The sequence below is a fragment of the Prosopis cineraria genome, unplaced genomic scaffold, assembly GCF_029017545.1.
Source record: "Prosopis cineraria cultivar Desert tree isolate PC_DT_omini unplaced genomic scaffold, ASM2901754v1 PC6, whole genome shotgun sequence".
NCBI lineage: Eukaryota > Viridiplantae > Streptophyta > Magnoliopsida > Fabales > Fabaceae > Prosopis > Prosopis cineraria.
In genome coordinates, this window is record NW_026555337.1 from 12,202,336 (window position 1) to 12,274,424 (window position 72,089).

Below are 72,089 nucleotides of genomic sequence, written 5' to 3' on the forward strand. Positions count from 1 at the left end.
ATACTGGCATTGGCATTGAAAAGCCTAAAACTGAGGTCAATTTTTGGTTACATAGGTTATATGAGAATGAAAATTGAATAGGAAATTATTCTCGAGAACTTATTTTAAAAATAATTTAAAACTAAAAACCGTTAAATAATGGTATTAAATACATAATAGACTATGTATCTAAAAAAAACAAGAAGAAGAAGAAGAAGAAGTCATCACACTTACCCAATGACTCTTCCATTACACTGCTTTCGCAAACTTGACCTAAGCCATGAGGGGTGATTAATGATGATTACTTTTTTCTCCCTAATTAAGTAGGAAAAAAATATTGTTTTCTCCTCACGTTTTCCTTCCACTTTTTTATTTTGCCAAAGCATAACATTAGTGATAACATTAACATATAACTTTGATAAATGTTTTTTTTTTAAAGGAATATATTACTGCTGTATGACTTTTTTGTTTTTTGTTTTTAATGAACCGACGACCTATAGCTTGGATGTGTGTGTGTGTGTAAAAGTGGAGTATCAATATTTTATAAATTGATAGAAAGCTCCTACTGTTCACAATCTTATTTGTGAAGAACTAAATTATGACATTTATTTATCACAAAATGAGTTGGAAAAAAAAGAGTCCGATGGAGGACCAAATTGCAATATGATTTGATTTACAGGAGGGAAAAATTGAAATGGTAATTTTCTGAATGAATAAACTAAAAAAATATCTTATGTGTGAACTATATGTCCCGTTATTATTTAATGCACTGAAGAACAATGTTTCTTTTTATAGAACAATGTTTTTGAAATAGTAATTTTGTGAATGAGGGGTAATGTTAGAATAATAACTAGGGTAAAAGAATAAATTGTCCCTTAAATTATAAGTCATTTTTTTTGTGATGTTTCTTGTAACAGTCACACCTCCCGAGCCCACTGCTGCGAGTGGTGGACTGGGCCGTGCCCCCTCACGGCAACCACCAGCTGGCTTTCCCCATGGTAGTACATGGTTTATTCCCCGCACCCACTGCGCTAAGGGAGCCTTCCCAGGTTCGATCCTCCAACCTCTCCTACATAGCGAAGTTGAGGCTGAACCTGGTACCATTGAGTTAAAACTCAATGGTACCAGGTTCAGCCTCAACTTCGCTATGTAGGAGAGGTTGGAGGATCGAACCTGGGAAGGCTCCCTTAGCGCAGTGGGTGCGGGGAATAAACTATGTACTACCATGGGGAAAGTCGGCTGGGTTGCCGTGAGGTGGTTACGGCCTAGTCCACCACTAGCAGCAGTGGGCTCGGGGGGGTATGACTGTTACATACCAAATGTAACACTTGCCCCGAGTGTTATCCAAAAATCACACAATTCAAATAAACTAAGTGTGATTAAGGAATTAATCCTAAAATTAACTTAGGAAAGAAACCATTTAAATCACTAAGCAAATACACAATTGCAAAGTAAACATTTAAAGCCTTTTAAAAAAATTTATAGGTTTTACCTATAACGCACGGAAGCAAGTTAGGCGAAAGAAGGGTAAAAATATGCTGTCATGACAGCATTAAATTGCTGTCATGACAGCCCTCCCGAATCAACTTTAGGGAGGCACTGTTCTGTCTTCTGATCTCCGATCGAAGAAATTTTAAAGCTCACAAGTCACATTCAAAGGGTACTATAAGTATACCAAATTTTAAAAAGATTCAACGGTCGGATTAAAAATTAGACATGTTATAAATTTGGTCACTTTTGCTGTCATGACAGCACTTTCGGACCAACTTTCGGAGTGCACCATTTCATCATCCGACCTCCGATTGGAGTGATTCCAAAGCTCACATGTCACTTTTAAAGAATACTATTAGCATACCAAATTTTGAAAAGATCCAACAGACAAATTAAATTTTATGAAGGTTACAATATCACTACTGTAGCTATCATGACAGTAATGAAATGCTGTCATGACAGCACCTCCAGACCAAATTCTGGAGTGTGCCATTTCTCCATTCGATATCCGATCGACATGATTCCAAATCTCACACGAAGCTTATAAAAGGTTTTACTTGTGACCCAAATTTTAGAGAAATCCAACGGTTGGATTGAGATTTGGACACCCGGATGCAAAAGTGCAGCTTTTTGGTAAAAACCATTTTTAAAATTTTCCAAATCTCATCCTAATGGTCACAAACCTGTGGAAAGACTTTGGACACGTCAAATAAGACTAAAAACACCTGATAGAACATTCAAACGATGGAAAATCTCCATACATCAAAATTTGACCACCCAGGTGCCATTTCTCAAAATAGATCTTAAAACCCAAAATGCACAAATCATACAACAGTGGTCACAAATCAATCTAAATACCATGTATTTATATAAATACATATGCTAAATATTTTTACTTGGCTCAGAGCTCCTTGTGGGGCCCACGCTCCCACTCTCTCTATCCAAGGTGTATGTTTGCCTATAGCACACCATTTGCAATGCAACCACTTTGCAATTGCTTATAGAATCACACACACACACACACACACACACACACACACACACACAAATAAATATCTGCTTGTAATAAAAACTTGGTCTATTAAGTAAATCCATCAAAACCACACACCATAATCAAGTTTCCTAGCCACAAGTCTACAAACAGACAAAAATTTATACACAAGTACACAATCCACACATATTCACACACACATACATAATCATATCCTACTGGCACCCTAATCCCAAATACATTACAATATATTTGCTCAAAAGAAAGGGGTTGCAGTTCTTTACAAATCACAAGCAAACCCCTAGCTTTGCTCCTTTCCCCGTCCACCACTGGATCCTTCACTTGGACCTATAATATTGAAAAGAAAGGGGTGAGACAATTACAGTCTCAATAACAGAGAAATCTACATTGATTATTACAAAGTAAGCCATAATTAAATAAATGAATAATAAATTTAACATAGTATATAATTTAGCCATTTAAAATGTATGAATGCATGACCTAGGCCGGTATGGCCTTTCATGACCAACAGAATTCCCCCTGACACTCTTTAACTCACAGGTAAACCTTATACCTACTTGTACGTCCACAGGCACAAAACATAGTCTAAGGCATGATCTAATCCACTAAACCGCCTATGCCCCTTCGACGTGAATCCTGAGCAGTCAAAGCTAACTCCCTCCTAGAGCCAGCCCGACTTACTCTCCATGTGAGGGCTACCTTGGCCCAAGCACTCATATGTCGGATTCCTTCCCCCACTGAGAGGTGTCGAACACTCAATACACTAACCACTTTAGTGCACTGAGCCCACAATACGTAAGACAACACTGAGTACTAATAGTGTGCCATAAAATATTAAAAATCCACACCTTCTCATTAGTGAACTCCCAACAAGATCATGCCTTTTACTCTTGTCTATCTTTCCTGAGTATTGACCATTCAACACTCTAAAGTAGTATAACATTTATAAATCTCGTTTCCATAAAAACATTATTATTAAATAATTAAAAAAAACATATTTGCACTATAATTAAAGTAGTACCCCATAACCCCTTATAAAGCACATTTAATCTTTTAAAACATGTAATGCATAATAGCTAGTAATATTTATTCAAAAATAGCTAAAACAAAGTAATAAGAAATATAAATTCCCCTGTTCCCTCAACCCTTTGGTATCAAAAGGGTTTTTTTTGTACAAAATAGAACTTAGCTTGTTCCTTAACTTCCGAACAAATTCCACCAACAATCCCTACAACATATAAGTAATCCACATCACTTATCATGTCAAATAGCATTAATGAAGACTATAACTCATACCACACAACTTGGGTCTATGAGCATAATCCATCCCAATGGTCCATATATTAAACCAACCATTCACATAATATTACTTAACCACCAAAATCATTTATTAGCCATCACTAGGCTAATTTCCAAATTTATATAATTTTTTAATTAATTAAAAACCTTTACTTAGTGCCACCAACTTTCACCATTAGCCCTTATAATGAAAATCAAACCTTAATTTAAATCTTATTGGGCTCAAATAGCAAAATTATAACTAAATCAATAGGTTTAAACCATTGAGGAGCAAAAACCCAATTTCTCAAGGTTTATTTTGTGCCCAAAACACCTCTTTTCATCCAATTATTCACTCAAAACATTAGATCACTATATAGAAACTCAAAACATGCTCCCTAGGATCCAAAAAAATAAAAGCTTACAAGAATAAAGCCTTTGGGATCAAAATCCAAAAAATTTCTCTTCCAAAAATTGAAGAAAATCAAGAGAAAGGGAAGAGGATTGAAGTAGAGAGTTTACCTATCGTGTAGCCGAGCTCGCAACGGTCACAAAGATTTCTAAATTCAAGCCTAACTCCCTCTCTTTCTCCTCTCTTCTTCCTCTCTCTCTCTCTCTCTCCCGTTTGTGTGTTTCTTTCCTTGTTCATTTTCTGTGTTTTCTGCAATCATTCTGATCTTTAAATTGCTGATCTAAAAGTTTGGAGAAAATTACAAAAAATGGCCCAACATTTTTTATTATTGCACAAAGCTCAGGTCAACTTTGGTAATTTTTTTCATGGTTAAAAATCAAATAAAACCAAACTTTTGCTTAGTAAAATTCAAACTCTGGGCCTCTATCAAATTATTCTAAATTTTAATTTAATTATAGATATTTTATTTTATTTTTAAAATAAATCTGAGTCTTAAAATTTTTAGGATGTTACATTTTTCTTTAACTTTTTAAAACGGTCTGGTTCTTGTCATTAATAAAAGTTAATATTGACCATTAATTAATAAAAAATGATAAAAAAATATCTTTAAAAATTACCAAAAAATGACTAATAAATTTTTCTGGGTCCTTTACTGTATATTTGTTCTTTTTGTTATTTAGATATCTTTTTTATTATTTTTTTATTAACTAACGATCAAAGTTAATAGTAAGATTCAAATTGTATTGTTTTCAAAAAGTTAAAAAGGAACATTGCATAACAAATGAGTTTAAAGTCTTAAAAGCTCCTGGACCAATAATGTAGGGGCAAATTTACTTTTTTATCTTAATAATTATTAATATTTTTTTAAAACATCTTATATTTAAAAAAATAAATCACTTTAAAAAATGTAAATATAAATTAGGTGAAGGGAGTAATAATGATAATAATAATCATCATGATTAAGATGATATTGATTGATTTATATTTGATTACTGTTCAATCTACTATTTTTTCTCCAACATACTGTTCAATCTATTATACAATTTAAGTGGCCAAAAAATCTATCTATTATAGGATTTTATAAGGTGGTTATCTTCTCTATTTTTGTTTTTTTGGCCAGAGGTGGGGGAATTATCAAACTTTTAAGTTTGACTTATTTAATTAAAAGAATTTAATATGTCAATCAAAAGCTTTCATTCAATGAGATGGCTCTGATTCTCAACTTCTCACAAATCAAATTTGAGTAGATCATGACTCTCATATATCTATTAAAAAATATAAATTTGAGTCCCTATACTTTATTCATTTACTTTATTCATTTTTTGTTATTAATCTCTATATTTTTTGGTATTTTAGATTTTTATATTCTTGTTTTTCAATATTTTAAATTCCTATATTTTGTTTATAGAAAGACTTAAAATACTAAAAAATAAAAATATATAAACCTAAAACATAAAAAAAATACAGAGATTGATAATAAAATATGAGTAAAGTATAAGACTTAAAGTTATATTTTCTCTATATTTATTTATCAAACTCTATATATGCAACCGGCGAGCATAATGTCCATGCCAAATCAGCTCTGATGTGATGAGGACAGTTAAGATTTAAAATTTTATTGTTATTATCATGCTAAAGTGTATTTTTAATTTTTTAATTTTTTATAAAATTTTAATTTGATCTTTTTATTTTATGAAGTATCTTTCAGTACTCAAATCCTTAATACTATTAGTTTCAAATAATTATTGTTTATGCTAGTAATTATTAATGTAAAAAAATTAAATTTAATATATCAACATTTAAAAATATTTTGTCAATATTTAAAAATTCAATATAAGAATTTCTTATTAATGATATTAGGGTTAAAGAATTAAAAAAATTTATAAAATTAAGAGATCAAAATAAAAATTTATATAAAATTAAAAAATTAAATGCATACTTTAAATTTATTATTATTAAAATAAAAATTTATAAAATTTTTAATAAATCAACTCATGAGCAATTTGGAGTTATACTTTAGTTTCTGTTTTTCCTTCTTGGAATGAAATACGTGTAATGTTTGTTATATTTTTTCTTTTTTTATTAGTCTAAAATATACCAAACTCTTCATAAGCTTTGAAGTAGCCGCACATAATTCTTCTCATTTTTAAACATTTAAAACTAATATTCCTAGCTTTTTATTTTATTTTTTCAAACCCCCTACAGTTAATATCTCTATTATCTTATTAAAGAATTTACCATATTAGATCAATGAGATAAAAAAAAAGTAAGATAGTTAAGAAACAATGGTAGCCAAGTCTGTGATTAACAAAATTAAAAAGTTCCAAATATTAATTTTAAACTTTTAAAGAGAGGGTTTTTCGTTCTGTGTAATTGTTTTAAAATTTAGAGGAGTTTGTATATTTTAAGTTTTTTATTATAAATAATGAATAAATAATCATCAATGCTTATTATATTTTCTTATAAGTTTTTCAATCCAAAAAGTACGAGAAACATTTTGCATCCATTCTTCGAATCAAATTCAATTGTTGAAATTTGAAAACACTTCCTATATTAAATTAATAAAATGGAACCTTTCTAAATTTTAAAAAGAGAAGATTCCAAGCTGCAATTCTAAGCGCAGCAGTCGTTCAACTAAACTGAATTTGAATGTCCGCCTTGCTCTTCAGAATCCAACACTTAGCAATTCACATTTTCCTAAAGCAAAAAAAAATAAAATAAAATAAAAAGACTTTCTCATATTCTAAGACATTTTTTATTTTTATATTTTGCCTCCTATCCAAGTGTCAGTTCCAATCTTGATATATTTAATTTATGGAATAATTATTTGTATTGAGCTCAGAATCTTCCAAAATATAAAAGCAGTGGCGTTTGTATGTTCATTAATTTATTTTTTGTCTGTTATGAAAAAGATATAATATTTTTTTAATTTTTTTGAACTGAAATAATGTTTAAGAGAAATAACATTAAAGGATCAAAAGATCAAATTAAATTTAAATAGGAACAAAAAATTTGAAATCATGAAATAAAGTAGTAAATTTTTAGATCAATTCACTCTTGATCCTTATTTTGAATTTGCTAATATTTTTTCGGTTTGCTCTGTTATATTAGACATTTGACTCAAAATTTAATCATTGCTACATTCTTAAGCTTAAACTTAAGATCTTTAGTTAAGTTGATCAACCTCTTAGTTAATTAATCCAAACATTTAATGGTATATTTTTTAGGGTAAGACTTATGTAATCAGCCTTATATACTTAATATATTTATATCTAATCAAATCATGATAAGTGAATTTTAATATGTTAATAAAATTAATAACAAGATTTATTATAAAATGAATAATCTATAAAAGATTCACATATTTTGATTTGATTGAAATAAGTACATTAAATATATAAGATTAAGTATATAATTTTTTTCTATTTTTTAATATTAAACTTGCGCATTAAATATATCATTTTACTTAATATATAATATACTGTAATATTAATTTATGAAGAAACTCGCATCAATGGGTGAACGGATCTGATTCCTTGCATTTATGATAAAGAGTTCGATTGTACTTGTTAGCACAGTTTTTTGCCCTTTAGAAAGAGAATTAAATTGAACGGTCTAAATTTTCGAAGTTGTTTATTTTTTAACTTTTAATTTAGAAATTACTTAAAAATCAAAAACTAAAACTTAAAAAATATTTCTTATTTCATAGTATATTCTTATTATATAGATTGAAAAGCTATATGTATGAATAAGGTAAAATTGAGATTATGAGAAGAGTCCAAATTTAATTATAAAAGCAAAAATGATTACAGACTTTTGATAATCTTATCATATTAAGAGTCGACATTTCATGTGGCTCCACACTATAACAATTCACTCAACTTTTTACCTATCAAAACCTTATATGAATAGCCCTTTATATAACATGAGTCTCTAAATAAAAACACAAATATAATGAGCATGATTTTAAGGAAAGAGTTCCTTGAACTTAAAAGTTTCAATTAACTTTTGAAACTCTTGAATGTGAAATTTATTACAATGTGACCTCATTGAAAGTTGACGATCTTAAAAGTTTTAACTTTATGATACTTCACTTGAACTTTAGTTGATCAGAACCTTTTATGGGATAGTTTTTTTGTGGCACTGACCTTTAAATGAAAGTATTAAAGTCATAAGTACAAATTCAAAGAAAAAGTCTATCTGAAAAAACTAGTTTATTAAAAAGAAAAAGAGCCTCTCATTATAAATCTTACTCTATTTATGAGGCTCTCGTGTATGAAACTCATGACAAAAGCTATTATCATTTAAATTTAACATGAAATTAATATTATATATATGTTGTAAGAATATATATATATATATATATTTTTTTTTTTTTGACCTCGCATTGTAAAAATATTAACACAATGAGAGATTGATAAAAACTATCTAATATAGGCCAATTGGAGCATGGTTAACTAGTTTTAAATTTTTAATGTTCAAGAGCTCTTTAGTACATAAAAAAAATAAAAAATTAATTTTCTTGAATAAGAAATATATCGATATTCTTAAATAAAAATAATAAATGCAGGTGTTATATATTGATAACAAAATATAATTAAGGATAAAGTAAAATACAATGACTTTCCTTTATTTATGCAAAAATTATACGGACTTTTTGAAACCGATACTTTAGTAAACTTTTTGATACCATTAAAAATATTTCATCAAACTAAAAATTGAATTAGGATAATTTTAAGGTAAAGATGCTTAAATCGTGGAAAGAGTATACTTTCTTTGATTCTAAATATAAGATACTTTTAATTACTTCACCAAAACTAAAAAAAATAGTTAAATTATTAAAATGATATAATGTAAAAGAGTTAAAGGGTAATTTCACCCTTGAATTATAGGTTAAAAAATGTCAGAAATTCTAAATTTATTTTCTGTATAATGTTTTTCTTGAACTTTTGAAAACAATGCAACATCACTCATTTCATTGACAAAAGTTAATTTTAATAGTTGATTGGCAAGAAAATTTCAGAAAAAACCAAAAAAAAAATTCTTGATCATTTTCTATAATTTTTAAGATTTTTTTTCATAATTTTTTTGTTTTAAAGTTAGCATTTGTTAATAGTAGAAGTAATATTACACCATTTTTAAAAGTTAAAAAAATTATACAAAAATAAATTTAAGATCATAAATACTTTTAGATATATAATTTAAAAGCAAATTTACTGTTTAACCTACTATGAAATGACCATCCAAGTTTACTCATTTCCAAAGGGACAAATTTTGACAAGAAAATGTCTAGAGAGTTGTAAATGTGGTGATTTTAGACAAAGTTAATTAAACTTCACCATTTTATGTAAAATGATTAATACATAGCACCATCAAATTATTCTAAATGACCAAAATATAAGATTGTTAGAACTTACGAGTACCATTTATAGATAGAAAGTTGATATTAGTGGCAGTTATTGAGTGATTGAATCTTTAAATAACAATATGAAGGGGACGATTGTTTAAAATTAAAAAATAAATGATTTTTTTTGGCGGTTTACAAATTTTATAAAAAAATATTTATTTTTAGAGATTTTATAAATAGTAGACATTATTTTATATTTAGTTACAATAATAAAAAATAATTATTAATTAATTATTTTTAAATTTTATGATATCTTCACCTATCCCTCCTCTTTAAAATATTCTGTCTCATTTATCGTATTAGATTATTTTAAAAAAACTATTTTTAGTAGCTTTTTAAAATAATAAAAAATATGCTATTTTTTATATTTTAATTATTTTTAAAATTTTAAATAAATATCATAAAAACTGACAAAATAATTCTTTTTTTTTTCAAAAAATAAGTTATTTTTTTATGAAATAAATTAAAACAAACGTACCTCTAGATCCTTAGTATCAAGTGATTCATTAAGGGCCGTTATAAAATATTTTCATATGAATTCTCCACTTCACAGGTAAGTAAATATTAATCCTAATTTAAATGATCTATAAAAGATAAGTACCATGTGTTCATCAATGAACCACGAATTTATTTTGAGTTATATTTTGAGATGTGACTCGTATTGATCACTTAATTAATTACACATAAAATTTAATGCAAGTTTAAACGTATCAAACTTGAAAGTTAAGCCAATTCACAGGACCAAATATCTGATTCATTATTAAATAACAAAAATCCCCTTTATTGAAAAATAAAAAGTTCAATTATCAGGTTAAATTTAACTTTTGACAATATAAAATTAGCAAAAGGTTACTCTTTATTTATTATATAGCATACATATTTATTTAGTATTTTATTAATTAAAAATAAATAAAGGAATATAAAATTTTGCTTTTAAAGAATCCATAATTCTTTTTTTTTTCAGAAAAAGAATCCATAATTAAAAATAAAAAAATAAAACATATTTCATTCTTTCAAAAATATAAAAAAATTCTAATTAAATTACACCTTTTAATAAATTAGTTAAATGTATTTAAGTTAAAGTCATTCTTTTCATATTTATTTTTTTTAATAAAATATCTTACTTAAAGGTGAATGATTAAATGATTGAAGTATTAAAAAAATTAAAAAACTCATTATTAAATATACATTAAAAATAATTTTTTTATATTTTTAAACATTTAATTTTAAAAACAAACTTTATATTTTTAATAGAGGAAATAGTGAATATAGCGAGAAATAAAAGCAACATTCAATATTATGGCCTTTATTATTAATTTATTATCATAAACAAAGAAAAAGTAAATAAAATAAAAAGAGTTCCTTGAAACAAACGCATCTCGTGATGGTTTGGGTTAGGGCGTGAGGTTGGGATTGTGGACTTTGTACAGAGAGAAAGAAGAAAGATAAGCAAACAAAGCACTTCCACGCTTCCTCTTCTTTCCTTCTCTTCATCCGCCACCAACCACTACAAAACCATCCTTACCCCTCTCCTTTTCAATCTCTCTCTCTCTCTACAAACCCATTTTCTCTGAGCAAAAAAGTTGAAGCCTTTCTTCTTCTCATGATTGATCAGCAGCATCCCACCATTCCAGAAACCAATCCCTCAAACCCCACCACGCCAATCATGGTTCGTTCTACTTCTTGCTGCCATCTACAATCACACTCCATTTACAGTTTCAATTTCACTTTCTCTCTCTCGCATTCTTCTTCTTCTTCACTGTCTCTAATGGGTTTGAATTCGATTGTGCTTTTTGTTTTTTGTTTTTGTGTGTTTCTGGGTGATTAGGGAGGCGCTGGTGCAGCAGGTGGGGTCAACGAGGAAGATGATGAGGACTTCAATAATGGGGAGGAAGATAACAAGTGGCCGCCATGGCTGGGGCCCCTTCTGCAAACGAGCTTCTTCGTTCAATGCAAAGTCCACGCCGATTCGCACAAGAGTGAATGCAATATGTATTGCTTGGACTGTATGAATGGAGCCCTTTGCTCTGCTTGTCTGGCTTCTCACAGAGACCACAGAGCTATTCAGGTATGAAATTAGGTCAAAATTGCTTCCCTTTTGGAGGGTCGATCATTGAATTCCGATCCAATTCTTCGAAAAATTGAACTCACAATTTCAAAATTATTGCATTTTTGCTCTCTGTAATCCACCAATCTGCTTCTGTAATGGCATGCCTACATTGTTAAGGATCCAATCCCTTTGACTGTTTCAAACCCAAAAAAAAAAAAAAAAAAGTTGTATCTCCTTTCATTGCTGAATTTTTTTAGTCTTCAAAGTCAACAAATGGATTGCCAGTTTCAGTCTTGCTTCTTGAATCTTCTTCTCTTTGAATAACTGATCATCCTTCACTACCCCGATTTCATTGTCCATTTTTTTATTTTCATATATGAATACATACTCTATCCAGATTAAATGGCATGGACTACAATTCTGATGGCTTCTATTTTTCTTTTAAATTTTTGAAAGATAAGGAGGTCTTCATACCATGATGTGATAAGAGTGTCTGAGATTCAGAAATTTCTGGACATAACAGGGGTCCAGACTTACATTATAAACAGTGCCAAGATTGTGTTCTTGAATGAAAGGCCTCAGCCTAGGCCTGGCAAGGGCGTCACCAATACCTGTCAGGTCTGCGAACGCAGCCTGCTTGATTCCTTCAACTTCTGCTCTCTTGGTTGCAAGGTATATCTAATTAATCCCATCTCTTTTTCTTTTTCTGTTTCTCTGTTTTACTTTCTTTTAACCTCTTCATGTCTTGTTTGTGGTTTATATGGCTCTGATCTTTCAGCCTATGTTTATTGGTTTCACCCTCTCATGTGAACTATTGATGCATATGGATTTATCTTTTGGCTTGTCTCTGAAAATTCATTCTCTTCATTGGCAGTTTCAATCTTCATCTTTTGAATACATCACTTTTAGTAATTTACAGTGAATTGATTTTAGGAAGATTGTGGAAAAGGAAATTCTTGGGTTGACTTGGTGTAGAATGAAGGGAAATTCTTGGGAAGAGATATGTATACATGTCTGATGTGTGTTTCACTGAAAATGTCTTCTAAGTTTACTAATATCACCTTCTGATCTTTTACATGTAATTTCTTTGTAAATGTATAGAAAAAGGATGATGGGTGTGAGTAAGTGAATACATGATTCTGTGAATTTGATATACAGCTGATGGATGTTTTCTTTTCTCAGGTTGTTGGAACATCCAAGAAGTTCCGGAAGAAGAAAATGTTAGCAGAGCAAGAGGGTTCTGATGGTGAACAATCAATGAATGGCTTTAGCAATGGAAGCATCAGGAGCAGAATCCAGAGCTTCACGCCATCAACACCGCCACCAACAGCAATGAACTACCGGGCCGCCAAGAGAAGGAAGGGAATTCCTCACAGGGCTCCATTTGGGGCAGGACTCATCATACAATACTGATCCTATAGGGTGGTTTTCAATCACTTACCAACCAATATTTATACTCCAAAACAGCAGATACAGCAGATTTTGCCACTTATAAAGTTGCAAATCTCAGCCAACAAAAAGATATATTTGCTCTATATTTCACCAAGTTACAACACCTGAGCCGTGTTCACTGAGGCCGGTGTTGGAAACTGCTTCTCTATGTTGTATAGAACAACAATAGGAAGGAAAAGAAAAAGGAATCTGAAAAAATATGTGTATGAAAATAGGAAATAAAAATATAGAGTATATAGGTTGGTGTACTTGGTACTGGTATAAGAAATAGCATTCATATATGTAGAAAGGTATCTGATGCTAAATGTACATAGTGGTTTGTAGAAAGGAGTTGATATTGTAGTGTCAAATTATAGAATAAGAATGGTTGTGATGATGATGATGATGGCTACTTATAATATTCTCTTTGTTTGGTACTTGGCCATTCATTGCCTCCTTTGTTGCATCTTTTGAAAGTTGAAATTATGTGTTGTCCTGTTTGGCTGGTGACTGAGTGGTTTATAATGCTGACTGTGATTGGCCTTTTTTCTTCCTCCTCCTCCTCCTTCTTCTCTGCTTTCTTTCTGCTTTTGGTGCTCAACTTTCTTGGTGTGGTTTTCTTTCCCATTGGTATGATTCATCATATCAAATCAATACAATCTAAGATTCCTGCCATGTTCATAAAAAGTGGCCAACTCATCATGGCCAATATATAGCTGTGAGTTCAAAAATGCTTATAAAAAACTTACAAATCTTCCATTAAAAAAGTTTTACCGATTACATCAGTCATGAGATTTTAACTTACAACTTCAAACTATGGACTAATTGTTAGTGGATAAGTTATGCTATTTATAATTTATAAATAATATAGCTTATATATATATATTTGATATCAATGATTTTCAATATTATATGTATATATATATATATATATATAGTATAAAGAGAGGGATAAAAGGAACAAAATAACATATATATAATGTGATAGATATCCTTTTATATAGTGATAATTATTTTGCATTTTTTCTCGGAATTTACAAGTCCTTGGATATAGACGATATATTTTAGATAATATGATATAAAATTTCTAAGTGACTAATAATATATAAGTAAGGGAAATATTATGTATTTATTTATTTATTTATTTAATTATCATTTGGATATTCAATTAAGAAAGGAAAATGGATACTAAGAAGCAAAGTAAATTCATTGAATGGATATATTTCTTTAACATGATTTAGTTCTAATTTGATTGAACCAAACTAGACTTTGTGGGTATAAGCCTCTCATTGTTCCAATTAGTTTCTTTCATAAAACTTGAATTAGAGTATAGTAGGTGCGTTTGGTTGGAGAGGAAAATGGGGAGGAGAAAAAGGAAACGAGAGATTTTCATGATTTTAATTTTAAAAATTTAGAAAAATGGGATTAAAAGCTCTTAATTAATTTTCTTTATTTTTTTGTCTTACATATTCTGTTTATTATTTTTTAAAAAAAATTGAACTCATTAAAATTTTCTTTCCTCTCCCAAGAAATATTAGACGTTGAATTACAAGGTAGTTTTAGTTAATATGATTTAATTTTTATTGATAGGCGTAGGCTTTTACCTACTTAGTTGTGGAAACATACCTTTGTTGAAAATTTTGTGATAAAGCAAACCAATTGACACGTTGAGGTGATTGTCTTCTTCAGTTTACAAATCAGATCTAAAGTAAGTTGAAAATGAGATAATGGTTTAGATTAAAAATCTTATTATAATATTATTTTTATAGCAAGAATAAAAACTAGTGTCAAATTCTCATTAGTTGTTTAGGTCATGGTTTTGTTTGTGAATTGAGTATAAGGGAAAAAATTAAGGCATTCAGATAAATATGGCATCATTATTATCAAGCTTATTTTAATGTTAAACATAAAAATTTAACGTCAATAAAGCTATCATCTCGTTGGCCAAAAGTGATTCTTTACACGTCATACTATTATCTTGAAGATTATTTACTATTAGGTACCTAATATTCCAATAAGAATAACACTACTTATGACCCAGCACTTTATTTAAGGTTTAGTATAGATCTTTACGTTTTTTTTTAATGTTTCAAGTTTATACACTTTTTTTAATCTACAATGTTCATCCCTATATTTTTATAAAAATATTGACATAACATAAATAGTATTAATAGTGTTAATATATCAATTAACGTCATTAATTTTGTGCTTACATGTCAAATTGATACTAACATAAATTTTTTAAAGAGCAAACATTTTTAAAAAAAGCCTATAAAATAAAAAGCCTAACATAAACTCTTTAAATTTTTGCTTATTAAAAAATCTATATCAATATCTTTATTTCGCTTTTTTTAATTTTTGCTGATTAAAAAATCTACGTCAACATTTTTGTTTCATTTAATGTGGACTTTTTTTTTAACAAAAATTGCTTATTAAAAAAAATTTATTCTAGTATCTTTATTTCATTTGATATAGTTTTTTTTAAAAAAATTTGCTTATTAAAAATCCATATCAACATCAATTTGACATGTAATTATAAAATTAACTATATTAATTAACATGTCAGTATCATTAACATCATTTATGCTATATCAATTCTTATAAAAATGTAAGGATTAACGTTGTAGAAAGAAAAAAAATATAAAGGCTTAAAACATGTAAAAAAAAGTATAGGAACCTAAATCAAACCTAAATAAAATGCAAGAATTAAAAGTCCCTTTCAATTAATATAAACTCGAGCATTCTCGACAAATAAATCCCTTGACTTTCAGATAATTAAATAATATATAAATCATATCAAATACTAACTGGTTCCATTCATGGCACGGGTTTTGAAAAATAAATTATTCTATTTAGAGCTTATAAATAATGAGCTTTATTAGATTTTTTTATTATTATTTATATTTATAAATAAAAAAATTGAAGCATATGCTGCCCCAAAAAGTTTAAAAGGTGTTATTTTATTTTATCTTTTTCCTAAAGGTTGAAAAAATTTACTTTTGATGTCTTTTTTCTTTCAAAATCTTAATAAACTTTTATGAAATAGTCTCATATAGTGCAGCAGCTATTACTTATTCTTGCTTTTCTTTTAAAAATAAAAGTCAGACTTTTTTCTTGTTTTTATTTATATTCATACAATCACAATTTTCCTTGATGCAAGGGCTAAACTCTAAACTGAACCCTTGCTAAAAGCTATATGAATTGTATAACAATATTTTTATTTCAAAAACATGTTAATTAAAGAGGAAAAAATTAATCAAATAGTCCAAAGTATTTGTATTTTATGAAAAAAAAGTGCCACGTATATACATATATATAGAAAAACCTCTGCGAAAGTTAACTCAATTTTCTATTAAAATAATTTAACTATATTTAAAATATGTCCCTAAGGAAAATGACATACTAAGACAACGACTGATACTGCGTCGTTTTATAAGCGTGTAAGCTGTAATACCGGTAAGGTAAACGAATCGAAAGTGACCCCACAATACACGCCGCCTATGCGGAAGCCTCCGTGAATGGTCAAGCACCTGATTGTTGCCTCTCGTTTTCGTCGTAGCTTCCATAACCAATAAAATTACGCCACGCGTCCTCAATTATTGATTTCTTTCGTTAACCATTGTTTTCTTTCTTAATGAATCAAACCCGCTTGTCGCCGTACTTTACTGAAAATTACAAATAGAAAAATCATGCACCACAAAAAATAATTATACTTTTGTTATTTTCTTTTGTTTTTAAAAAATATAAAAAAACAATTATGTTAATTAGGAATATATCTTATCCTTACAGATAGTGTTATCTGTATAAATTTTATATTTATATTTATATTATATTAATATATAAAAACAATGATGTCCCCCCATAAGTAATGTTATAGAAATTTTGGAACATAAAAAAAGTAAAAGTATATGGACCTACAATATTAAAAAAATATAAAGATTTATAACAAAACTCGAGTAAAGTATAGAGACCTAAATTTATATTTGTTTAATTGTAATTAAATATGTAAATATGTATACACGAATATGATGCTGATATGAAATGAATGTGATATATACCAATAAATATATTCTTGTATTTTATTTTTATTTTATCAAAAGTGACAATCATTAAATTATTGAAGCATTAATGGTAGTGGGTTGTTGGTGAGGGGCCGAAGAATATGACAAGTGGTATAAATTAAACTTAATTTAATACTTTTTCAAGTTTGATCTGAAGATAGGAGAATTTTAATCAAGTTACCCAGTTTAAAAAAATTAATTAATCATAATTATTATATCTAAAATTAAAATATTTGGATTCAAATGCTCTTATAGTTAATGTTTACTTTTTTTCTCTAACTTAATGATACTATCCATTTATCAGAGATAATTTGACAAAAAATTTGATTAGAACTACACAATACAAAAAACTTGACAAATCACAGCAACTCATATTGAACTTCATTAAAGTCACATTAATCGTTGAAAATATAAGATTAAGGGCTCGTTTGTTTTAGTTTATTTTATAAAAAAATTACTTTTTTAAAAAAATTATTTTGTGAGTTTTTATGATATACATTTAAACTTTTAAAAATAATTAAAATATGAGAAAAAGTAGATATTTGATTATTTTAAAAAGCTACTTTGAGTATTTTTTTAAAAATAATCTAATGTGATAGATGAGAGAGTGTGTTTTAAAGAGTTGGGATACATGAAGATATCATAAAAATTTAAAATAATATAATAATAAATTATTTTTATAAAATAAAAATTAAGGAAGATATCATAAAATTTAAAATTAACTAATTAATAATCACTTTTTTATTATTATAATTAAATTTAAAATAATGTCTACTTTTTATAAAATATTTATAAAATAAATATTTTTTTATAAAATCTCTAAACTATTTAAAAATTAGTTATTTTTTAATCTTAAATAAAAAGACCTTAAATCAAACCAAATCACTTTATGATGGGGTATATTGCTTTTTTTTTTTTCATTGTTGATATCGAGTAGAAGACAAGGAAATATAAATTTTTTTAATTGAAAAAATAAATTAAATGTTGTATAAAGTAGAGAATTTTTCTGTGGGTCTCAAATACACGCTGCGTTACCATATAGCACATCAGAAAAAGTATCGTAAATTTAATATTTGCCTAACATATTAGTACTTTTTACTACGAATTTTTTATAATTAAATAAAAATACAGCTTACCATTATGTTTATAATGTGAAACTAGACTTTCCCTCGATATTCCATGTTACCAGCGCTGTCCAACCCTTCTTTTTTTGTTTTTTCGTTTTTTGGGTCAAAACCTTACTCTACTTCAATTCTAGAAGACATAAAAATAAGTAATAGTTGATATTTCATGAATTTTAGTTAAAAAATTCAACGTAACAAGAACCCAAAATATTTTAAATACACTGATTTAGTACTCGTTTAGTTTCACATTATAAGCATAAATACATGCTTTTATAACTTTTGAGACAACTTCTGTCACAACATTTTAATAATTGTTGTGGGCTTTCAAAACAACGTTTTTCCTTTTCTTTTAGCAAACAATTGATTCCTAAAGTTGCAATAAAAAAACGACTTTACAGATTTCACTTGATCGTTAAGCAAATTAAAGGGGAAGAGTGACAAGAAGAAAATGAAAGAAGTATATTGTTCCATTATGAGCAACGTAACAAGCTCAATGCTAATCAATCCTTAATTAAAGGATGATAAAGTAATCACCCCTAAATTATGGTCCCCATATGGACGCCATAGAGAATAATACTAGCAACGCAAATTCTACGGTACGTTTGGTCAAAAATTTGGAAATGACCCACTCCACTCACAATAAAATCAAAATCTTTTTTTAAAAAGTTGTTTGGAATCGTCTGCAAACTAATTTCACAAAAGTTGAGGGTGCTAGAAAATACTAACGAGTAAGTCCTTTCTGCTGCAATTTACTAAAAACTCCCAATTCAAAATATAAATAGTTTCTTTTAAAAAAAATCACGTACTAATAAAGTTTTTACTTTTATAAAAATATATATTTTTCCTTTTTATCCCTATGCACTCTAGGATAAGTAAGATATATATTTATATAAATAGCTAGATTTATAAATATAAATAAATAAATATAAGGGGTAAAATGAAGAATATATTTTTTTACATGTACTAAATTGTTTATATTTTGAACTAAAATTAACGGAAGAAAAATGGTTATATTTTGAAATGGAACAAATATTTTTCTTCACACTAAACGAGATTGCCCAAAAGCACTCATTCGGATTATAGTCTAAAAAATATTTTAAAAGTTTTACCCGGTCCAAAATATAAAGCATTTGGTAGCTTTTATAATTATTTTTTCCAACCATATACACTTACTCCATTTATTATTCTTTTTGAAAAACATGATGCATTAAAGTTTTTTAGTTATCATTATCAAAGCGCTTATATAAAATATTTAATAAAGGTAAAATTGAAAAGATATAAGTTTTTCTTTTAATATATTAAGATTTGAACTAATTTTTTTTTAACAGTGAATTAGTTACTAATATCCTACATTTTGATTCAGTATAGCTTAAATTAGTCAAACAAATCAAGCTTATACTTTTTGGATCTCTCCTTGAGAAATGAAATTGGGAGCTCCAACTCAAGCAAAATTGCTTGGCAAAGACTGGTTGCTCAAGCCCCCTGGAATATGGAAATCTAGTGACATAGCTTTCATGAGCACGCACAACATAATTAATGACCTCAAACTGCAAGCAAGGATGTCAATCTCAAACACAACATATAAGGACTTGCATTCTAAATGGAGATGGCTTGGTCTATCTCAATGGAACAGTTGCTTGTGATGTAGTGACAGACTTGCTCCTGATAATCAAGAATTGTGGATCCTAGGCTTCGCCAAACTCTTGGCTACCAACCTAACATGCTAGTAGAATTCTTGAAGAGTTTAATTTTTGCAGGGATGAAAATTATCCACAAGTTAACATTTTCAATGACTCAATGAAATATATTAACCTAATCCAAAATGAACACTCTCAACACCACCCTCTCTTTTAATACTATTAAAATCAAGGATCCTTCTGTTCACATTTAGATTGTTTCCTTAAATCATGTTTTTAAGGAGGCCAATTGGTACATTGACTAGCTTGCTCAACAAGCTAACATGCTGGGTGTACAGATCTTTTTTTATTTGATTGGTTATACTTTTTTTGTTTTTCTAGACAATTTTTACCGTGGCTTTGTAATTTTTTTAAAAATATTTTTATCAATATTATACAATTCATCACCAAACCTTTAGCCCTTTAGGTAGTATCATCTATTCATTTTGTAGGATAGACTCTGTTAAACAATCAGACTATAAATATTTCACAATATTAAAATTTCATTAGATTTTACTCTATCAAACTTTATATCATTAAGTCTGGTAAAAACACTTTATCTTCATACAATTAAATCCTACTCCATCCATTTTTTATTATGGGGTATTTTATTAGAGTTACATTGCAATTTCACTCCTAAATTATGAGGCCAGAAGTGTCTGTGATCTAAAACTTATCTTTTGTACAATGTCTCATCTCAACTTGTGAAAATGGTGAGATATAATCCCTACTATTAATAAAAAAATAAATTTAATTATTAGTTGACCAAAAAAAGACAAAAAATGATCTTAAAAATTATAAAAAAATTAAAAATTAATAAATTTTTAAAAATGGTGTAATATAACCACTACTATTAATAAAAATTAATTTTGACCGTCAATTGATCCAAAAAAAAAATAAAAAATGACCAAAAAATTAAATTAAATGATCTAAAAATTACAAAAAAGAACCCAAAAAATTTACAAAAAATGACAAAGAAAAATTTTATTGGTCATTTTTAGTTTCGGGTAAAAGAGTAGATTGGACCCTAAATGTCTAGGAGTATTTGGGACCCCTAAACTTATTTTTGATACACTATTCCCCTTTAATTTTTGAGAATGGTACAATCTAGCTTCTATTAATAAAAGTTAACTTTAATTGTTAGTTGACCAGAAAATAATAAAAAAGAACCTCAAAATTATAAAAAGGATAATAAATTTTTCTTGATCATTTTTTATAAATTTTGAGTCCTTTACCATAACTTTTTTGTTATCTTCTGTAATTTTTAAGATCTTTTTTTATTGTTTTTTAATCAATTAATAGTTAAAGTTAATTTTTATTAATGATAGAAGTCAGATTGTATCACTTTCAAAATTAAATAGAAACATTACATTAAAAATGAATTTAAAATGTCAAACATTCATTGACCTATAATTTAAAAACTAATTTGCTCTTTTCTTGTATATAATGATTAGATATTTCCAAGAAAAAATGTCCCTTGATTTCTCAAAGCTTGAAGATTGGTTGCGATGAAACAAAAGTTTTTGTTTCAATGTGAAAGCAACTAAAGCTATCTCTAATGCTTGAAGCATTAATAATTTGAGGACAAAATCTTCAACTTGAAATTCTCTCCCAGCTGTAATTTTCAAATGGACAAGCCACCCTTAAATTATATTTATAATTACGCGAATCAAACGTATGTGCGTACGTGCATTTCTCAAGTACTATCTATTTATCTGACACACGACCTATTTAGAGCTAGCTCAATTAATAAGGATAAAGTTAAGTGTGGATAAAAGTTAAAAGTTTAAATCTTTTATGTAACTAAAGAAAAATTCCTACTCAAGATTTTGCAATTATTTTATTACTAAATGGTCCACTTTTATATATTAATTAGTTTTGAAAGTAAACCATATTAAACTATGATTGATTCACTTTTTTTTTTTGTGGTTCTAAATCAAACCAATAAATATTAGTTAAAATAAATTTCATTTTGTCATTGTCTTTATGAATAGTTAATGGCAAGACAGTTGAAGGGAAGCTTCCTCTTACTTGAAGCCATGACACTCACGAATTGCTTCTTTGGTGCTTATACTTGGAAGTACTTCGTCCATCGGATCTTATTTATTGGACAAAATTTTAAAGCTGTATTTAGTCTTAAATACTTCATTTGTTTAAACATGGAAGACATTTTTTTTAAGAAGTTGGATGTTAAAAAATATAAAATATTTTTAATCTTTTGAGATATAATCATTGCCTTTTTTAAAAAAATGTCCATATTAATAATGACTTTATATTTATTATAGGGTCTTTAATAGGGATAAATATGAAAAAATAAGGTTAGTTAAAAAATAAATAACTACTTTATTGGAAGATGAGATTCGATTAAAAATGTTTTATATTTTTTAGGGAGGGAGTATAAGATAAAGATTTGGTAATTAATTTTGTTGTCTTTTTTATACAAGTAATTAATTTTTTTCTTGAGTATTGCCCCTTGTGCGGTTGCACCAATTAGTTGTAATTTATAGACAAACATTTTTGTGGTCATTAATTTTAGTGAAGGGAAAAATTTAAAAGCTAAATAATTTTATAGTTTAAAGATATTAATTATATATTGTTCCTTAATAACTGTAAAGTTAATTAATTATGACTTGTAGTTAGGACCAGAGAAAGGAAGTATTAATCACGACTACTTCTAATCATTATTGTTATATTTAGAATCACAAAAAAGATTTTTTTTTCCTCATATGAAAGGTATAATGATTTATTGTTTTAAAATTATAATCATACTTAAAATGTGTTAAAAAAAATTGCATGGAGCTCAAAAGAAACCATAATGTTTGTCGTCTTAATAATGTGATTTTCCATAACTTTATGTTTTATATTGATATTGATTATTTAGATAAGATGTAATGTCATTGATAATATTACATTGGATGCAATATTGATAACAATGATTAGTTATATATATCACGAGATAAGGCTTACACGTCACGTATGATTATCATTGCCATAGTCATCAATAATACATTTGAAAATAATATCCCTCCAATCATTGTTCTGTCTTGATTTTAAGTAAAATAATAATAATAATTTATAATTTAACGAAAATATATAATACATTATTCAAGTTGTAGAATTAAAAAATTCACACATTTTTTAATCAAACCGCTCGACATTTTTCAGAAGCCATATTAAATTTTGACTAATGTAAATTAAGTTAGATAAGACTACAAGAAATTTACCCCCATTTATTTTCAATTAATATGATTCACTTTTTTTTCCCTGTCCGCTATAAATACTCTAACATTCTTCCACGGTCATTGATCATAAATTGAGAGGTTAACAATTCAACAATGAAGAAAAAGTGGCATGTCAAGAGCATTAAGTAATTCAGAGAAAATGTCAATAGATTTTTTTTATTATTCTTTTTTTTTTGGGGCTTGGTTTGGACATTGAAAAATTCAGCAGAATTATTAACGACATTATTGAGTTCATGGCTTCAATTATGTGGGCTTTGAATATGCATATAAAAAGAGAATTCAAAGTCTTGTCGGCCCATGAATAGGTTGTTGAAATTGAGACGGAACTTGACGTCTCTTCACTAAAATTATGGAAGGTTCTGCAATAATGCTCCTTGTCCTGTATATTTTTAAAAATTTATTTTATTTCTAAACATAAAAAATGTCATCATATTTTTAAATAATTAAAAAACTTTGCTATTGTCTTGGAAAAAAAGAAAGAGATATTAATTGTGTACTTTACTCACTATCACTAAGATATTATTCCCTCCGTCTCAAATTATAAAATAATTTTAGATAAAATCTTACATATCAATAAATCTTATTAAAAATATTCAACAACCTTATCTTTTCAAACAAAAATATAAACTTTTAAAAATACTTATCATTTAATATATTAAAAAGAAAAGAGATGAAAATTAATTATAAAGAGAGGAAGGATAATATTGCAATTGGTACATTTAATGAAACTTTAATCTACTCAAATTTTATATTTTAGGATAAAAAACTCTTTCAAAAGTATCTTATAATTTAGGATGGAGGTAGTAATTGACATTATTAGATGTAAAATTAAAAAATTATTGTGATTTATTGTGATTTCAACTAAATAAAATATTTTTATTGGTATTCAAGAGTAGGTTGAAAGCACCTTATTATGTATAGGGATAGAGAAAGTACTCTCTCGATCTCTCTACATTAAATTATAAGATACTTTTAGATAAAATCATACATAGTAATAAAATTCATTAAATACACTTCACAACCTTATTTTTTTAGAATAAAAATATAAATTTTTAAAAATACCCTTCATTTAATATTATGTTTATAAAAGGATATTAAAAAGTGAATATAATAAAAACGGTAATATTATAAAAATATCATTAATAAAACTTTATTTTTATCAAACTGTCTTGTATTTTAAGATGTTAAATCCCTCGTAAAAGTGTCTTATAATTTGAGAGAGGGAATAGAAAAAATATAACTTTTAATCTCTATTTTTTAAATTATCAATTTAGTCTTTAAATTTTGATTTAAGAAGACTCATTTTTTTAATTTATTGAGTTTAGGAATTATTGAGTTTAAAAGAACTCATCTTTTTAATTTATTGAGTTTACAAAGAAGATTGCAGGAGGCATCGATGAAAAAATTTAAATAGATAACTTTAAACCTTATTAAGAGAAGTAAATGAAAGCTAAAAAAAAATTACTTTTAAAAATTGTTAATCGATATTTTTTAATTAATAATATTTTTAAAAGTTTAGTAAGTTAAAAAATCCAATAATATCATACAATTCATGTAGTCAACCTCATTTAGTGGGATAAAATTTATTTATTTTTTTTGCCATTGAGTTTAGAAATATTTTTTTGGCCAAATTAAGGTTAGGAATTATAAAAACTAAGTTGTTCCTTAATGGAGATAGTTGATGAAAAATTAGTATTATTTGCACCCTAACTTTACTCCTTTCGAGTTAGTTATATATTATCCTTTTTCATTCCCAAAAAAATAATAATAATAAGAAGTTGTTCCTAAAAAAAAAAACTACAAGTGCTGAATTGTTTAATTATTTTATGAAACAAAGTATTCATCTAAAATTTTTTATAATAATATATAAATTAAAAGATATACAACGGGCTTAACAATTTTTTACAACAATATATACATGGATTGAAATGCTATAAAACAAAGGGAATGCATTTAGAGAAAGAATCTAATATGATGATATGAATTCAATGATGTGCCACCACCATGTGAACTAGAAGCTGGAAATATGATCAGTGCCAATATCTGATGGGAAACCATTGGTTTCAAGTTGGTATGCAACAGATTCAGCCAACTTGACTGCATCTGAAACCCCAAGTCTTGTTCCTTGTTGGCCAACAACAGTGGCTGCAACATTGGCTGCTATTTTCCCTATTCTTTTCACATCTGATATCCCTCTCAGAACTCCATACATGATGCCAGAAGCATATGCATCTCCTGCACCACAAGTGTCTACTGGAATGCAGGGAGAAGGAGGGATATATACAGTTTCTCCTTTCATGCCTATGTATGAGCCTCTATGGCCATCTGTGACTGATACTAAGGGAACAAAGAAACTCAGGCACCTCGTAGCTGAAGCAATGCTCTCGTTCGCATCGAGATTGCAGAGCGCTCTGGCTTCATCGCTGTTTGCAAAGATGATGTCGGCGTAGTTCTCGATGATTTCCCTGACAAATGAATGATATGTACAAATGTTAGTACGGCCTCACATTTGTCATTGACCAAACTGCTTAGTCTGCAAAGTTAAGACCTGGGACCCATCCACAAAGACTTGGATATATCATGTCAAATTATCAATTCGACTCACATGCTTGAACTACTAAGTGAAGACTTATGAGGATTTTGTTATAATCTTTAATAACACACACACATGTATAGAAAAGGTTCGAAACTTAGACTTCATGGGGGCAAAAAATTGAGGGAAAATTACAATCATGTCCCAAATAAAGAAATTAATTATTTTTACAGCTTATTTACAAGTAAGCTTCAATATTTACATGCCAAACTTCAGTATTTACAAGTCATTGGGACCTATAGGTAATTAATTTTTTTTATACAAGACTTGAATATAAATCTCTCAAACATTAACACCTTTGATCCTCCTAGAGGAACGACAAAGAAATCGTCAACTTTCCATTCAACAAAAACATGGCTAGCAATAATCAGATCAGACCTCAAATAAAACGGTCAAAGGTTAAAATTGCTGGCAGAATTATCCATTCCATTTGAATATGCTCTTACAAGAAAAGAATAAACTTGCACAAAAGACATGCATGAGAGCTTTAATTGGTGGGATTCAACTAACAAGTCATATTTATCATCAAGTACATCTTTACTACTGCCTCACATTTGTAAAAGGAAAACATTGTCCAGAACACTATTGCTCACTCTTCACAAGTCAGAAACAAATGCCACAACTTTACAGGGTTAATGCTGTTGAACCTTAATCATACCTTTTCCACATCACAACATGGTAAGATTCTGAACATGCACAGAGAGTATAGAAAACAAATTTATGATTTTTATAGTGTCATGTTGGACTGTGTTTAGCTAAGACACCATATAGAATGCCCCTATTGTGACTTACCACATCAAAGCTGAGTTAACGGAACACTACATATAATTTGATATGACAATGAATGAACCATTTTATGAAAGTCAAGTAACAAGCTTACCAGAAATCATCAAAGTGTCTCTCAATACAAGAGATGTCTGAAGCTGTTATTGCAACCAAAGCACCACTCCTGTGAGCTTCCTCACAAGCTTTTGTTATTGTTCTAATAGTATCAGGAAGTTCAAATAGGTACCCTTCAACTACAAGTATGTTGGTCTTGGGAATTACGTTAGCCAAGGTTGTGTCATAATTAACGGTTGAAGATGTGCCCTGACATAAAGGAAGAAATATTTGATTCTTCATTGACATTTTTGTACAAGCATAAGGGGGGAAAAGTGAGAATAGAATAAGCATAAAGGTAAAGGCAACTACGAAGGTGCCAACGATTCCCTTCAAGTAATTTAAATCACTGTAGATATTAGATAATATATCATAACCATATATATATATATATATGTATATCACAAATTATAAATATTTTTCCAAGTACCATGAGAACTCACTTCTCTCATTAGGCTCATATGGTCTGTCAATATATAATCTTAACCAATCTTAACCACTTGTTTATTAAATGAACTGACCTTGAGAATGTCAGGGTTTAACTCATTTACAACCCTACCTTTAAGGATTTGGAAAGTTAAGTTGAAAATCCTTAATTATCCTTTTCTTCCTTATTTGGTAAGAGACCATTCGACAATAATTTGGAAATGAAATTGGGAGATCAAATTATACCATGGTTTCTTACCAAATTTACAATATAAATATTCTGTCTTACTCCTACTTAGACGGAGCCATTATTCAAAATGATGGCGAAATCAGTGGAGATATTTCACATAGGATTCAAGCTGGGTGGTTTAATTGAAGAAAAGCTAAAGGAGTTATTTGCGACCGTAAGGTGCCTAATAAACTTAAAGGAAAGTTTTATCGCACTGCTATCAGACCGGCAATGTTATATAGTAGTGAATGTTGGGCTTTAAGGGTCTGTTTGATTCGAGGAGAGGGAAGGGGAGGGGAGGGGAGGTGAGGGGAGAGGCGGGAAGGGAGGGGAGGGGAGCTCCCCCCCAATTTGGAGGGGAGGCTTTGGAGGGGAGGGGAGGGAGGGAAATTTTAAAAATTTCCCTCCCCTCCCCCCAACCAAACGGGGCCTAACAGGATAGCAAGAGCATAAAGTTGGAGTAGCAGAGATGAGAATGTTACGATGAATGTACGGACATGCACGTAAAGATAAAATTCGAAATGAGCACGTATGCAAAAAAGTGAGGGCAGCACCTATTGAGGAAAAAATGGTAGAAAATCGGTTGAGATGGTTTGGGCATGTACAAAGAAGACTAAAGGAGGCACCAATAAGAAGAGTGAAACATATAACTTTGAGTCCGATTAAGAGGGGTAGAGGAAGGCCTAAGAGTATACTCTTGGAAGTTGTTGAACGCGATCTCTTAATTAATAATATTCCTAAAAGCTTGATAAATGATAGAGCACAATGGCGTCTTGCAATCCATGTAGTCGACCCCACCTAGTGGGATAAAGGCTTGTTGTTGTTGTTGTTGTATCCTTTTCTTCCTTATTAAATAATCCGAGACAAGGAAAAGGTTTCAACGAAGCCTTCTCTTCCCTTCTCATTTCCCTCATTATCCCTCATCCATATTTATAAGGATTTCAAAATCAAGCGGTACTTCAATTTAATTTGGCAGCCCGCACCAATCAATATGAAAGGACATGATTGTTTCATAAAATTATTTTCCAAAAGCATATCTTTGGTTGCATAATTTTTTTTTTTTGGTGCCAATGCATTGTAAATAATTCTAAGATTGATCCTTCTAAAAGAAATAATAATGCGTCATAAAGTATATAGTGCAACTAGTTTGTAGCAAATTGACTTTTCTGTGTTATTCATAGTCAAGCAAAAAAGTAAATATTTATTATGCCAATAAACTTCACAACAGCAGAACTCATCAAAATCTATAATTTTCAGTTATGAAAATATGTATACTATTCAACCACAACATGCAGAGGGGGAAATCTGCTTTTGACAAAAATAAGTCCACAACTCAAGAGCAACAAGGGTTTTTTTTTTAAAAAAAGTAAATGCTAAATTTATCATCATCAATATATTTGCATAGAAATATCTAATCAAATAACTAAATTAGATCTTCTGTATTCATGCAATCAGGTATTCAGAGGGGATGACCAAAAAAAAAAATATATGGCTGTATATGAAGCTCAGATCTCATAATTCAAACAACACTGCAGCTGCAACAAGGAAGCGATGCATTTAAATACATGTCATCAGTAGCACATCAAACCTGATATGCAAGCATTGTACGCTGAGCATCTGGAGTTGTGAGAACTATAACTGTTCCAGTTGTCCCACCTGTGATAGGTGCAGAAAGAAACTGCACATTTGCTCGACGTAACTTTTCCCTACAAAATTATTGAAATAAATGTAAAAGCAAATTAAATTGATGAAGCTGCTTTTATAAAAATAAAGTGTAAATAATTCAAACTCAAAATGACTCACTAAAAAGTAGAAGTGAAGACAGTTCTAGAAGAAAGGAACTTGGAAGAAATATATCACGTCATATATAATAGTGTTAAAAAATTTCCGACATGTAGTAGCAGTAACAACTGAAGATATATATTTGCAAGGTGTTAACTGTAAAAGAATTTCGTACATGTTCTATTATGATAATAAACCACTCCAAAAAGAGAGGCTGCAAAAACACATGTTTACAAATTTTCATAGACCAAACAAGAAAAGACTGATGGGAAAGGATGTGAATGTATAAACGCATTGAGTTCTTTCTTATCAAGTTGCTTTCCGCTATGACTTAAGTTGATGAATACCATTCTTGAAGACATTAAAAGAACATGCTTCACATCAAGTGTTATTTTAGTAGCATTTAAATATTTGTTTTATTATCATTTAGATTTTTTTAAAAAAATAGTTTTATTTTATTCTAGAAGACATTTTTTTATTATCATATATTTATGTTATGATATTATAGTTATATTTAATTTTATCTGTCTATTACGTTCTTGGGCTTTTAAAATTATTTTTTTTCTGACCTTGTTTTTCAGTCGAGATAAGGGAGTTTTAGTTTAAAATCTGTGTCAGCCATTTTCCTTGGCATTTTGGATGTTGCAACCTAGCGTTCCAACCCCTGTTCGCACTCAAAAGTCAAAACATTCAGCTTTCAGTGACCAAGAATCAGGGTATCTACAATCTCTGATTCTGATGAGGTAAACACAGTGATACACAATAGAAGGTCTAAATAAATCACTCTGAGCAGTTTCCCAGTGTGTAATATCAATAGGATCAATGTCAATATAATATACAGAAAATATACTACACAAACCATTAGTATAGAGCAACAAAATGGATAAGGAAGCAAATCATCAGACACCAAAATTTAAGCAAATGAAAGTTTCAGACATGTAGAAGAAAACAAAATTAATTTGACTATCTAAAATGATACTAAAGCAAGGTCACTTGTATTCTGAGTAACTATGCTGCACATAAGATAGAAAATTCATGCATTTAATAACAGCATGCAAAATGGAAGTGTGAAAGGAAGTTCCAAGTTGAACTTGAACCCTGAACAAGTTCAAACAACTAATGAGAAAAAAGTTCAGTAAATAAGAAGGCTCACCGGTAGAAGCCACCCAATGGATCATTCCCTACACTGCCAGCCATTGCCACATTTATGATAGGACCTCCAATGGGGCGACTGCCGAGCCTTGCCAAGGCAACTAAGCTATTAGAAAGAGAACCACCTGCAGCTGCTTTGTAGCTGCAACCATCCATAGCCTGCAAAATTCTACCCCGTTCTTCATGGTTTACTACCTTCCGTGTTCCCTTCTCTAACCCCAATTTCTTCAGGAACTCATCATCAACTGTCCCAGAAAAGTCAACCTAAACGAATCACCAAAACCAACAAATTTTAGATTCAAATTCTCTCACATGATGAATACATGCCCCTAAAGCAACGCATCAAGAGCAACTCATTTGATGAAAAAGAACATTTTTTTTTTAATTTAATAGCTGGAGAAAAAAGTCTCCTGCCAATGTTTAATTTTTCTGGTCAACTTTATCTTTCTACACAGTTCATACATAGTGATTCTCTTTCACGGGGAAGGTAACTGTGTTTGTACAAGTAAAGAAAACAATGCCAAAAAGCAAGCATACATCTAACAATTATTCTATGTATATCCTAATAAAAGCTAGATGCTTCACAGGTCCGTCGTAATTTTTAAGCAAGCACCAACTAAAAGGAATGGCTGCATTACTCCCCTGCAATATGCTCAAATTCAGAACTAAGTAAAAAGGTATAATCGATATCACTGGTAGGCAGAGTAGGGGGGAATAGAGGAATGAAACGAAAAAAAATTTCGTCAACATAATGACATTTTCACAATAACATTCGTAAAAGTTCTCTCCATCTGATGACATATATAGCTCAAAACAAAAGAGAATGCTGAATACAAAGATTATCAGCGCTAAACCCAAAACATTCTCCTTAAGTCTCCATTCACATATCCTTCAGCAGGGAAATATAAAATTATAAATAAAACTTGAAGCAAACATATGGAAATTACCATGGCTTGACCAAGACCCAAAACATCCCATCTTTCAGGCAAAAGAAAGGACCCAAAAGCCCTCTCTTCTTCATCCTCACCACTGGCCCTCTCTTCATCTTCATCATCATCATCGTCCTCCCTTTCACTCCCATTATCACATTCACTACCTCCAAACGTGGAAGAATAACACCTGAAAACCCCACCTCGTTTAATCTTCATGGAAGCTTTAGAAGCAAGATTTGATTTTTCACTGACTCTGTAATGGCAAATAACGAAGCTGGTACTATGGCCATGTGGGAATTGAGGAGGATAATAATATAGAAAAGAAGGGTATAACGAGAAAGGTGGGATTGGAGAGTGGAGAAAGCTGGAAATGTGATGGGGCGAAGAAGTAGGAATCGAGAGGGACATGATATTGCTAGAAGGTTCTCTATCCTAATTTCCTAAACCCCACAAATTTACTCGCCGTCTCTCCGAAGCTCTCCGTCTCCGTAGGCAAGCTTGTGGGCAATGAAAATGGAACATTCAACGACGGGGCATATCGATATCCATGAAAAGAAAGAAGAGACGATAAGGAGGTTGACTGTGAGATTACCTTTTTACCCTCGGACCGGCCAATACCGGAAAATTCTTGACCATGGAATCTAGCGAGTAACGGCTGTCTTCTTTGATTGCCTTTTTCCCCGATTGGCTGATTTTGATTCAATTAAATTAATGGCAAAAAAAAAAACAACTAAATTAAATTAAATTTTTAGAAAAAACGAAAAGTAATTTTTTTTAGATTTTGATTAAAAATAGAAAAGAGAATTAATCTGCAGGTTTATATAGTTTTTCTCAATTTTAAATTAAATATTTATAGTTTATTTTATTTTAATTAAGTTTTTATAGTTTAATCTATTAAAGATGTCAATCTTTAAATGTTTAAATTGATAATAAATTATTAAATTTTTCAAATCAAAATACTTTCAGAGTTTATGTAAAATTTAATATGAAAATTTTATCCAAAGCTGAAACAACAAAATTCGATTTAATACAATACTGAAATTTTTATTAATTTTTTATAAATATTATATATGTGAAAAAATATTTAAAAGGTAACTTAATTATATAAATTTTTAAGATATAAAAATTATGTAACTTTTTTTTATGTAGCTACCCATAATAAAACTAAGATTTGTGATTACTATAAAAAACAATATAGTTCAAGACGTGAGAAAAATAAATAAACAAATATCAAGAAAAAATGAGAAGAAAAAGCCATAACATATTTTTAGGAAACTTATTAGAACCAAATTAAAAAGATCAAGTTTGCAATAAAAATTTAGATAAATATTTATATGTATAAAGATTAAAAATATGTACTTACGTGATAATTAAAGATTTAAACAAAATAAATTAGCAAATACCAAAGGGGGGAAAATAAAAAAGGGCTATTAGCATGAGTCACACCAACCCCAAGCTATCACCATTTTTTATAAAAGGCAAGGTGGAAAATGGAGGGAGGTTGCGAACTTGCGTTGCGTGTTTTAGGACTGAGTTGTATAAGATGAAAACTACAGCTTTTGGCCCCTAAGCTTTAAAAATGTCAGACAGTGCTTTTTTTTTTTTTTTTTGGTGTGCTGAATTTAGGTGTGTTTTTATTTTTCAATTGGTCCGATTTTGACTATGTTTACCAATTGTTTACTGTTTATATTCATCTTTGACTAATTTCCTTAGGCTATGTTTGATAGATTAGAATTGGAAATATGAAAATAGAATAAGACCTAAAATCCATTTAAAAATGTGTTCAGTGTGACATAATCATGATTTTTTCAAAATCTGATGCCTATATATTTGGTGGAATCGAATTCCATGCTTTGACTTATGGAATCAAATTCCATACAATCTTCCCATCATCTATATCTCTTTTATTTTTCCATCTTACCCTTGCCTCCTTCCGAACACAATGGACCACCAAAAGACCAATGTAATGGGTCTTCAAAGGTGTTCCATAGTTGATTCTATCTTCTCTAAGTTTGTCTTCCTCCCAGTACTAGGTCCACAAGACTCAATCACTGGCAATAACCCACCTTCTAGATCTTCATTGACTTGAGGAGCCTTCATGCCATGCACCATCATGTCCTATGTGTGGTTGCTTGAGGTGGTTGAGCTCACCATCACTACCTACCCATCGCTAACAATGACTCTCTCTCTATGGCATTCTTGGTAAAGGAGTGAATCTAGTAATGGATGGTGTAAGGGCCATGTTGTTGAGTGATTGTCTCTTGTTTTGAGCATGAATCTGACAACGTATAGGGTGGACAAGGAAGATAAAACAAGTGGGTCTTAAGGGAGGGTGAATGTGTGATGCGTGGACATAAGGTTTCAACAATGTAGAGGGAGATTTTGGTCTTTTAATATATGAATATGCATATTAAATAATAAATAATGCAATGATTTCATTTACATACCAAACACACTTATATAATTTGATTTCAATTTTGATTTTAATTTTAATTTTATTAAAATTTCTTTCATCATGCCAAACAAGACCTTAATGTTTGGTATAGGAGGTTATGATGGACCAAGACTCAATTTTTGATTTCATTGATTAAATCCTTCAATTTAGTCCATTTTTTAAAATTAAAATTTTTGGACCTAATTAGAAGTAGCACTCTAAAATTTTTTTTAACACAAATTCAAATATAAAATTACATGCTTAAGTAATCATAATCTCTTCTATTAAATAAATTCTCTTTTGATTGATTGAATCCTTCAGTCCAATCACTTTTTGAAAATTAAAATTTTTGGACCTAATTAGAAGTAGCTCCCTAAAAAAATTTCTTTTAACACAAATTCAAATATAAAATTAGAAGTATCAATGATGATAAATGAGAGCAAGATGAGATCTTGGTTTTGAAGATGCTGGTAAAGAGAGTGAAAAAGGTTCAAGCCCTATTTTTCTAATCCCTACTGAATTTGGCGAGATTGGATGTCCAATTTAGCCCTATGTCTTCTCTTCTTGGTGCCAGTGCCACCACAACCTGCCAATTTGTTGTTGTGGCCAATTTTGCCGAACCTACCAAGTCAATGGTCCCTTGCTCTAACGCCAATTTCAAGCAGACAAATGCTCCCAACAAGATTGAAAGTTAGCAAAGAGCCATAAAGAAAAAAGAGATGCTAATCTTGTTATGCATTTTGTAAACTTACCTTTTAAGTAAGATAATGAAAATTATTTCAAAAGTAAAATTGTTTGAGTCCAACACATCAAGTCCTTGAATTCAACTGGTCTTCCACAAAACTGGAGACTTTATATTTCAATGGAGAATAATGGTACAATCAGATTCTCAAACTAGCAAACACTCTCTAACTCAGTTTTATCTTCAAGCTACTCTTAATTTTGATGGTTATGTTTCTGGGATTTTTTAGCAATTTTTCCAAAAGTAAAACTAGTTTCCTTCAAAGACCAACTCATGCAAAAAATTTAGTTATCACCTCCAATTTCAAATTTGGCATCCATTTTTTTTTAACCACCCTTCTGGTTTTTTTAAATCCAAATCTTCTCTCTTTTTCTCTAAAAAACTCCACCTAAACAAAGGGGTCTTACTGAGGCATATTGAAACTTTCAATCTCTCAATTTTTTCTATTGATTTAGTTATTCAAGTTTATTTGTCTATTAACTTAGCCCTTTACATTTTATAAAATTATCATGTTAATCTTTTAAGTTTTAAAAAATAAATTAACTCTCAACTTATTAATTTAATGTGTAAAGTATATTGATGACATGAAATGTTTATATGTTATATGAGAACAAATTAATTCTGAAATTAATTTAATTTTTATCAATTTGGCTTTTTACATTGTGCTTTGTTCTTTTGTTTTTTTTTTAATTTTGGAGTCTATTTTTTCTTACCTAAAAAATTGTACTTATTTTTATTAATTTACATAACAACTACAATATTTCATTATACATATCAGCACATTTTAACAATTTTACCTTCTTTTTTTAGAACCAAATTGATAATTAAAATAAATTTAAGGAACCAAATCAATAAAAATTAAATGTGAAAAACCAAATCAATAACTAAAATAATTTTGAAAGACAATATATTTCATTATCTTTTTATTACAAAGAACATTAATTAACAACATAGCAAATTAAGATTCAAACCCCTGTTAGGAGAGATGATCATATTTAATACTCAACTATACTTTGAATAAAATTGTTTCGAAAAACATTTGAGCAATAAAAAAATGCATCAATTCACAAAAGCAAGAGAAAAGATGACAAATTGTTGCATGTAATTAATTTCAATAGTTAGAAAAAATAATATTAATTTCTCAAACAATAAGAATAATAATCAAATTAAACTTATGAAATGAGATTGAGACTTGAATTAACCTTAAGAAAATGTGTTGGATAGGCTGGCAGTCAAAAGAGAGGTGAATTGGGTGACACTTAATTTTTCTGAAAAAATTAGAAGTGAGGAAAATAGATGCAAGGAATAAAGAGATTTGACATAAATGATTTATCTTGATTCGGCCCAACTCTTGGCTTACATCAAGTCCTTAAGATCACATTTGACATTTTCAACTAAACTCGTAAGTTTAAAAAACAAACCTTACTATAGCCAACAAGTTGTTACACAACGCTTGAAAAAAAAAACCTTTTCAATTTTTTAGCCAAAGTAAAGAACTTTTAAAGAAGAGCTCTCTTAAAAGAGTAGACTGATTACAATTGAAAGCTTAGAAACTTATGAGAGGCTTTTCACAAACTTTATCAAGAATGATAAATGAATACTAAACTTTTGTACACAATTGAAAGCTTTTTAAAATGCTTAAGAGATGAATAATTCACTGAAATATCAAAATACTTGTTCTAGGCTTAAATTATATCACACATATAGTTTTAACAATTGACAGACTATTGGAACGGTGTTTATAACCGTTGGTGACATTTCTTGCATGCAACCAGATGATTTACGCCTGAAATGGAGCTAGCCAAGTTCTAATCAAGTATCTGTGACAATTCAAGCATGAACATCAGGGTGTCTCATGCATGTTTTGGAGGATAAGAATATGCAAATCATTCTGTGTAACAAAACAAAACGTGTGACTCTAGGACTCTCACGCGTGAAATGACTGACAAAATATCAAAGCCATTCTATATGATGAATCATGCATGGGACCAACCCTTTATCACACGTGGAATGTTTGGTTCCAAAACCAAAACTATAATGTTCGCCCTGATATTTCAGGACAACACTCACACATCATTGTGATAACTCGGATTAAATAAAATCCTCAGAAGAAGTTACCACAACTCAATAGTTTAAAGATAATTAGTTAAAATATTGGGATCCCAAGAAAACCATTTTTAAAATATAGTTTGAGTTCAAACCATAGTTAAAAATTGATTAAAAGCAAATACGGAAGCATAGGAAACAAATTACATCAAAATTTGGCTTAAATGCTATTTTTCAGTAAATACTGGTCCGTTCGCCACGGCGGATGGCACAGAGGAACAAGTCTCTCGATAGCCCAATGCGTACCGCAGTGCGCACCTGCTGTCATGGCATCTCTCTGAAATTTCAAAGCACGCCATTTCGCCATCCGACATCTGATTTGAGCAATTCAAGTGTCCACACAAAACTCTTTGAGCCCTCTAGCTAATGGCACCAGTCTCACACTCAAATAATCATTCATTTAAAAGATGAACATTCGAACCCAAAATGATTCATTTTCACAACGAAACACATATTATGGTGTCCAACTCACAATACACAATGCCATTAGCCCCGGAGATAACTTGACTACCTCAAATGGACTATACATCACATAACAATCCATTCACATCACATAATTAAGCAATCATACTCAAAATGACCACCAAAGCCCCATTGGACAAAAACATAATGGGTGAACAAAATTCAACACATCAATCAATTAGTTATTTTGACACTCAAAACACTTAATATATGTGTGTGTGTGTGTGTGTGTGTATCACTTGTAAGCAATTTGGCCAAGCACACAATTAATTCCTATCATCATTCTTGGACCAAGATATATATACTTATTATAATTTTATACAAGTGATATCTAAATAATGTCATGTTCCTAAGTTGGCAATAATTATCAACAATATTCGTTACAACACATAAAAAGAGAAAAGGAAAGAGCTATACAATGATGCTCTTCACTTTTCAAATGCCCCCTTCCTTCCCCTTGCCCCTACCGGAGCCTTTACCTATAAAATATAACCACGGGGTGAGATAAACATCTCAATAACCAATATAGCTCATTAAATGTTCATCACCACAAATAATCATAAAAAAGTATCAAAACCATAGTATTATCAAGCATACCAAAAATTATGAGATATGTGTATCTCTTCTCACCAAAACACATGGTTTTATACTAACATGATCATCTAACCATCGAACCTTTAATGCTCCCTGACATGAAACTATAAGCTCTTCTGGTTCAACTACTTGTTGACCAGAGCACACTTTTGGAGGTAGAAATACCCGGCCAAAGGTAATCTAACCTGCCTACGGACTATAGTTTTTCTCTTTTCACACACTTGTGATAGAGGCGTCATTGACTCTTAACCGCACCCTCAATGGTAGTAGGGAGTTGCCAGACTGCCTGGATGTCCCATGGTAACAGTCCCATGTAATGCTGCACTGGATGTCCCATGGTGTCAACCCGACCATATGGATTTTCACTCATATATCTCTACACACGTATATTCCCACATATCTCAGGTGAACTCTCATTTCCTATGATCATGCTTTTTCACAATTTCTACTACTTTTCATCACATTTTCACATTACACTTATATACATAGTATATATATTTCAATTAGAAACAATAACCATTTACAAAACACTTTTCATGCTAAAATCATTTACAATATCAAATTATGCACAAAAACTCTTCAAAACCACAACCTTATCATTTGCAACTATTTTTACATAGTTATAATATTTAATAACTACAATAAATTAGATGGTTACCTCAACCCTTTTGTCACACAAAAAGGATTACCGTGACTCAACGTTAGCTGCACACGTTCTATACACATGATATAGCCCGAGAAATGCTTAATCCACACCAATGAGTGATAATCGTTAATTATCACTTCGGATAACTCCGAAATCATTAGGTTCTAAGTGCTTAAAATACTCAAATTCCTTTTCTAACAATACCAACCATTCCCACACACTCTAACCATCCTATTAAACATTCCTACACACTAAATTTGCTAATCAATGTCCCACAATGTCTCAAAATCCTTAAATTATATTTAGGGTTCGTCCAAACCCTTACCAAAAATTCTCAATCATCACAAAACTCATAAACTTTAGGTTATAAGTTTGATTTAACTCTCCAAGATCTTAAATAACTCAATGGGTTCGGTTTAAACCTAAGGGAACCAAAATCAAAGCCCCAATTACCCCAAATGTTCAGATTTTCGCATAAAGGAGGGAAAAAAGGGAATGTATAACTTACCCAATGGTGAATTAAGCTTCAAATGCCCTCAAAGTAGCCTAGAGATCGTGCTCTAGCAGATTAAAAGCTCTCTTTCATCGCTCTCTCATTTTTCCTTCTTCTTTCTTTTGTTTTCGGTCTATTTCTACAATATGATAAGTGCTGATTTTGCCCGTGCGCCGTGGCGCATGACACAAAAAGCCCCATAAAATTTTAAACTTCCTTTCGTGCCATAGCCTGCTTGAATCTCGACCTAGCCTTCTTCTAAGGTTGTCCAAGGATCCAAAAATCATATTAATCTCCATAAACCTCGCTAAATAACAATTTATCTAAATTAACTAAATTACCCTTGAAAACACTGATAATTACTAATGAGGGAACTTATGATGTTACAAAAACTATTTTGGAAGATGGATCACGAGTGGAACACTTTAACACACACACACACACGTGAAATGGCTAGTTGCAAAACTCAACTATTCTAGAAGACAAATCATGAGTGAAGCTAATGCACTTTCAAGCAAGAATTGCATGATTGATAGACTTAGAATGAAGAGTGAAAAATCACACAAATGTACGATACGAATATGCTTGAAACGACTTAAGACTCATTTAGACAAAATGTATTCAAAAGACTTAATGAAAATTACCGCATGGATACCTTCTCATTCAGGTGTGGAATGACACTCCATAATATGTAAAGGAACATAAGGTGACAATTCAAGCGTGCGTACCCAAGGGTGGCTTGTGTAAATTGGAGCACATAAGTTTTGTTAAGGCATCACACAAACACGAGGGAAAAATCATGCATGGATCACTCCTGATTCAAGCGTGAAACGTCAGTCAGTATGTCTAAGATGACAAATCATGCATGGGACCATATTGAATCACGTGTGAATCATCAGACAGTGAAAAGCTCAATTTCTATGATCCAACTTAAGCTAAAATGACATAACTCACAAACTTAAAATACTAAGACAAGTCTTAAAATGCATAAATGAGACTTGTAAGCCTAAGAATAAAGCATTCATTTCAGGGATGATAACATGTGATTAAGCTCTCAGTTTTCACATTAAATCTAAAATAATTAAATAACTTATCCTATAAAGCTTCATCTTTTCTTGATTTTTCATGCTCTTAAGGTATTGTTTTCATCCATGATTCTTTATATATCTGCATATATAGCAATACCTCTTCTTTTGGTTTTGTAATTATTAAAACACATGATTCAACAATATGGCAATTCAACTTCTCTTTTGTTTTTTTGGTTGGCAAAAAAAAAAAACTCTCTTTTTCTTACCTGCATTAAAAGGGAGAAAAATTAAAATTGACATGCTATTAGGGGTTTTTTTTTGTTTGGGTTAATGGTTATTTTTTATCTTGAATTGTACACTAAAAGTCACAAATAATCATAAACTCAATTTTGAGTTAGTTCTATCCCTTAACTTTAAAAATTCACTCTGTCATCACCCTGACTTTAAAAACACTTAATGTCTACTAGTTATCAGTAAGTCCCACTATTTTCAAATATTTTTTTAGAGTTAAGAGTTATTTTGGCTCCTCAATTTTTATTTGAAGGTCAATGAACATCTTAAATTTAAATATTTTATAATAAAAAAATAATGTGGAGCCCACTATCTGTCAACTCATGATGAGAAAACGGTAGGGTGATAATAAATGAAATCTTTAAAGTTGAAGGATAAAATTAATTTATAATTGAGTTTAAGATTATTTATGATTTTTTGGATATAGTTTAAGGATAAAAATGATTCTTATCCTTATTTTTTTTGGGCTAACGTGTGAAAGTGATAGCTTGTACTTTTTCTCTGTGCTTTTTTTTTTTAATGAAAAACATAGAAATAGATTATATATATTTTGATTGTGTTTTATTTTTTAATTTCTATACTTTCTATTTGGTTATTTCCAACTCCTTTAATTTGATTAATTCATAATGATAGTCTTTATAATTTTAAAAATACAATTTAAAATGACATTGAAGTAATTTTGTTGTAATTATACTCCTCCCACTTTTACATATAAGAGAAAAAAAACTGTATCATATAATTCAAGAAAGTTAGTTAACAATAATAATTATGTTTAAAAATTAAAAAATTGAATTGAAATGTGCTATGTTAATTAGCATAAACATGTATTAAATATTTTTTATTGATGTAGATTATAAGAGGTGATTTAAAAAATATATAATAAATACTTATTAAAAGAGGTGATTTTACTTATATTAAAAAATACGTTAAAAGTGATAGCTTCTCCCAGATAAAGATGAAGAGAGTATTTTTTGTTGACATGAAAATAAATTGACAAAAAAAGCAATCAAAATTTGTGTATTGAGTTTAAACAGAATAATTACAATAAAGCAATCAAAATACACTAACCTATTGTAACAAAAAAAAAAGAAGAAGAAATAGAAGAAAAATACACTAACCTATTGTCATGAACACGACAACCTGCTTTGCTCCCTCTTCCATGTCCGTCCCCCAGAGGCCAGTGTGTAGCTCAAGTTTGATTCTTTTGCAGGGACGGGCACAATGTCATAACCCTCTCCTAAAACCTAGTTCCAACGCATACCTTTTGATCTTTTTTGTCCATCATCATTATTATGAGCAAAACAGAGTTGAAGATTTTACTCTCTCAGTCTTTACGCTCTCTGAAATCCTCCGCTAAATACTCTCTTTCGTCATACTTTTTCAAATTTCCATACACCATTGCTCGATCTTTTGCCACTTCATCGGAGGACAATCTTGAAGGGTTGCTTCATCCTGATGACACTTTTTTACAGGATAGTTCTCGCCCTTCCATCGATTTGGCAGAGGAATACTCGTTTTTACGCAATGGGTTGTCGGATTCGAGTGGCGAATGCGGGCCTTCGTTGTTAAAGGTTTATTCTGGTGAGTTGTCTGATGAGGCTGTATTGATGTCGAATGCTATTAGGAGCCAAAGGGATGAGTTTGGTTATGAAACCCAGAAATTTCTCAGGCAGTTTCGGGGAAAATTGAACGAAACTTTAGTTGTAGAGGTGTTGAATCATGTGAAGTATCCTGAACTGTGTGTTAAGTTTTTCTTATGGGCGGGGCGTCAAATCGGTTATAGTCATACACTAGCGGTGTATAATGCTCTTTTGGATATATTGTGTTGTAACGATGATGAGAGAGTTCAGGAAAAATTCTTAAGAGAAATAAAGGATGAAGATAGCGAATTGCTCCGGAAGTTGCTCGATGTTCTGGTAAGGAAGTGTTGCCGTAATGGGTTGTGGAGTATGGCGTTGGAAGAACTAGGGAGACTGAAAGATTATGGGTACAAGCCCTCGAAGACAACTTATAACGCCTTGGTTCAAGTTTTCCTTAAAGCTGGCAAATTAGATACGGCTTATTTGGTTTACAAGGAGATGTCCAATTATGGATTTGATATGGATGGGTTTACTCTGAGTTGTTTTGCCTATTCCCTCTGCAAAGCAGGGAGGCTAAGGGATGCTCTTACATTGATAGAGAAGGAGGAATATGTTCCAGATACTGTTTTTTATAATAGGATGATCTCTGGATTATGTGAAGCTTCACATTTTGACGAAGCTATGGATATCTTAAACAGAATGCGTTCTGACGGATGCATTCCTAATGTTGTGACTTATAGGAGTTTGCTTTCTGGTTGTTTAAAGAAAGGACAGCTGGGCAGATGCAAGAGAATTCTTAGTTTGATGATTACTGAAGGCTGTTACCCAAGTCGTGAGATATTTAATTCTCTAGTACATGCTTATTGCAAATCAAGGGATTACCCTTATGCCTATAAATTGTTTAAGAAAATGAATAAATGTGGGTGTCAGCCGGGCTACTTGGTTTACAATATATTGATTGGTGGTATATGTGGCAATGAAGAAATCCCATCCTTAGATATGTTAGAATTGGCTGAAAAAGCTTACACTGAGATGCTTAATGCAGGAGTTGTTTTAAATAAGATCAATGTTAGCAACTTCGCACGGTGTCTCTGTGGGGCTGGAAAATTTGATAAAGCTTTTAAGATTATACATGAAATGATGAGCAAGGGTTTCATTCCTGATGATAGTACATATTCCAAAGTGATTGGTTTCCTTTGTGATGTCTCAAAGGTGGAGAAGGCATTTTTGTTGTTTGAAGAGATGAAAAGAAATGGTATTGTTCCTAGTGTTTATACATATACGATTTTAATTGATAGCTTCTGCAAAGCTGGTCTCATTGAACAGGCTCGCAAATGGTTTGATGAAATGGTGAGAAATGGTTGCACTCCTAATGTGGTGACTTATACTGCTCTTATTCATGCATACCTGAAAGCCAGAAAGGTGTCCAATGCAAATGAACTGTTTGAGATGATGTTGGTTGAAGGATGCAAGCCCAATGTTATAACCTATACAGCTTTAATTGATGGCCTTTGCAAGGCTGGGCAGGTTGAAAAAGCATGCCAAATCTATGCCAGAATGAGAGGTAACATAGAAACTTCAGATATGGACATTTATTTTAGGTCAAATGACAACAACTATGAAAAACCAAATGTTATTACGCATGGGGCTTTGGTGGATGGTCTATGTAAAGCAAAACGGGTCAAAGAGGCCCATGAACTGTTGAATTCTATGTCTGTTGAAGGTTGTGAGCCTAACCATATAGTGTATGATGCTCTTATAGATGGCTTTTGCAAGGCTGGAAAGCTTGAGGATGCCCAAGAGGTGTTTGCCAAGATGTCAGAGCGTGGATACAGCCCAAATTTGTATACCTATGGCTCCTTAATTGATGTGCTGTTTAAAGATAAAAGGTTGGATCTTGTTTTGAAGGTCTTGTCCAAGATGCTAGAGAATTCTTGTGTTCCCAATGTTGTTATTTACACAGAGATGATAGACGGTCTCTGCAAAGTTGGAAAGACAGATGAGGCTTACAAGCTCTTGCTTAAGATGCAGGAAAAGGGATGCAATCCAAATGTTGTAACTTATACTGCAATGATTGATGGATTTGGGAAATTAGGTAAAATTGAAATGTGCCTTGAGCTATTGAGAGATATGTGCTCTAAAGGTTGTGCTCCAAACTTTATAACCTACAGGGTCATGATAAATCATTGTTGTTCTGCTGGCCTTCTTGATGAGGCTCACAAACTTTTAGATGAAATGAATCAAACATATTGGCCAAAACATATCTCAAGCTATCGTAAAATTGTTGAAGGTTTTAGCAGAGAATTTATAACATCTTTTGGGCTTTTAAATGAGTTGGCTGACAATGAATCAGTACCTATGCTTCCCGTTTACAGAGTTTTAATTGATAATTTTGTCAAGGCTGATAGACTAGAGGCTGCTTTAAAGTTACTAGAAGAAGTTCCCTTGTCTTCAAGTTTTGAAGATGCCAATAAACATTTATATGCCTCATTGATTGAGAGTCTGTCACATGCAAGTAAGGTTGACAAAGCATTTGAGCTATATGCAACCATGATAAGTAGGAATATTGTTCCGGAGCTTAGCACATTTGTTCATCTCATCAAAGGCCTTACTAGGGTTGATAGGTGGCAAGAAGCACTTGAATTATCAGATAGCATATGTCAAATGGTTTGTCACCCTTTCTCTTTCTATATTCTCTTAGTTTCAAAACATTAGTCGGGTGCATCTAATAGATTGTCATCTCGGCTCTAGTATTTTGGATGTTAGGTTGCATCCAAGATGCCTGTGTTTGGTATATTGGTTCCTAATCTGGTGTCATCCAAGATTCAGTGACTGCATAGGATGACATATTTTGGATGGTTCTTGCCACCCAAAAATCATTGGGATCTTACATCATGCCATTCTTAGCTTTTATAAAGTACCTAACTATAGTATACTATGGAAATTTTCAATCATCATACCAGATATTGAAATTTTAAATTCCCTTGATATCTTATACTGATAGTGGGATAAAGGCTTGTTGTTGTTGTTGATATCTTATACTGAGATTTCCAATATCCTGCAGAATGTTGGATAACAATGTACCAAACAGCTTCTTAGACATTTTTGTCAAAATTTCCTTAGATATGCAAATAGTATACATTCTGCTTGCATTTTTAATGGCAGGAATGTGCTTCATATTGAAAGCTTGTTTCTTTCTTTGGTTTTTTAATGAATACTTGAAAGCTTCATACTTTGAAAAAAAATATCTTGATGAAACTGCTCTAGTTGTACTGGAATCTTATCCGTTGGGGTAATTTTAATTTGATAAAAACTTCGTTGGGCAGAACCAATCTTATATTTATTTCTATATTGTGGAATCTGAGTTTGGTACTTGACGTCATTGTGGTCCAAATGAAGTTCTTGAGCTTGTATAACTCTCTTGGCTGTTTGGTCTGTGGTTGCGATGGCAGATCAATTGAAATAGGATAATTGATTATGTCTGATAATCATTTACCATAGGATGCTATGGCTATACTCTTTGAGAAGCTTGAAATTGGAACTTAGGCTGATCTTGAAAATTTGACAGTAGGAACGCTAAAAATTTAGGTTAGTTTATGTACTGGATTGAGCGTATAGATGATGCTAATACTTTAAAGTTAGTTCACTTGTATAAGTCAATAGTGATTTTGCTTCCTCTTAATAATTTTATGGAAATGCATTAAATATCAGTGTGTGTATCTCTATCACATTCTTAGTAAAACAAAAGTTCATATTTTCCCTCTTGGCTTCACTGCTTATTCAAGCTTTCACAGTATTTGTTTCATTGTTTTGGAATATTCATTTTTAACATTTTTGTTCTTTTATTATCTTAGCAGAACGTCCGTTGGCTTCTCAAAGAGACCCCTGGTCAACCTAAAACATCTGTTGCGCAGACTGGAAGTGACTGATGGAACACGAGTACAATCAGGAATAGGAAGATCTGGTCAAGCAGGTATAGTTTTTCTGGTTGAAAGGGTGAATTTGCATGTTTTTCTGAGAATTGCATGAATGCAGTTTGTGGCAAACCTGGGAATGGTGCAGCATGTGATCGGTCCTTCCCTTCCCACAGTTGACATAAAAAAGATTGAAGTAGTGATTGTATATCATTGTGAAGTTCTCTAGATAAAAGATTAAAATGGTGAAGGCCTCTTAGATTAAAATCTTGGAGCTTAATATGAAATGGTTTGAACCTTCATCATCAGCCATTCGCTTTTAATAGTTTTGCTGGTTGAAATAGTGAACTTGCATGTTTTAATGAGGATTACATAAAGTAGTTTGTGGGCAAACATGGGAATGGAGGAGCAGTTGATTGGTCCCTCCCCTCCCACAGTTGACATAAAAAGGTTAAAGTAATGATTGTATCATTGGTGAAGTTCTCTAGATAAAAGATTAAAATGTTGAAGTTCTCTAAGATTAAAATCTTAGAGTTTATTATAATTGTATCACTACTTGTGATGTGAAAATGTGCTTTTGCACTTAGGCCCCTTTGTATCATCAATTGCATAGGCAATGGACTTTCTACTTTGAAACAGCTTGGAGAGAGCTATCTAAGTTTGTAAGACTGTGACTACTTATCTGTAATGGGCAATTTTACTGGAAAAAAAAAAAGAAAGAATAAAAGGAAAAGAGACTGCAAATGCACAGGCAAGGTTTTTTTATGGTGCAGATCATATTCATTTGCTCCCTTGCTTTGGTGCATCAGCTTATGTTCTCTGGTCTGATTTCAAGGACCCATTGCTGGTTGGGCATCTGAAACTGCGTGCCAGGTTCATTCTCAATTAGATTCAAAGGTCTTTGACCCCTTGTACATCTTTTAATTCTATTTCCAACTATTTGGTAAATTGGAAATTCAACGATATGAGTTCTTGCATTAATGGGTGTTTTGCTGGGAACAAAAGGGTGTGAAGATTGTAGAGAGAGAGAGAGAGAGAGAGATTGAAGATTTTTTTTTTTTGGGGATATGTGTCTACTGTCTAACATATCTATTAGATGGCATTTACTTTTTGGCATGTTTTTTCTTTTAGGGAAAACATAACTTAGGATCCTTGCATTTTGTTCACGTTTTGTTACTATAGGTCTCTACACTTTTTTTGGATAATCGAGGTTCCTATGCTTTTGTTTTTCGGTGTCATAGGTCCCTCCTTAGTCCCTACACTTTGTTCATGGAAGGACTTAGAATACCAAAAAAATAAAAGTATGAGGACCTAGAACACAAAAAAAAAAAAAAAGTGTGGGGACCTATAGCAAAATGCGAAAAAAATACAAGGACCCTAAGTAATGTTTTCCCATTCTTTTATCAATGTTAGTTTGCTTCCTTATTCAGCTTAGATGGTCAATCTTGTTTTGTTATCATTTCCCTCGTATCTACCCATCGGAGGATATTTTCTAATTTCCAATTATGTTCCCAGATTTCGTGGCATTTGGAATTGGTTGTTCTTTAGCCACCAGCCCTCTATTTGTAGTTATATATTTCACAGCATGAAAAACTCTGAGGTGCCTTAATGGTATGAGAAATCAGAGACCAAAGAGTTTGACTCGAATGTATGATTGCCTTTGGCTCAATGATGCAATTTAATGCCAAAAATGCTGGGACCACCTTCTGACAGCATCACATAATTCATTCAGACTGTACTCTCCTGTCACGAGGCATGAACTAAATGGTAACGATTACCTTCAATGATCCCAGTGTTCTCATGAGTTTTTGCTACAAACAGAAGGATGATTGTCTCTAGTGATATTTCACATACAAAAATATGGGTGTTTCAAGCACAAAAAAAGAAAAAAGAAAATGATCATGTTTTTGTTGATCAACTCAAGGATGAATGAATTTGGTGGCAATTTTCTCTTTTGCAAGGCTCGGACAAGGAGATCTGCGAGGCATTCAAGGAGACATGTTCTATCTGTGAAGAACACTCTTGTCCTTGAGATCGAGTTTCACCTTCATGTGTTGAGGCAAGGAGATTGAACTGTCACAGTTTTATAATTCTCTTATTGTCAGCATCAGCTTGATATGTTTGAAACGCATCATTGGAGTTGTAGTAGTGATGATGCAACCTGCTACAAGAAGCTTTGGAAAAGGAAAGAGTATACAAATTATTGAAAGAAGCTTTTGCAGAGGTGAAAGGGGAAAAGGGCCAGAAAGCAACTTCTTAGTGGACTCCAAACCTCCAACAGTTATTGCATCATTAGCCTTGGCGGCACACAGTACTCAAAACAATCATTAGAAGCAGAAGGGTTTAAAGTCATGGAGAAATTACATGGACAGCCGCCGAAACTGGAAGCCTAAATAAAGGATTGACAGTCTTAGATCCAAGGCTTAATGGTTACTAGTGAAGAGAAATTTCAACCTGAGTCTCCTCCTTTTAGGCAAGAATAATGGGAGCTTCTCCAGAAAGTGTTTGAAGATCAGGGATAGAACACCGGTGAGAGACTTGTTTGGGCAGACATCCTTGCTTAGTCAAGTAATTTCTGGTGCAAAAGTCCTATGATTGGGCTGTAGACTCGGAAGAAAATATTACATGATTGGCTGCCTTGTTCAGGACTTAGCCCCATGAACTAGACTTGATTGCATGAAATTCAAGGTGCGCATGCAATCTTCATTATATTTCTGTGATCATTACCTGACAATTATGTGTGTATGTATGACTATATAATTTTTTTATAAGAAAAAGTTGGGTTGAGTTGGGTTTTAGGAGTTTACCAGGGTCAGGGTATGCTTTTGTGCTCAAAGAGCATTTGTAGAAATATTTACAGATGATCCATTAATAAGGTTCTCACATCAGCAGTGAGATTTAAACTCACGACTTTGTGAGTTATGGACCAAATTCTTACTAATTGTACCAACTTTTATTGGTAACCAGCAATGGATGGTTTGGTTTTTCAGGTCTTGGTGTCAAGGAGGCAAATTGGCAATGCAAGGGTTCACAGAGTTTTAACAGTTGATTTCCACTTGTTCAGTCCACAATACAGCCTTAGAGTTAATCTCAGCTAGTAGCATCACTCTTATATTTGGATTTGTGCATTGATCTTATAAACATTTACATACAGCATATATTAAAGAAAAAGATAGGGGAAAAAAAAAGTGAGTCTTACACACGTTTATTCTTTTGTATCACTGTCATAGATTATCCTCCTAAAATTACTAAGTGGAAACGATTCTTGCATTCTTAGATCAAGTAATAGAAGAGACGGACAACTAATAATAGTATATAAATGGTGTATAACAAATAAATATCTTATTTTTTGTCATTAAATATCTTTGTTTCTCCATGGAGCAGTGAATTTAATCAAGTTTTAGTTCATGTAATATGATTTAAAACCTAGCATTGAGACATGTAAAAATATGAGCATAAAAAAGCTTGGAAGCAAGCACAATCTAGAATCTTACAAGTGAGGATTTGACAGAGGTTCAGGCAAAGCCTAAATATGAATAGAGATGCGGGTCACATAAGTGGTTGCTTTAAATTATGTGGTTGTGTTAGGCTTAGTAATGATTGATCATGAGTTAGATACTTGACCGTACTGCATGATCAACTAAAATGTGTAAATGTTTGAGTTGAATGATGTATGTATGTTGAGTATTATGTTTAGAAAGTATAATAATAAACAAGTGATCATATGAATAGGAAATGGTCCAAGATGTGAAAGTTAAAAAAAAAAAAACATAAGTTAGCAAATCCCAATGAATTTCTTGGGAAAGAAAACAAAGAGGAATAGACGAAGATGTTAAAAGATGAACATTATACCAATAATGGTATGATGGAATGAATATGTTTCCCCAACTATTTAGATACTCAATAAAGTTTGGGTTTGATAAAGTACCTATGATGTGAGGTACATGAATAAGGTACTTGGTTAAATAATAAATTTTTAGATGTGATTTCTTGACATGATGCTTAAGTGATGACATGTTAGTAGAAGAGTTATTGTGATAAGTAAGATTTTTTTTGAAAAACCTAAAAATAGTTTATTGCTAGACCTAGTAAGAGAAAGTCTTGGCCGTTGAGTTTTCCCAGGAGGGTGGGAATTGGTCATTTGAGAGAAAAAGAAAGTGCAATCGAGGCAAGCCAAAGAGGAGTTGACCTTACTCCAATAAAAGTATAAAGTAAAAGGTGGCCAAGAATAATATAGGGATAAGATATCCCTTGAGGCTAACTAGTACTAAAAAAGGTTTGAAAGAACATTTTCTTACGCTACAAGTAACTATCAAGTCACTGTCATGTTCAGTAGCTAGACAAATACTACTACCTCAGTAAAAGATGGGTCAATTAGAGAGACAATGATGATAGATTCTCATGAAAAAATATAGGTAGTCAGTAACTTAGAATTAAGACACTCCCTAGCTAAAGGCAATTAATGACTAGATATCAGAGAGGTATATAGTTAAGTCAGGCAAGTAGGGGTATGAGCTTGTGCTTTGACATAAAGGTATGGTGGCGACCTTAACGTTGAGAGAGTTGAGGTAGCTTTGAGAGAATTGACGCAATAGAATGAGTTCCCTCTCTACATTGTCTATAAGTAATAGAAATGGTAAGACTCATAAGAGATGAAGAATCAATGAGACAAGGCGAGCATGACATAAGTATAATGTTAAGCTTAGTGGCCACAAAGATGAATAACTGGCTCAAAGAGTTTGATATGTACAGTAAAAGAATAAATAAGAAGGCCTAAGGAAGTTTGCAAGCTAAGGAAGTAGACAAGATGTTTAAGTTGAAGAGAATAAGGAAGTCAAGGGGTGGTGATTATTTATCAAGAAAAGTATAAATGAAAAAAAAAATATTACCTAATTGAGACCAAACAATGACTCAAGTTTCCATTGAAAGCAGAACAACAAGTCAAGCAAGTAGATGTAAGTAAGATTTGGCAGAGTTTGAAGCTTTAAGTCTTAAACCTGCAGATGTATTCAAGCAAGCTATATATGAGATAGGAATGTAAGAAGAATAGAAAGAGTTACAAATAAAATGAATAGATGGAGTATAAAGAGTTAAAGCTTCAAGGAAAAGCTAAAAATGCCTATGTAAATAGAAAAGACTTGGTAAAAGTAACAAAGAAGTATGAAATAAGAGTATAAACAGACTTTGGAAAGCAAAAATTTCAACTCAAAGCCAAGGTGAAGTTAGAAAAGTAAGAAATGTTTTGGCATGAAACTAACAACTTAGATAAAAAAAACAAATATTTCAGCAAAGAATACTACCATATAAGCAAGAGACAATAAAAGATGGCAGAAGTCAGTAAGTAAAGGATAAGTAATAGTGTAAGTAGTAGAGTTTGTGCAATAAAAGCATGAAAAGGCAAATAGTAACAAGAAAGAATGCCCTATATCAAAGAAAGTAGAAAGGCAACAAGTGGAGTCAAAAGAGTAACAACTAATATATTTTCTTAGTAAAGAAATTTACATTATCAAGAATGACATGAATAGAGGTTTAATCCTTAAATTTTGAAGGTGAAATTTTAATGAGGGAAAAGAATTGTAACATCCCAAATTTTGTGCCTAGAAGCTCAAGAATATTGCAAAGTTTGGTAATCTACTAAGCCCAATCAATCTAGAGTCCTTGAAAGTGCATTGAAAAAGATAGAATGACTTTTAGGGACCTCATAACTTAAAAGTCTTCATAGGGAAAAAGCGCAATATTTTTATAGACTTCAAGGAAGTGTTTGGAATTGAGAAATGAGAAAGTTAAAGTCTAGAAGTGTCCAAAATAGGGAAACAAAAGAATAAATAAGGCTTAAGAGGGTAACAGAGGTATCTAAGATTAGTCTTAGAGAATAATTAGTAAAGTTCCTGATTAATAAGAGACAGAGTTATTTAACAACTTTATCCTTACATCCTAAGTCTTCTAGAGAAGGATCGCTATTAGATCCTAAGGATCATAATAGATCCAGAAAAGGCTTAGTGAGATCGTAGTTAGATTTGGTAGAAAGTTACTAAGCCACAAAGGAATAGAGTAGATGATAGTTCTGTAATTATTTGTGTTGCATTAGATACATTTGATGGAACTTCCATATCTATTTCTAGCATTAGAGTGTCTGACTTGATGGTATTTCTATTGATGAAATCTTCCTCTCCTTTAATGCAGGAAGAATAAAATTTACATTAGGTTTGGGAGTGCAGTTGAACTTTAAACAAATTGAGAGGGAGGTGATAAGCAAGAAAGGATCTAGGAGAAGTTCACATGTCTTAAATGTCATTTTGCTTTTTATTGCTTGGACATTTGATAATGTATATTGTGTTCTTGTACTTGCTTTCTTTTGGGCATTTATCAATTAGTGGGGCAATTCTTGCACTTGACCCTCCTTTGATGTGCATGCATTAGTTATACGTAAGTTGGACATTTTGATTTTCGAATGTGTTTGTTGTTGAACACAAGTGGTTGCAGATCAAGTATTTGCACTCACTTAGAAGCAGATTTGCACTCACAATTGGTCAAGCATTTTCCTATGCTTACTTAAGTTCCAGTCAATTGGTCTCATATTGGATCATATTCTTGTGTCTCAAAAATTGTATCTAAAATCAATTTGTTTTGGTGCACTTATCTCTTATCAGTTGTATATTAAACAAGCATATTGTATTTGTCATGCTAGCAATCCAAATATGAGATTACATGGTATACAATAGGTTTCTTGTAAATAGAGGGCGTATGATCCCTAGTAGTCAATCATTATATGGTAAACAACAGATTTTCATGAAAAAAGGAGCAATTTCTTGGAAGAGATCAAAATGATGCTGTGACTCTAATGTATTGAACTAAACATAGGACTTTTATATGGAAAACATGTATTTACATTTAAGCATTATATATTATATTGAAAAATATTAGACTCTCATGTATAGGCTTGGGATGTAAGGCTGTAGGTTGTGGTGTAAAAGGATAGACTTAAGGTGTAAGGTGCAATGGCATAGGCTTTGGGTGTAAGGGTATAGATAGTGTGGGATACAAGGTGATAGACTTTGTGTACAAGGTTATAGGTTTTGAGTGGAAGGGTATAAGTTTTGAGTACAAGGAGATATGTTTTGGATGGAAGGAGTAAGGTGATAAGCTTATGGTATAAGGGTATAAGTTTTGGTTGCAAGGTATAAGATGATAGGCTTTATGTGCAAGCTTATAGGCTTGGGGTGCAAGGTGCAAGATGATAAGGGTATAGGCCTAAGGTGCAATGTACAAGCTTATAGGCTTTGAGGTGCAAGGGTGTAGGCATTGACATTTACTTTACCTCTAGTTGTTGAGTTTTAATGTAATCTTTGATGCTTACAGGTAATCAAAGGATATTGATTTTTTCCGATGACCCTTAACCGATAAGGCAGAGCTTCGGCAGGCACACCATCACCTACTAGAGGAGGGATCAGAGCTCCAACTAGATTTTGTGCTTTTTTTAATTCTCTTAATTAACATAGAGGGTGATTTCGATCAATTGCACAGCTTGTTTTATGAATAAAATATTTGGCTTAATCTTTAAATTCTTCTTGGTCCTTGAGCATACTTTCCCTTTCAATGAGGGATTTTTTAGGAATTCTCCCAATATTAAATTGATTATTTAAAAAAAAATAATGGTAGGAAAGATTTGTTTTACTTTTGGCCAATAACCTCAAGAAAAGTATTAGAAGACCAAAGACTTGTGATATGGATAAAAAAAATATAAAATAAAGCAAATTGAAAGAAGGAGTAAGGGTTACTTTTATTTTTAAACTTTATACGACAGGTCATAAATGTTTCTAAACTCAATCATGAGTCAATTCTGTTCCTCAACTTTAAAGATTCCCTTCTTTATCACCCTACCATTTTGTCACTATTAGTTGATCATTAGGGGGTCTCACATTATATTTTTAATATTTTATTATAAAATATTTGAGTTGAAAGGTAAAAATGACCTTTAATTTGAAAAAAAATAGTGGCACTCATTGATGATTAATGAATATAAAGTGTTTTTAATGTTAAGGTGATGGCGAAGGGATTTTTTAAAGTTAAGGAATAAAATTAACTTAGTTGAATTTAGAATCAGTTGCGACCTTTTGTGTACAATTTAGGAACAAAAATTATCTTTAACCCTTAAAAGAATAAAAGATTCTATGTTTCAATCATTAAATTTAAAACAAAAATTTGATCAACCCTAAGTGATTAATTTAATCAATTATTTGATCATTCATCATCCAAACATGTCCAAGGAGGATGAGGTTTCAAAACAATGGGATGACAATAAAAAAAGAGAAAATAATAATAAAATTCTTTTAAATTATATAAATAACAATATAGTCTTTCAAAATGTTATAATTTCACTGAAGTCTCTAGGTACCTTTTTATTAATAAATTTTAAATTGAAAAGTTTATTTTACCTTTATTAATAAGTTGCGATTTCTTGTTCAATTTTTATGATTCTGTGAATAAAAGTTATGATTATTTAAATAAAAGTTATGAATGTGGTTTGTTATTTTGAGAACTTTTTTTTTTAATAGAAATTACAATTGACAAATTGTGATTTTTTATTCAATTCTTGCAATTTACAAAAAAAAAAGTTATTATTCCTTAAATAAAAGTTATGATTAGAATTTATTTTTTAATAATATAAATTACAGTTGATAAATTGTAATTTCTTATTTAATTTTTGCGATTTACAAAATAAAAATTGTGATTTTTTAAACTAAAGTTGTGATTTGAACTTGTTATTTTTAGTAAAGGTAAAATAATCTTTTTAATTTAAAATTTATTGACAAAGAGGTTCTTAAGAATTTCAATATAATTATGAAATTTTAAAAAATTAAATTATTATTTATATAATTAGGAAAGATTTTATTATTATTTTTTACAAAAAAAGAGGAAAGAAATAACTAGTCGAACATTTTCATTGAAATAAATTCATTAATTATTTGTTTAAACACACATTAACATTCTCTTTACTTATTTTCTCCCTTATTCTCTATTCATATTTTATTAATTATTTTTGATAATATATGCTCATTCTCTTTGGAATTATATGACATTTGTTAATAAATGTTATTTAAAAATATAAGGTACTGTATTTTAGTTTTTGGCCAAAAAAAAAAGATACAAGTAATTAATGAGATTCTTCCAGCAATGTCCTTAATAAGTATTTAAAATTAATCAGATATTTATATTTATTTATGATTAAATTATTTTATTAAATAACACTAAATATAAAAAAATAAGTATTTTTAATAATATTAACTGTTGCAGAAATTACTTAAAAATGGCTCGAAATGCGCTAGTTCTTAAAAAACAAACAGGAAATAATGTAGCGCTGGGGCAGACGCAAAGCTGCATAACGCGACGAAGGAGACACTGTCCTTCGCACATCTACAGGTGAATCAGAATCCTTCCTCTCATCTTCTTCTCGGATCTCCCCCCCCCCCCCCCGGTTTCATTTTTGAGCTTCGGAATCTTTTGCGATTTTCAGAATCCCTAATTTTGAACATTCTCCAATGTGTATATATGGGAACTGCAATTGATGGCATTTGCCATGTTAAGCTTCTATTGGAATACAATCCATCATAGCGTGAGCACATTTTGAGCCCATCAGTTTCCAGAAATTATGAATGTCTTTACTGTGCTGCTCAATCTGTCAGTTGGAATGATTTGGTTTTTATTTTATGAAAAATTGGAGCAATTTGAATACATGAGAATACGAAGATAACCAGGATTCATTTGTTACTGGCTTGAAGAAATTGTTGTAGTCTTCTTGGTGCAAATAGTCAGATAAAGTGGAAGAATTGAACGAAATTGAAGGGCAATAATAGGGATGTATTTGAAGAGGCCATTGTGGAGTGAAAAATTTCAAGAAGGGAAAGGAGAATCAAAAGAGTCTGATGGAGATACACCGGCCTCTACGGCAGTGGGGGAGCTCGTGAACTCTCTTAACCAACAGAGAGTATACAGGGAGGTAACTCTTGCTCTTAGAACAGGTCTCCGAGATGCTTGTGCTGAGTTCTCATTTCTTCGAGTCCGTGGACTTCGTTCTATTCTCAAGTTCCTCCGGAATGTGGCTGAATCTGATGCAACTATTGACCTCTTTAATCAAACCCAATCTATCCCCGAACTTCAAGGTATGTAAGTTGTGTTGTGTTATTGGGAGATCGCTTTTTTATTTTTTTAGTCTGTTTGGTTTTGAATTTCAGCTGGTTTTTACTATACAGTGGTTCCAGTACTCTTTCAACACTCTCTAAAAGAGTCTGGAGATGACTACAACGACGATAGGGTGGCCAATTTGAATCATATATTTGGTGTGGAACCAATGAAGATAACAAGTCCATCAACGGATGCTGAAGTTGCATTGGCGCTACGAGTCTTGGAAGGTTGTTGTTTGCTTCACCCCCGGAGCAACTCTCTCGCCCATCAACACAAGGCAATTCAGGTACCAATGCATTTTTGTATGTGGTAGCTTTAACATATTTTGAATGTTATTTGCTTCACCCCCGGAGTACCTTTCTCTTAAACATGGGACACCAATCACTATCCTCCTTAGAGTTAGACAATCGCTTTATGCTTTTACCGAGAATTTAGATCTTGTTATGACGTCCCCAAAACTTAGCATTCAACTGTTCTTTGAGTGCCTTCATTACGTTCTTAGAGAGAACAAAGGTGTGGCCTAGCAGGATTGAATAATCATATTTTGTTGCAAAAGAAATTGATGGTGCCCATATAGTTATGAAGAGAGAAATTAATAACACATCCACCAACTCCATCATTGAATGATAAACTCAGCCAATCCTGTAATCATTGATTGGGAAAAAAATCCAGCTCAAAGGACACAGCTGTAGCAGAAAAAGTTGAAAAAAAAAAAAAAGGAAAGTCTCTTGTACTTTGAGAAGCTAGAGGTCTTCAAAATCCAAACTGACGATTTATCCTTGTCTTTATTTTCCTTTCTTTGCTCTCTTACTCTTCTGACTAACAGATTGCAATTGATGACACAAAAACAATGTATTAGCCTTCACGTGCATCTGACCCTTTCCTTAAATTCGTTAAACTGTCTTCCTTCTAGATGTCCTTGTTTCCTTTGTGCTTGGGTATACATTTACAGATGCATGCCCTAGTAATAGGGGGTCTGTCATTTATTTTGATCCTATGATTATCCTATGACCTTATTAAGATTTCATTAATTAAAGTTTGGCACTCTTTAAATATTGCTTTTCAGAAAGTAGAAGGATGCTGTCCTAACTTAAAAGATTGTAACTGATTGATGATGTTCCTTGAAACCAAGTGAGCCTAGCAATTGTTTATTCTAATCTTTTTTAACACCATTAATGTAATTTTAACTCTTGATAAGGTTTGGCTCAAGTCCACTAAATGAAGATAGGGGTCACGAACTGCCTTGGTCTTTAAAATATATTAGAACTAATGAAGCATGCATGCACAAATGATGTAAAATCAAAACATTAAGAATAATATAATAAAACCTCCAATTCTTTTGAACAATGAGTCTGCTTGAGTTATTGAGCAAAAACCCAAAGGGAAGCATGCAAATAACTTTATCCCATATCATGTTCATACAGTTTTGGACGTTGCACTGTGACTAAATGCATGGACAGAGGGAATCAAATTGTTTCTTACCTTGCAGGTTTTGATGAATATATTATCCACTCGGGGAGTACTTGAGCAAAGTGCATGTTTGGACGCTCTAATCTCTATAATGGTGGATTCACCGCCCAATCAAATGGTAGAACTCTCTTGTCTGTGTATCAGTTGAATGTGTGGACTAATCTTTTCATAGGTCAGAACACATGAATACTAGTGTTTGGCAGAGGTTTACCTAAGGAATTTGGTACGAAAAAGTCCTAAATTCCTTAGTATCATGAGTTTAAGATACAAGATTGGCTCAAATATATAGGAATTCTAGATCCCTGTGTTTCAATTTTCCAGATCAAATTCATACTTGGATTCATAATTTCTAAAATCTTGGTATATAGGATTTCTGCACGCGGCATGTCAAACACTCAAAAGAAAAGTAATCTTATTTTTGAGTTTTTATTTTTGTTTGAAGAAGCTAAAAGAAATGAGTGTATTGGCTTAACTTCAAGGCTTACCAATAAAGGTCAGATGATCTTACGTCTTGATACTTAGCTGAGAGTTTGTCTGAGGTTTGCTGCATAGAACATTCTTGTTCTGTCATTTCTAAAATCTGCATCTCTTTTTCTAATGATTTATGGCTTCTAAAAGCTGCATCTCGTTTGCTTATGATTTATTAGGATTTTGAGAAATCTAATGGCATTATGGAAGTTGCAGACCTCATAAGAGACAAACAGGCAGATGAAAATCTCAGGTACTGCTTGTTCTTTGTCCATCTAGTCTCACTCATATTCACACTTGTTTGAACGGTGTCTGCTGTGGATCTTCACTGTGCAACATGACAAATAGTCACATGTTGATCATATTTGGGCCCCTTGCTTTGGAGATTGCAATTCATAACTCCAGTTACTCTGAATTAGCTTTCCTTCCATTTTATTGTTTATATAATATTGGATGAAAATATCATATTTACTTTCCAAATCATATTATATATGTGATGCTTTTTTCAACTTTATGTAAATGACCGCATATACTATGTTTTGTCTTTTATGGCTCAGCGTAATGCTAGGGGTATTTCTTTTGTAAACGAGAATTTCAAACCCATGCACACTTCCTATGAATAGTTGATTTTAAAAATTCATTATTTTATATATCTTTTTTTTTTTTTGGGCACTTTATATAAGGAGTTCTTATGGATTGCTGTTTATTCAGTTTTGAAATCTGGTTTTTGCATGCTTATTCCCTGGAAGGAGACCATAAGTGTAAAATAGTTTTATTTTGGATATTATTATTCCTAAATAATTTTTCCACCCTGTTTTTCATGCTGTGTTTCAACCATTTTTGCATGACTCGAGTTGCATTAATGAGAAAATTTCATTCCTCAGGTTGAAATGTGGGGAGTTTTTGTTGCTTCTCATTGGACACGTCAATGGAAGGGATGGGGCTCCTTTGGCATCAGTACATGAAGATATAAGGCATCTGCTTGGGGAGAAATCAGCTTCCTTGATTTGGGCAGCAAGTCAGTTTGGGTCAACCCTGGATCCTGAGCAGAGATTAACAGCTCTACAGATCCAAGCTCGCAGGGTGCTTGAGTCATTGAACTTGTACTGAAGTTCTTGGTCACATGAAGGAGCAAAGTTTTGAAGTTAAAAAGTAGCTAACTTCTCACCCTTCGCCACTAAACTACACCCTGGTGGCATGCATGTGTACTGAATTTGATTTTAGGAATCCTGTCAATGAAAACGCTAGCAATTCTAGTTTATATTTATTATAAAATTGGATGAGAATGTGGTCTGTGATTGCTATTCGCATTCTGAGTCGTTGCTTTCTTAGCAACTGTGTTCTTTGTTAACATTTTTCGTCTACATTTGTCGTTCAATGCGCTTTTGCATAATGTGCTCAAGGAGATAAATTTATGATTCAAAATGAATTCATGTGTTAAGGGTTCATAAATTTTCACTTTCCCAGGAAAATCTTTACTGTCATGGTGAATATCAGCAAGTGTCATTGATTTACAGGTACCATGGGTGTGCAGTGATTTGCGTAAAAGATCATATGTTAAATCATATCTGTACATCGAAACAATTTAGCTTTATTTCTCGGAAAATGACAATTTACGAGAGGACTATGGTCAAATTTCGCAAGCTTAGTTTTCTGATAAATTCGAAGCAACCTTTTAATGTTCAACGAATGATAGCACTTGTATTTTGCTTCCAGATGTTGAACTCAAGTGACTCATCCAGAAGCCACAAAAGACTACTTTTCTGCATCTCTTGTTCAGATATTCGTTCTCATTATTCTTGAAATTATTACCATTCTTGAGATTTTTGACTATGAATTCCTACCTCAGTTTTGAGACTTCAATTATGCCAGCAAGTCTTTATCAAGATGATACCCTATCCTTTTGTAACCCCTATTTAATCCGTATTCCCATAGGGGGAAAAAAACTTTGAACTCCCAACTATACATGAAACATCACTATTATATATTTCTCCTCAGATGAAATCAATTATTTTATAACAATTTGGTCTTGATGACGTTCAACTAAATCAAATCAAAGTTCATGATCCCCATTTTAGTCTCCAACAGATTCCGATGACACAATTTATCAAGTCGAAATTGATGTCAACAAACTGTAAAAAATTAATTTGATTTCAATTACTTCTAGCGATTAACATGACAATTTAATGAAGTTAATAGCATAATATGATACAAACAGCAATGTCCAGGAGTCAACCATGCAAATTGTAGGAAGGGGTGGGGGGAGGGGAACTCTGGTTTTTATATATTTGTTATAGGATTCTTCAACTAAAAGATGATGCATGCAAAAAATTTGGTCAGATCCAAGAAGGTAACAATGATTATAAAGAATGTTACCCCCAACTCTTGCACTTCATCTTCATCTTAACCCAACCACAGTCATGATGTCAGCCGTAAAGAACTTAATGCTCTTTCTTCTCCCCACGTTTCCTTTTGAGTGATCCACTCAGAGCAGCTTTAGTTTTAGCCCACTCTTTCAAAGAAGCAGCACTCCTTATAAACGAGCATGTCTCACCTATTTTAACATCTGTAGTGGATGTTTCATTTGTGCGTCTGTCACATTTTTCCTTAGCTATTGGAGCACGAGAGATATCATTGCCAGCAACATGTTGACTCTTTTCTGAGGTACTCCGGTTCATGTTCAACCAACAGATTCATGGTTGGATTCCTTTAGCTAAATCAATGTGGTTGCTGTCACCAGAACCAGCAAGGTCCTCAGCGGGCTCCTTCGCCACTGGCTTCTGAGAAAAAATTCCTGGAAAATCTGAGATATGCTGAATGAATTGGTATTCTGATCAAGCAACTGAGTCCAAGATTGCTTTTGCTTCCTTGCAATTTGAATGCAGCATATAGGGTCTTAAATACCCATAATTCTGGCCAATGTTGGTTCAAGGGGAAGGAGATGGAATTTGTTATATTTGAGTTCAAAAATGAATTTCACATGAAAAATTGAGTGGGAAAATGATAATACAAGAATTTTATGTCAAAGAAAATAAAGTGAAAAATAATATAAAGAAAGTAAGACTTAAATAGAGAGAAGTTGTCATGTATTAATAATGTGATTATTGACTCTAACAATTATAATTAATATCCTATAGGCAAATATTCACGGCCAATGAGTGTCATCGAAAAGGAATTGGAGGTTTGGTTATGGCGGATCAAGTTATGGAAGTAGGAAAATCAAAGAAGTAATGGTAAAATGAAAGGTAATAAACTTACCCTTCATTACATACTTGATATTTATACTTGTATGATAATATATATGCTTTGTTTTTTTAATATTATATGAATCATGAATAAATGTTTGAAGCTTTGTTTTTAAGTGTTTCATGGTCCATGTATGATGTATGAAACATGGAGCATGTAACATGTTAATATATTAGTTATGAAGTCATGTAATACAAATGTATGTGAAGTATGAAGGTTTTGCCTTGTATGCTTGAATGATATTGTTCACTACTAAGATTCTTTTGAATCTCATCTTAATGACTAACCAAAGGACTAGGTTATAAGCCACCAAAGGAAGATCTAAAGCAAGAAGCAAAACTAGGTGGAAGGGAGGATGAATTTCATATAGCATTACTTTTATAGAAAATGAAAAATATATAAGTAATTTCATGAGCTATGTAAATTATTGATGTGACCTTGACATGCTTAATTGATGTGTTAAAATGCATGATGGCCAATATGGTGTCATAAAATATTCTTGAGACAATAATTACATGACGCATATTCAAGACTATCTAGATTAGGCTCTATTCTGGGCAATGTTATTGTTGCATTGTATAATTTTTTAAGTTATGGCATAGATTCTGTCACTAAAACAGAGAAGTTAGAGAAAAATAAATAAACTATGCTATTTTAAACGCAAGAAGGTTTAAAATGTATTTTTATCATATAAGACTTCAAGAGATTTCAAGAGAATTTTATACTATCCTCATGTGATTTGTCTATATTTAGTTAAGATTTTTCAAAATTCAGTAAAAATTCTAGATTTCTCATTGAATAGTAACCTGATTATTAATTTAAAAATTTTAATGTATGGGTTTCAATTTTCACTTCGCTTGAACTATGTTGCTTCTAGTTGCATAGAAAAATTGTTAAAAGTGGGATTTGACACATGGTGCTAACAAATGCAGCATGGAGGTAGAGTTTTCCTCCCCAATATGCATCTCTTATATAAACAAAAGTGTATCTGAAGTTTTTAGGGGGGAGACATGGAGAAGGGATATACTGTGCATGACCAAACATTTTTTTTTTTTACTCTCTCCTTGAATGTATAAATGTGGGAAATATAATGTGATTTTTTTTTTATTCTTTGCGAGGTGGCTTTATTATCTCCCTAGATTCATTAATAAAGTTATTAAATGTAGGGGGATTAGATTAAGGGAAATTTGATGAAAAGGACCTTGTTAAAAGCAAAATTAATCAGAAGGACCAAATGAAATTCAAGGACCAAAAGCAATATTTTATTTATTAAAAAATATATTCAAATGACCAAAATACCCTCTCTTTAAAAGAATGAAATCGAAAAAAAAAGGTTATTTGTTCAACACATACACTTTGAGTTTGAAGCCTTGCACCCTCAATCAGAAGCCTTGCACTCAAACTAGAAGTCTTGTACCCTCAATCAAAAGCCTTGCATCCCAACCCAGAAGTCTTGCGCCCCAATCAAGAAGCCTCGCACCCTAACCCAAAAATCTTGAATCCCAGCTAAAAGCCTTGTACTCCTAACCAGAAGCTTTGCACTCATGTCAAAAGCCATGCACCTCAACCCAAACACCTTACAACTTAGCCAGAAGTCTTGCACCCCAACTCAGAGGTCTTGCATCCAACCCAGAAGGCTTGCACCACAACCTAAAAGGCTTGCACATAAGCCAGAAGGCTTGCACCTCTAGCCTTTGGGGTGCAAGGCCTCTGCATTGGGGTGTAAGGCTTCTGGGTTGGGTGCAAGATTTTTGAGTAGAGTGTAAGACTTTTGGCTCAGGGTGTAAGGCTTTTGGTTATGGGTGCATGTGTTGAACAAGTAGCCTTTGTTTTTTTTTTTTTCAATTTCATTGTTTTAAAAAGAGGGTATTTTGGTCATCTGTGCATATTTTTTAATGAATAAAATATTACATTTAGTTCTTGAATTGCATTTGGTCATTAGGACTAATTTTGCTTTCAAGGTTTTTTTCACCATTTTTCCCTTAGATTAAATGAATTTTAAAATGCGGGACAAATAAAGATAGAATTTAATTAGGGACTGGCTCAAGAATTAATTTGCCTATAAATAGTTCAAAACGGAGCATGAGTCTACTTTCTATCTATATCCTTTCAATGGTCTATTTGCGTCAACTCTAATTTTTTATGTTAATTTTTTTTTGGCAAGAAACAAACATTAAGATGTAATATTTGATTTGATAAAATAACTATATTAAGTCAAATCACTATTAAATATTATTTATCTTTACTTCAATGACACATTACTTTCAATCACTATATAAGGGAAGGGAGATATATATTTTATAAAGGGAGTCATCCAATTGACTTAAACAACGTTAAGTCAAGATGTAAATAAATACAAAAAGGTAAATATTCTACTTAGTAAATATTAAGATTAACCATTTTCTAAATATTTTTTTTACTGCCCTTGTATTAAAAATTTACAATGTATTTTCACAGTTATTAATAATAGTGAAAAAAGGGCATATTTATTATAATTATATTACTAAAAAATTGAAAAATCAAGAGCATTTGGCTGCAGAATAATCAATTATTAATGGTAAGTTATTTTAGTGACAACACCATCTCTTTAAAAAAGTTCAAATATGTATTAGTGTATGCGTGAATTGTAAATGTTAAACTGATTGTTTTTAAAAAAAATAATAGTAGAATTTTTTTTTTTCAATGCCTAAGGGTAAAATGGTATGAATGCATTTTCGTCCCAAGTTGGGCGTCCACCGGTTAATTTCTTTATATATATATATATATATATATAAATTTTTTATTGACAAAAGGAAAAACCCAAAAAATAAGGAACTAGCCACCTGCGGGCATGTATGATGTAGACACACTGAATTTTATTGCAAAATTCAACGAACTAAATTACCATCAAGCAAAGACATTTGAATATTGCATGCTTTTTTGAAATTAATCTAATCGTTGAAAATTACCTAATTATTTAACATCATTTTACTTTCTCTCTTTAATTGTATTGTAACGCTTTAGTTTTACAACTTTTTACCGTAACTTTATTAACTTTAATTTTGTCTTAATATAAAAGAAAGTGATATATTTGAGACTCTTATGAATCATGTTCCAAGACTAATATTTCGTAATACAGAATGAAAAATATAAAATAAAGTAAATTAAAAGAAAAAGATTCTAAGTTTTAATCATTAAATTAAAAACAAAAAATTGGATAATCTAAGTCATTAATTTATATAATTAATTATTTGATTATTCATCAACCAAACATATCCAAGGAGGGTAAGGTTTCAAAACATTGGGATGAAAAAAAAAAAGGGAAAGAAATAACTAGTTGAATATTTTCACAGAAATAAATCCATTAATTTATATGTTTAAATACACATTAACATTCTCTTTACTAATTTTCTCCCTTATTCTCTATTCTTATTTTAATTATTTTTAATAATATATACTCATTCTCTTTAAAATTATATGACATTTGTCAATAAATTTTTATTTAAAAATATAAGGTATTTTAGTTTTTTTTGGTAAACGTATTTTATGAAAGTAATTAATGAGATTCTTCCAGTAATGTCCTTAATAAGAATTCAAAATTAATCAGACCTTGATTAAATTATTTTACTAAATAACACTAAATATAAACAAGGGAGAATGACATAAAAATCCTTTTGAAATATGCAAATAACAATTAGGTCTCATGAAACATAATAATTTTTGTCTAAGTTTCTGGACTTTTTTTGACATTAAATTCTTTTGTAAAATGACTATAATACCTCTATTTTAAAATTTAAAAAAAAAGTAAATATCTTTCGTTATTCGATCTGCAAGCTCACCAACGATGCTTCTCTTAATTTTCTTCCTTTGATGGCCTAAAGCCCATGGTGCAGAGACAACTTTCAGAAGGCACAAAATACACTCTTTCTTCTTCTGCTTCTTCTTCTGCAGATCAAGTCAGAGAGAAAGGAATGAAGGATCGTTGAACCATTAAGTTACCAGAACCCGTTCTTCTTAGCATTATTCGATGCTTAAGTGGTGGTTGTTAATGGCAGAATTGAAGTCGTATGTTCTGCTTGGGAGATCAACCTATGCCTTTGTGACATCAATTTCTCCAATTTTGATACCTTTGAACACATGACGTGTTACTTACAACCTCATATCTCATCACTCAATATATCACCTATCATCTCGTGTTTTATCATTTACTTATTATCATGTCATATATTCATTATATTGATACTAAGGTTAAGATTTGAACTCTTAATCTCTTACTTTTCAAGTCTTATGATCTCTTTTTTTGTCAGTTGAATTAAAAAACACATGCAATCATTATATCAGCAATTAAACATGTTACATTTAATATTTAATAGAGTATTATATTTTAAAATAAATATAAATTACTTTATTTATTATAAGTACTTTTGAAAAAAGAACAATAATTAAGCATTAAAATACTAAAAAGGCTCTATATCTTTTAATATTCAACCTCTCAAAAAATATCCTACACCTTTAAATAGAAAAAAGTATAATTTAAATTTTAAAAAACTAAAACATAAATTATACTCTCTTCGTTAGAAAATCTAAAGCATTTTTTGAAGAGTTGAGTGTTTAAAAATATAATATATTTTTAGTCCTTGGAGGTATAATCATTGCCTTTTTTTTTAAAATTACCTATTAATAAATGAATTTATATTTATTGTATGATATTTAATAAGGATAAATATGAAAAAATAGGGTTAATTAGAAAATAGGTAACTATTTTATTAGGAGGTGAGATTCAGTTAAAAATGCCTTATATTTTTGAACAGAGAGAGTAATTATAATTTTAATTTATATTATTAAAAATTATTTTTTAAACAATTTTAATTTATAAAAATTAACTGTATCTAGAGCCCATAATTTGAAACAAATCCAATAGACCAGCTTAAACTCTTTCAAAAAATTTAGGGCAAAGTTACCCAGATTCTATAACAAAAAATAAAATTTGCTCATATACCTCACTTTACAAAATATTTACTCAAATACTACAAATTCACAAATTGACATCTACCAAACCGAGTTTTAAAAGCATTCAGACACAACTCGTGTGTATCAAGCTAACTTGTGTGTGAGATAATTTTTTTTTTTTAAAATGAGCATAGAGTGGTAGAAAGTAGAAATTAACATCCTATTATTCTCTCTCTCCTCCCCTAACTCACTACGTTCTCCCCACCCCCTCCCTCCCTCACACATGCATACACAGGCGTGCACATATATTACTTACTCCATTAAAATATATAAAATATTTTTTTAAAAAATAGATATAAAAAATATAAAATATTCTTAATCTTTCGAAATGTAATCATTATCTTTTTTAAAAGTGCTCCTATTAATAGTAACTTTATATTTATTATAGAGTGTTTAATAGGGTAAATATAAAAAAATAGGATTAGTTTGAAAGTAGGTAGCTACTTTATTGAAGGGTGAGATTCGATTAAAATACCTTACATTTTTGAACGGAGGGAGTAACATTTTCTTCATTTAAATATATTATTAATTTATTCATAAATAATATGAAATAATATAGAATATACCTTAAAAATAATTTATATAATATATTAATTATATATTATAATCAAATTCCTTTTGAAACTATTAAAAATAATAATAAATACTTTTAATCCAAAAATTAAAGAAAATTGATAATTTTTATATAATAAATACTTCCAATGTTTAAATTTTTATGATAATTTTTATATAAAAAATTTATTTAAAAACAAAACTTAAATATATAAATTTTGAGTTATAAAAATTATATAATTAATTTTAAAATTATATAATCTATTAATAAAAATATATAAGTCCATAATTTTTTTAGAAAAAATTAAGGATTTTAATCCTTAAAGATTATCATATTTAATTGATTAAATTATAAAAAATTGATTAAAATAAAATAAATCAGAGGAACCTAAATCATAATTGATGAAAATTAGAAGGACCTACAAATTAATTTTCTTATTATTAAATAATAATATTTAAAAATAAGTTTTAATATTTTATTTTAGTAATTTTTATATAATACATGGTTTATATATTTACTATTTATTATTATTTTTAACAGTTTCAAAAGGAATTTGGTCATATTATATTAATTATTTTTAACGTATATTCTATATTATTTCTTATTATTTATGAATAAGTTAATAATATATTTAAATGAAAAAAATATTAATATATACGTGAGTGAGAGAGAGAGAGAGAGAGAGGACGTAGTGATTTAGGGAGAGGAGAGGTAGAATAATAGAGTGTAAGTCTTGCCACCCTATATTATTATTTTTTTTTTAAAAAAAACAATTATCTCACGCACAAGTTGGCTTGATACACGTCGAGTTGTGCGTCAGAACATTTTCAAAACTCAGTTTGATGGATGTCAATTTTTAAATTTATAATATTTGAGTAAATATTTTGTAAAGTGTAGTATATGAGTGAATTTTATTTTTTATTATAGTATTTGGGTAACTTTGCCAAATTTATGGCTAAGCTTAAAAAATAATTAATTTTTTAATGTTCGGGCTTGAGAAAATTTGGACCAAGTTCGAACCCGAATACTTAAATAAAATATAAATCTTTTAAAAAATATATAAACATACTCCCTCCATTCAAAAATATAAAATATTTTTAACTAAATCTCACACTTAATAAAATAGTTATCTACTTTTAAATTAACTCTATTTTTTTATATTTATTTCTATTAAATACCCTAAAATAAATATAAAATTATTCATTAATAGTGACACTTTTTTAAAAAAATAATAATTATACCTTAAAAGACTAAAAATGTCTTACATTTGAACATTCAACTCTTCAAAAAATGCCTTACATTTTTGAACAGAGGGTAATTAATTCTTTAAATTTTATATTATTTTATACTAAAATACTATATATTTGGGTGCATTATAATAATTACTTTTCAAAAATTTAAAAATATTTATATTTTCATATTTTATTATTTAGTCAATAAAAAAATCTCAAAATAATATTTAAAATATATTTTAATATTAATTTTATATCCAGTTTTTTTTTTTAAATTCTGAGTCATATATATCATTTGCGTATTCAAAAAATATATTTTATAATTTTTTATAAAATAAGATAATTTATTTTAAAGTAAAAAAAATTTTAAAAATAAAATATGGATATGTACGAATTTCTGATTCTATTAGTAGGTAAACATAAAATAGAGCAATATTCTTAAATAATTATTTGGTTATTGTCTATGCCAGAGTTAGTTTAAAATTAAAAATAAATTAGAGTAAAAATTCTTGATATGTAAGTGTTAAATAATATAAAAAGTTTAAACAAAAACATTTCCAAAAAAAATAGTATTTTTATTATAATTAAATAATTTATTTTATATAATATAATGAGAGCTAATTTTCTTATATTTTTAAAAATGAAAAGTACATTTTATTCAAAAGCTATTAAAAAATTTGAACAAATAGAGACAGTCATTTTAAGTTAGTAGAGTATAACCGTAATTGAATTGAGATTAACTTGATCATAATTAAAATAATATAATTTAATTAAAAGATATAAAATATTTTTATATGATCATAATAAGAGCAATATTTAAACAACTAAGATATTAATTTATAAATAAAGAAAACATTCATAAATAAATTATACATGATATAATAAAATAATAGTAGAGCTACTTAAGTATAAAATTGATAAGTTATTATTTTTAATTTTATTATTTTAAAATTAAAATAATATTTTATGCTCAACAGAATTATTTAAAAATTAAAATTAATTAAAAAAATAAAAAATATTTTTAAAAAGTTTTGGATATTGAGCCGGCCCAAATAATTTTTAAGGTGTTAGAGTTAAATTTAACTATATAAGCTTTTTAAAAAAATGTGATACTTTAATTTTAATTTAAATAAATTTTATGTAAATTAAGTTTGATGTGAATAAATTTAATTAACTTAAATTATTGACTCTAATCATGTTATGTCACGGTAGGATTACAATGGCAATCTGACCCAAATTACGAGGAAAGGAGAGGAGATTTTTTTTTTTTTTCATTCTTCCTATAAAAAAAATAAACATTTTTTTATTAATATTAACTGTCGTAGAAATTACTTAAAAATGGCCCGTAATTCTTTAAAAAATACAGGAAATGATGTAAGCACTGAGGGAGTCTCAAAACTGCATGACGCGACGGAGACACCCTGTCCTTAATCAGAATCATTCCTCTCATCATCTTCTTCTCTCTCTCTCTCTCTCTCTCTCCTTGTTTCATTTTTGAGCTTCAGAATCTTTTGTGATTTTCATAATCCCTAATTCTGAACAATCTCCAATGGGTGTATACGGGAACTGCAATTGATGGCAATTGCCATGTTAAACATCTATAGGAATTCAATGTATCGTAACGTGAACCCATTTTGAGCCATCAGTTTCCAGAAATTATGAATGTCTTTACTGTGTTGCTCAATCTGTCAGTTGGAATAGTTTGATTTTTTTTTTTTAATGATGAAAAACTGAAACAATTTGAATACATGAGAATACGAAGATAACCAGGATTTATGTGTTACTATCTTGAAGAAGTTGTAGTCTTCTTGGGGCAAATAGTCAGATAAAGTGCAAGAATTGGACGACATTGAAGGACAATAATAGGGATGCATTTGAAGAAGCCATTGTGGAGTGGTAAATTTCACGAACGGGAGGGAGAGTCAACGGAGTCAGATGGAGATACACTGGCCTCCACGGCAGTAGGGGAGCTGGTGAACTCTCTTAACCAACAGAGAGTAGACAGGGAGGTAACTCCTACTTTTAGAACAGGTCTCAGAGATGCTTGTGCCGAGTTCTCATTTCTTCGAGTCTGTGGACTTCGTTTTATTCTCAAGTTCCTCTTGAATGTGGCCGAATCTGATGCAACTATTGACCTCTTTAACCAAACCCAATCTATCCCTGAACTTCAAGGTATATAAGTTGTGTTGATTGGGAGATTGCTCTTTTTTTAGTCTGTTCGGTTTTGAATTTCAGCTGGTTGTGTCTACACAGTGGTTCCAGTGCTCTTTCAACACTCTCTAAAAGAGACAGGAGATGACTACAACGACGATAGGGTGGCAAATTTGAATCATATATTTGGTGTGGAACCAATGAAGATAACAAAGTCCATCAACTGATGCTGAAACTGCATTGGCACTACGAGTCTTGGAAGGTTGTTGTTTGCTTCACCCCCGGAGCACCTCTCTCGCCCATCAACACAAGGCAATTCAGGTACCAATGCATTTTTGTATGGGTAGATTTAACATATTTCGTATGTTGTTTGTTTCATAGGCTTGGTTGTTGATAAAGCATAATAACATTATAAACCTATGTATCCAGCCCCACCTATTGGGATAAGGCTTCTTCTTCTTCTTCTTCTTCTTCTTCTTCTTCTTCTTGTATGTTGTTTGCTTCCCCCCGGAGTACGGTTTTCTGAAACAAGGAACACCAGCAACTATCCTCCTTAGAGTTAGAGAATCACTTTACGCTTTTTACTGAGACTTTAGATCTGGTTATAACATTCCCAAAACTTAGCGCTTTTTACTGAGACTTTAGATCTGGTTATAACATTCCCAAAACTTAGCATTCAACTGTTGTTTGAGTGCCTTCATTACGTTCTTAGAGAGAATAAATGTGTGGCCTAGCAGGATTGAATTATCATATTTTGCTGAAAAAGAAATTGATGGTACCCTAATAGTTATGAAGAGAGAAATTGTGCCGCAAGCACCAACTCCATCATTGAATGATAAACTCAGACAACCTGTATTCATTGATTGGCGGTGAAAAAAAAAAACCCAGCTCAAAGGACACAACTATAGCAGAACAAGTTGGGAAAAAAAAAAAAGGAAAGTCTCTAGTACTTTGAGAAGCTAGAGGTCTTCACAGTCCAATCTGAAGGTTTATCCTTGTCTTTATTTTCCTTTCTTTGCTCTCTTACTCTCATAGCTAATACAATTGACGATACAAAAACAATGCATAAGCCTCCACGTACATCTGACCCCCTACTTAAATTAGTTACTGTCTTCCGTCCAGATGTCCTTGTTTCCTTTGTATTTGGGCAGGCATTAACAGATTTGCCCTAGTAATAGGGAGTCTGACATTTATTGTGATCCTATAATCATCCTATGACTTTATTATGATTTCATTAATTAAAGTTTGGCACTCTTTAAATATTACTTTTCAGGAAGTAGAAGGATGCTTTCCTAACTCCACAGAATGTAACTGATTGGTGATGTTTCTCGAAACTAAGTGAGCCTAACAATTGTTTATTATAATCTCTGTTATCACCATTTAAGAAATTTTCACTCTTGGAAAAGGTTTGGCTCAAGTCCAGTGAATGTAGAAAGGGGTCACGAACCTCCTTGATCTTTAAAAGATATTAGAACTAACAAAGTATACATGCACAAATGATGTAAAATCAAAACATTAAGAATAATATAATAAAACCCTCCAGTTCTTTTGAACAAGGAGTGTGCTTGAGTTATTAAGCAGACGCCCAAAGGGAAGCATGTAAATAACTCTATCCCATATAGCAGGCAAATGTAAATCATATTCATACGGTTTTGGACATTGCACTGTGACTAAATGCATGGACAGAGGGAATCAAATTGCTTTTACCTTTGCAGGTTTTGATGAATATATTATCCACTCGGGGAGTGCTTGAGCAAGGTGCCTGTTTGGATCTGTAATCTCTATAATCGTGGATTCACCGCCCAATCAAACGGTAGGACTCTCTTGTCTTAGTATCAGTTGAATGTGTGGACTAATCTTTTCAAAGGTCAGAACACATGAATACTAGTGTTTGGCAGAGATTTACCTAAGGAATTTGGTATGAAAAAGTCCTAAATTCCTAAGTATCATGAGTTTAAGATACAAGATTGGCTCAAATATATAGGAACTCAAGATCTCCGTGTTCAATTTTCCAGATCAAATTCATACTTAGATTCATGATTTCTAAAATCTTGGTATATACGATTTCTGCATGCCAAACACTCAAAAGAGAAGTAATCTTATTTCTGAGGTTTTATTTTTGTTTGAAGAAGCTAAAAGGAATGAGTTATTGGCTTAACTTGTAGACTTACCAATAAACGTCAGAGAATCTTTCATCTTGATACTTAGCTGAGAGTTTGTCTGAGGTTTGCTGCATAGAACATTCTTGCTCTGTCATTTCTAAAAGCTGCATCTCTTTTGCATATGATTTATTAGGATTTTGAGAAATGTAATGGCATTATGGAAGTTGCAGACCTCATAAGAGACAAAAAT

At 30.8% G+C, this 72,089-nt stretch overlaps 4 protein-coding genes and 1 pseudogene across 21 annotated transcripts; 4 read left to right on the forward strand and 1 right to left on the reverse strand.

Annotated features, from left to right (window-relative positions):
- Positions 1-11,009: 11,009 nt before the first annotated feature.
- LOC129312627 (protein RGF1 INDUCIBLE TRANSCRIPTION FACTOR 1-like) lies at positions 11,010-13,497 on the forward strand. Its single transcript, XM_054955303.1, has 4 exons — positions 11,010-11,248; positions 11,408-11,647; positions 12,086-12,301; positions 12,812-13,497. The coding sequence occupies exons 1-4, from the start codon at positions 11,183-11,185 to the stop codon at positions 13,040-13,042; spliced, it is 753 nt and encodes a 250-aa protein (XP_054811278.1). The 5' UTR covers positions 11,010-11,182; the 3' UTR covers positions 13,043-13,497.
- An 11,505-nt stretch (positions 13,498-25,002) lies between these two features.
- LOC129314217 (uncharacterized) lies at positions 25,003-31,693 on the reverse strand. The gene is made up of 5 exons (XM_054957577.1): positions 31,172-31,693; positions 30,226-30,488; positions 28,879-28,996; positions 26,637-26,845; positions 25,003-25,628 (listed from the first exon to the last, which is right to left on the reverse strand). The coding sequence occupies exons 1-5, from the start codon at positions 31,562-31,564 to the stop codon at positions 25,175-25,177; spliced, it is 1,437 nt and encodes a 478-aa protein (XP_054813552.1). The 5' UTR covers positions 31,565-31,693; the 3' UTR covers positions 25,003-25,174.
- A 9,368-nt stretch (positions 31,694-41,061) lies between these two features.
- On the forward strand, positions 41,062-53,021 carry LOC129312668 (pentatricopeptide repeat-containing protein At1g06710, mitochondrial). 16 transcript variants are annotated; one of them, XR_008593656.1, is made up of 5 exons: positions 41,062-44,199; positions 45,387-45,505; positions 46,256-46,343; positions 46,962-48,134; positions 48,437-51,497. XR_008593656.1 is itself a non-coding variant. In XM_054955342.1 (2 exons), exons 1-2 carry the CDS (start codon positions 41,245-41,247, stop codon positions 45,459-45,461), a joined length of 3,030 nt encoding a protein of 1,009 aa, XP_054811317.1. In that variant the 5' UTR covers positions 41,062-41,244; the 3' UTR covers positions 45,462-48,435. The 16 variants fall into 16 exon arrangements, 1 of the variants encoding a protein (XP_054811317.1); XR_008593658.1 differs by having other exon boundaries at positions 46,256-46,319; XR_008593650.1 differs by having other exon boundaries at positions 45,387-47,213; positions 47,408-48,134.
- Positions 53,022-54,777: 1,756 nt separating this feature from the next.
- On the forward strand, positions 54,778-58,995 carry LOC129312775 (uncharacterized). 3 transcript variants are annotated; one of them, XM_054955485.1, is made up of 6 exons: positions 54,778-54,866; positions 55,226-55,606; positions 55,697-55,914; positions 57,118-57,216; positions 57,746-57,819; positions 58,451-58,995. In XM_054955485.1, the coding sequence occupies exons 2-6, from the start codon at positions 55,303-55,305 to the stop codon at positions 58,674-58,676; spliced, it is 921 nt and encodes a 306-aa protein (XP_054811460.1). In that variant the 5' UTR covers positions 54,778-54,866; positions 55,226-55,302; the 3' UTR covers positions 58,677-58,995. The 3 variants fall into 3 exon arrangements, with proteins under 3 accessions (XP_054811460.1, XP_054811462.1, XP_054811459.1); XM_054955487.1 differs by having other exon boundaries at positions 54,852-54,866; positions 54,961-55,606; XM_054955484.1 differs by lacking the exon at positions 54,778-54,866 and having other exon boundaries at positions 54,897-55,606.
- Positions 58,996-69,039: 10,044 nt separating this feature from the next.
- Positions 69,040-72,089, forward strand: part of LOC129314497 (uncharacterized) — a 4,107-nt pseudogene continuing 1,057 nt past the window's right edge.

Bases quoted from the DNA above. Each gene is read 5' to 3' on its own strand.
- LOC129312627 (XM_054955303.1), top strand. From the start codon at position 11,183: ATGATTGATCAGCAGCATCCCACCATTCCAGAAACCAATCCCTCAAAC. The intron at 11,648-12,085 runs GTATGAAATTAG...AATTTTTGAAAG, and splicing joins GAGACCACAGAGCTATTCAG to ATAAGGAGGTCTTCATACCA. The intron at 12,302-12,811 runs GTATATCTAATT...TTCTTTTCTCAG, and splicing joins TCTGCTCTCTTGGTTGCAAG to GTTGTTGGAACATCCAAGAA.
- LOC129314217 (XM_054957577.1), bottom strand. From the start codon at position 31,564: ATGTCCCTCTCGATTCCTACTTCTTCGCCCCATCACATTTCCAGCTTT. The intron at 28,997-30,225 runs GTGAGCCTTCTT...ATAATTTTGTAG, and splicing joins CCATTGGGTGGCTTCTACCG to GGAAAAGTTACGTCGAGCAA. The intron at 25,629-26,636 runs GTAAGCTTGTTA...TTCATTTGTCAG, and splicing joins AGACACTTTGATGATTTCTG to GGAAATCATCGAGAACTACG.
- LOC129312668 (XM_054955342.1), top strand. From the start codon at position 41,245: ATGAGCAAAACAGAGTTGAAGATTTTACTCTCTCAGTCTTTACGCTCT. The intron at 44,200-45,386 runs GTTTGTCACCCT...TTATTATCTTAG, and splicing joins CAGATAGCATATGTCAAATG to CAGAACGTCCGTTGGCTTCT.
- LOC129312775 (XM_054955485.1), top strand. From the start codon at position 55,303: ATGTATTTGAAGAGGCCATTGTGGAGTGAAAAATTTCAAGAAGGGAAA. The intron at 55,607-55,696 runs GTATGTAAGTTG...TTTACTATACAG, and splicing joins ATCTATCCCCGAACTTCAAG to TGGTTCCAGTACTCTTTCAA. The intron at 57,217-57,745 runs GTAGAACTCTCT...ATGATTTATTAG, and splicing joins ATTCACCGCCCAATCAAATG to GATTTTGAGAAATCTAATGG.